Source organism: Cannabis sativa, chromosome 6, assembly GCF_029168945.1.
Source record: "Cannabis sativa cultivar Pink pepper isolate KNU-18-1 chromosome 6, ASM2916894v1, whole genome shotgun sequence".
NCBI classification, from domain to species: domain Eukaryota; kingdom Viridiplantae; phylum Streptophyta; class Magnoliopsida; order Rosales; family Cannabaceae; genus Cannabis; species Cannabis sativa.
The window spans coordinates 75,223,153-75,276,705 of record NC_083606.1 but is presented as its reverse complement, the minus strand read 5'-3'; the positions used below and the strand labels follow the sequence as shown (position 1 = coordinate 75,276,705).

Here is a 53,553-nt window from a genome sequence, read left to right as displayed (position 1 = left end):
TCTGTACGTGAGTATCTAGCATAAAATTTACTATACGTGCCTCGCACGTAGCTTTTTACTAGTATATATATATATACATGCATATATGTTGATAATAATATATTTTTTGCTTCTGATTTTCAGATTGAGTTTGTGGTATACATCATACTTGGTTCATCCATCCACAATTCACTCCCTATATTGTGAAAGCTTTTTCAGCATCTTCGATAACTATAGCTTCTTAATTTAGCATATTATATAAATATAAGATTATGGTAGGAACTAGCAAAAGTTCTTTACCGGTAGGGAATTTTTTTTTACCATTGATTTTAGATCATGTAGTTATTATAATGTAAGGTGTATACTCTTACGATAGGACTGCTTGTATACAATTAAAATTTTATACATATTATAATGATATTTATTTTTTTAAAAAAAAATAATATTAATAATTAAAAATTTTATTAACTTTTATTTTAAATTATTATTATTATTTTAAAAGTTACTTTGAATTATTTTTATATTGGTATTTATTTTCAAAAAAGAATTGTTTTTCCTAAACTCATTTTTTTTTTCTTCTTATTTTTTGTCTTTTCATAATTTACTTTGAGTTTTTTTATGTTTACACCTAGTTTTTTCTTTGTTTTGCTTTTAGGTTGTGCGTAGTTATTGACTGTTTTTTCAGTAGTTTTTATCTTGTTGTTGTTTGGCTGCTCTTTTGAGACGCCACTTATAAAAAAAAAATAATTTGGTTTGATATTATTTTTTCTGCCAAAAAAATTGAGTTTAAGAGAAACAAGTTGGTACTGTTTCAATTAAAGAGCATCTAAAATCATTCAAGCGATCCTACATCAGAGGAACTTTTGAAAATAAATATCTATATAAAAATAATTTAAATTAATTTTAGAAAATAATAATAATAATTAAAAAAAATATTAATAAATTTTTTAATTATTAATATTATTTTATTTTTTAAAATAAATATATTATTAAATATTATTATAATATGTATAAAGTTTTAATTGTATACAAACAGTCCTATAGTAAGAGTATATACCTTACATCATAATAACCACAAGATTTAAAATCAACGGTAAATAAAAAAAAGTTTCCTACCGGTAGGAAACTTTTGCTAGGTCCTACCATAGTATTACTCTAAATATAAATATATATATATAGGGTAAGATTATGGTAAGACCTAACAAAAGTTCCCCTACTAGGTAAGGAACTTTTTTACCATTGATTTTAGATCATGTGGTTATTAAGATAGAATTTCTCAAACCACACTCGCACTGCGAAATTAAAAAACCGTAGAAACCATGCCGCAAAAAAATAGTGCGGTGCGGTTTTTGCAATTTGGCCTATCACCAATAATTAAACTATTACAAATACAACAAATCTTGAGCAACACTTCTTATTATTTTTTTTAAGTTAACTCTCATGTAAATCTTGACAGTTTCCGCACCAATATTGTTGTTGTTCTAATTTTTTTCTCACTCGATATATTAAACTAGTGTGTTCACCTTTTTTTTCCTTTTATTTTTTTCCTTTTTTTTTGTTGGGAAATTTCTTTTTCTTTTATTCATCAATAAATTTGAGGGGTTTTTTTTTATCAAGTCATTTTTTTATCAACTATTAGATTACGTTGTATTATTATTATTATTATTATTATTATTATTATTATTATTATTATGACAAAATGATTTGGATCACTTAAGAATTTACAATAAAAACATCGATCAACAATTGGAGTGGGAACCTCTATTTTTCTTTTATTTTATTGGTTAATAAATTTTATGGGTTTCTAGATTATCATCTTTTTTTCATCGTCGGAATAGTTGCCGGTGTCGGAAAAGTCGTCGGAGTTGCTGCCGGTAGGGGTGTTCATCAAACCGCTTAAACCGCCTGCACCGCACCATACCGCAAAAAAACGCGGTTTGAAATTCTTTGTGGTGCGGTTTGCGGTTTTGAATTGTTAATATGCGGTTTAAACCACACCGCATCGCATATTATAAAAATACTAATTTTTATATTTATTTAGGTTCAATATGTGAAGGCCCAACCTAAGCCCACTAATTTTTTTTTCGCTGAAAAAATAATTATTGCATCGTTGAAACTTGAAACTTTTTTTTCATATTTATTTTCAAGTCTTATGGTATTTTTGACAAGTGTTGCTCAAACTTTGTTGTATTTGTGATAATTTAATTATCTAGTGATAGTCCAAACCGTAAAAACCGCATAAACCGCACCGCACCACACTATTTTTTACGGTGCGATTTTTGCGGTTTTTTAGTTTTGCGGTGTGGGTGCGGTTTGGGAAATTAAAAAAATACATGTGCGGGTTGGTTTGAAAAAATAGTCAAAAACCGCACCACCCGCATCGCGAACACCCCTAGCTGCCGACACTGGAAAAGTTATCAAAATTGGCATTGTCGCTAAAAAAATCACTGAAAAAATTACCAAGAAATCATTTTCTTGATGAAGAAATCGGTTTCTTGATGAAGGAACCAGTTTCTTGGTGATTTTTCCGGCGACAATACCAATTCCGATGACTTTTTCGGAGTTTGTTGTTGGTGTCGAAATAGTCGACAAAGTAGCTGCCGGTGTCTTAAAATCGCCGGAGTTGCTGACGACATCGAAAAAGTCATCTGAGTTGGTATTGTCGCTGAAAAAATCATCAAGAAACTGAATTGGCATCTGAATTGGTAATTTTCTAGTAATTTTTTGAAGAAACTAGTTTTTTAGTGATTTTTCCAGTGACAATGCCAACTCCGATGACTTTTCTGGCGCCATCAGCAACTCCGGTGACTTTTCTGACACCGGAAGCTACTCCGACGATTTTTCCGGTGCCGGTAACAAACTTCGGTAATTTTTTCGGTACCAATGACAAATAAAACTGCCTAAATAAATAAAAATATTAAATATGGGCTTTAAAAACCTAATTTACATATATATGGCACATCAAATACCATAAAATATCTAAAAATAAAAAAAAATGTCATATAAATTAGTTAAACTTAAAAATACCATATTTGAGTAAATAACTTTTAAAATCTTATAGTGAATATAATTTTCTTTTTTGTTATATGATAGTGTATATTATTATTGAAATATTATATGAATTTTTGAAAATTTATAAATAATTTATAGTATTAAAAATTTAAATGGATTGTTTTTATTGAAATATTAAAAAAAAAAATTAAAATACCTGTAAAAAATAGAGTCACCCACCGTACTGTTATTGATAAAGAAATTATTTTTTTTTTAAGAAAAAAAATTGGCTGTAAAGGAATATACTAATATCATGTGTATAATTTTTTTTCTTAATTCTTATTGGCCCATTTAACATTCCTATGCTATGAGGTATATTCAAGGGGGCGTATAGTAGATATCCCCTATATATATATATATATATATATATATATATATATAAAAAGTATCATAGGTAGGGGTGTGCAGAAAGTCATCCGTTCCAATCCCAACCGACCGATCCAATCCCAACCGATCTAATAGAATCGGATATCCAATCATAATTGGATCGGATCGGATGCAAATTTTAAAAATCCAATTGGATCGGATCGGATGTTGGATGAGACATCCGATCCAATGGATAACCGAACCGATCCAATCCAATATCATCCAATGTCCATCCAATCATATTTAATATTTATAATTTTATATATTTAATTATTTTGTTTTAAAAAAATATATTAATTATTAATAGGTTTCATTGTGCACCTGCACTCATTGATTTAATATTTTATATAATATTTGCATTTGATGTATTAGACTTGTTTATCAAGACTTTTGCTTATTAAGTTAGATTTGTGCTATATTTTTATTATGGGAACATAAAAATTAGGTTGGATTTGAGTTAAACTATTGTTTATTATTGGATTATTAGGTTTTAAATTATATTTTTTCATAAATTTTTTCTTTTTAATGAAATTAGCCTAAATAGTGGCTAAAATGGATTGGATTCATCCATTGGATCTATTGGATGGATCCAATCCAATCTAATAAAAAACCAGTTAAAGCATCCAATGGATGGAACCGATCCAATCCAATACATCCATTGGATCGAATCGGATTGGATGACTCAATTCAATTGGATTGGATCGGATGGCAAAATCCAATAAATAATTGGATTGGATCGGATGGGTCCAAATCCATTGGATGTGATCCAATGAACACCCCTATTCATAGGTCTCTAAAAGCCAACATTATTAATTCTATTTCTTTCGTACACTTAAAAAACTTATCTTTAGGACAATCTTTTAGTCACAATATAATTTTTTTTTACTAAATGTGAATATTTTTGGTTACAACAAAAAATTACTTATGGCTAAAATATAATATTTAGATACAAATTATCACTAATTTAGTTTTTGCCATAATAAGTATTATGACTAATAATACATTTAGTCGCAATAAATTATAATTTTTGTGACTAATACATTTAGTCACGAATTTTTTAATCACAATATAAAAATAATAATTTTCATTGCTTTTATTTCTGTAGCAATTGTTGTCAATGTTAAGTATATTTTTTCATTTTGTTTATTTTATCTTAGTTTACAACATCCAATCAATAACTTCCTTTAAATTCTAAATTGTTAAATAATTACTTTAATACTAAATTTTACTTGTAATCTTTGTAAAAACGATTTCTATTTATTACTTTTTTACTTTTGTGAATGTGTACACTTGCACATATAATTTTAACAACACTAATAGCACTAGTTGTTGTAACATGGTAAGAGTGAGTGTGTGTTAAGAGATAATTAGGGTGTTTTAAGTAGATGCACTAGTCCTTTCATTAATGGTAAGAGTTAATATATAGGGTCAAAAATAACAACGTGGGAAAAGTGTGCAATAAATAAGAAGTAGTAGATGGGTCAAATTGAGAGTGTTTTTATTGTGACCCTTTGATTTAATTTCATTTGATGGGGACACTTCATGGTGTGTAATAAATAAAATAGTACACGTTTGGTTGCAATTTCATCACAAATTAATAATTGGACAACTGTCTCTTAATTTGATTTGAACATGGAAATTGGAAATTTGATATGGGAGTATGTTCACATTGTGAAGCTTTGATTTCATTTGATATGAGAGTCAAAAATAGGGCAAAAAAATAAAAGATGTAATAAATAAATATAGTCCGAGTAGTTGCAATTTAATCACAATAATTGTACTCACTTAATTGCATTCAACCATATGGACATTAAATATTCCAAATTAACTTTTTTTTTAATCACTTGAATCATCTAAGACTTCATCATCATCATAATCCTCACCTTCTCTCTCAGTCTCACCCAACTTCATTCACTCTTTCATATTATTTCTACTCTTTTAGTGAAGCTGCGACTACATACCCACTTTGAATTAATCATCTTCGATAAGAAGAAGAAAAAGGTTTTCAAGTACATTATTATAATTATATATATGTGCTCTTTTCTTCCTTTGTTTGTAATCTCCTCTTAATTTGTAAAGTTAAATACTTTTAATATTAATTTTATTAATTTTAATTGATTTTTACCTTTTGCAGATCATCAAACTCTAACCAAGTTTGGGCACAACTTCTCAACTTATATTTTATTCTTAATTTCACATTTAAAAAAAAAAAAAAACATTAGTCCTTTTCTTCTGCCTTTAGTTTTTCATTAGTTAAAAAAAAAAAAAAAAAAAAAAAAACTCTACTTTGGTTAGAAGATTGATTTGGTTAATAGTTTTGTAATTAACTTATTTTCTTGTGAAGAAAATTAAGAAAGGTGTGGTGTGGTGTGGTGTTGGAGAAGAAAGCTATATACAATACTGATCAGGTGCGTGCCTTTCGACTTATTGAAAATAGTATCAGTTTTCCTATGTTTCTGTGATTATTGCAATAAACAAACAACAAGTAACTTTGTAGCAGAACACTAACTGAAAGTTAACTCTAACAATGTATAATAATTTTTAAATTTTATATATTTATTTAATAATATATATATATTATATAGGGACACGATTTTGTCCCGTGATGTACAGCAGCCGTTAGATAGGAAGTTATTTGATTAGAGGGCTGGGGTTGATCTAGGGGCAATTAGGATTAAAAAATAGTAACGTACCCTAAGACCCATTTAATGTACCCTGAGACCCATCTAATGTACCACGGAATACATTCCGTAAAAATGACAAAATCGTATGCCAATATATATAATCTAACACAATATATATATATATATATATATATATATAATTGTATTATATTAAGTAGAACACTCATGCTTCTTGCTTTGCACTTGATCATCACTTGATGTGTCTATGGAGTCTATCTTTTAATATAAAAAATTGAGAGAACATTTGATAACATTTTTGTTTTTTAATTTTTTAATCGTAAAAAATAAAAGTAAAATTTGTGTTTTAAAATTTTGATTTTAAAAATAAAAATATATTTTACAACTATTTTTGTTTTTCAATTTTAAAAACAGAAAACAAAAGCGTATTTTATAATTTTTATTTTCATTTTCATTATTTATTTTTATCTAGGTTGAGTCCAGGTCCGGGTTTGGGGTTGGGGTCGTGGTCCGAGTTCGAGAATAGGGCTGACGTCGAAGTCGAGATCCCAAGGTCTAGGTTGGGGTCGAAGTCAAAAATATTAATTAAGAAAAAAAAATTGTTTCAAAAATTTTGAAAATGATTTTTTTTGTTTTCAAAATTTTGATGTTAGCACAATGTAAATCTGAATTTAGCCCTAATTAATTCATGAGAATGAAACAATAAATTAGAAATTAGCGGTAGTGTACTGGAGTCCATAGAATCGACCCTTGAATGGTATAATCTTCCAATTTTTCGCATAAAAAATTTTTCTCTCTGGAACCTAAGTTTCTTGATGATGGGGATTTAAGAATGAAAGATACGATATGAAGCGATACAAAAAACTAAAGACCAGTACCAGTTTATTAATGACTAAAAAAACAGTAATTAATCATTTTTGACTATTTTTAATTCGGTCCCTCATCAAATTAAAAATTGTCTTTATGGTATCCACATATTAAAATCATGACACATCATGCCCTTAAGTTATAAACTTTATTCTAAAATAGACCACATAAATTTGACTTATTTATTTGATGACCCAATACATATTTTATATATACAATTGTAACCCCAATAAATTTCTAACAATCTCCCATTAGGCCACATATGTATACATATAAATATGTTAATTTTATTGAGCTCATATATTTATCATCACAACCATAGGCATGTGCAATCTCGTCCATTAACTATATCAACATAGGATCAAAGCAGTTTTTGTTGTATCAATCACAACTAATAAACCCATCAATGGTCACATATATCGGCATAGTTAAATGAAATAGATCAATCATGATAATGTGGTATGAAAATTACATGCATGGTGATCTATTTATGTCAATTTTCAATTGGTCCTACTTTACTTTATAGAGATCAAAACTTTAGCATAATATACAAAGTGAAATAAACTCAATAACATAATTTTCGATCAGAAAATTATTCAAATACATGTGTTTCATGAAATAAATAAAACACACTAAGGATAGTAAAGAAAAACACCCAATGTATCTAGATATCCTGATAATCTAAAATACCTATACGAGCAGTGTGCTTATGAAAGACCTTGGGTGACAAACCTTTAAAAAGGGAGTCTGCAATCATGGAGTTTGTACCTAAGTGATCTATACAAATTTGTCAACTCTATACCATTTCTTTTAAAACAAGAAACTTGATGTCAATATATTTTGACTTCGTCGGGCTCCTGTTATTTTTAGAATACAATACAACTGATTTATTGTCACAATACAACTTAAGTGGTCTTTCAATTCCATCCCCAATGTGCAGCCCGGTAACAAAATTTCTCAGCCATATACCATGCAGGTTGGATGCAGCATAACATGCAATAAATTATGCTGCCATGGTGGATGAAGCTATGAGTTTTTATTTTGCACTCTTCCATGATATAGCTCCACCACTTAACAGATATATGTAGTCCAAAGTGGATCTCCTACTATCTTGGCATCCTGTAAAATCGAATTCAGAATATCCAATAATCTCAAAGTGATCTGACCTCCTATATGTGAGCATGTAATCTCTTGTTCTCTTCAAATATCTCGTAACCTTTTTGGCTGCTTTCCAGTGATCAATTCCTGGATTGCTTAAGTATCTGCCTAACACTCCAACAATCTATACTATATTTGGACGCGTATACAAACTTGAGCATACATTAGACTCCCAACAGCTGAAGCGTAGGGAATCTTTTTCATTTCTTGAATTTCAAGGCTTCTTTTAGGGTATTGCTTAAGACAAAATTTGTCTCCTTAAACGACGGGGCTATCACCTAGTCTACAATCTTGCATGTCAAATGGTTTGAGTACTTTATCGATGTAGCTCTTTTATGATAATCCAAAAATACCCCGAGAACAGTCTCAATGTATTTGAATTCCTAAAATAAAAGAGGCATCACCAAGATCTTTCATCTCAAAATTCATAGACAGAAATCTCTTGGTTTCATCCAATAAGCCTATATCATTAGTGGCAAGCAATATGTCATCGACATATAGAAACAAAAATATGCACTTACTACCAAAACTTATGATACACACAATCATCAAAAACATTCATCTCAAAACCAAACAAGAGAACCATTTGATAAAATTTGTAGTACCATTAACGGGAAGCTTGCTTGAGTCTGTAGATAGATTTTTTTTTTAATTTACAAACTATTTTCTTTGGGTCACCACACACAAGTTTTCTGGTTGCTCCATATTGTCTCATCAATATTACCATTGAGAAATACTGTTTTAACATCCATCTGATGTAACTCAAGATCAAAGTGAGCAACAAGTGCCATTATTATCCTAAAAGAGTCTTTCGATGAAACTAAAGAGAAAGTCTTTTTATAATCAATGCTTTGTTTTTGAGTATAGCCTTTTTCTACAAGACGTGCCTTAAACCTCACCACATTACCATTTTCATCCCTCTTGATTTTAAATATTCATTTACAATCAATTGGATTTACACTTTCTAGTAATGGGACAACTTCCCAAACTTTATTGTCTTGCATAGATTAATTATTCTCTTCATTCATGGCATCATTCCACTTTCGAGAGTTAGAACTTTTCATGGCCTGATGAAAATTGATTGGATCATCTTCCATCATTCTAATGTCATCCTCATATTCTTGAAGATACAGTGTGTATTCATCTGGATTAATAGTATTTCTTTTTTCTCTAGTGGATTTTCTCAAAGGCACTTGTTCTTGAGGTTTTGAGTTTGTACCTCTGGGGTTTGATTGACTATGTTTGGTTGCTCTTGATCTAAAACTTGATCAATATTAGTGAAATTCCGTATTTTAATATTCCCTGTTTGATTATTTAATTAAATGATTAATTAAATGCGAAATAATAAAACTGGTACTGAAAACAGTTTTATGTAGTTACAGAATGCAACTCTGTAACTCCAGAGAAACCCAGAAAAACAAACAGTGCATAAAAGTAAAACCACACAAGATTTTTGTACGTGGTTTCAACAATCCTTTCAGATTGTTACTAGTCCACGGGGCCACGCCCAGAGATAAGATTCATTAGATCGGTATCAAAAATACAAAGTAATTGACTTATGCATAAATAGACTCCCTCTTATTGTATGCCGCAGGCTTGATGTATTCCACCTACTAACTGAATCTTGATAAAACTCCAAGAGCTCGAACTCCCTTCGATCACCTTGAAGAGTGCTTGAATCCTCCCGATTCAAGGCTTAAAGGCTATCTCCCGAAAGCCTATACAACCATCTCCAGAAGGTTGTGTGCTTGTATCATCCCGATGCAAGACTTCAAAAGCAATCTCCCGAAAGCTTGTAAAACCCTTCTCCCGAAGGTGTGCTTGTATCCTCCCGATGCAAGACTTCAAAAGCAATCTCCCGAAAGCTTGTAAATACCCTTCTCCCGAAGGTGCACTGATGTTCTTCTTCGTTGTAGACTTGAATACAGACTCAAGACAATACAAACAACAAATAAACAGAGTAAGAGTAGAACAACTCTTCTCTACAAAACAAAGACACTCTTTTCTTAAGATATGAAAGTGAATAAAAGAGTTAACAAAACAAAGACACTCTTTCCTTAAGATATGAATACAATTCTAAGTGTATGAAAGAGATACAAAACCTAGCAGCTATAAGATGTATTTATAATGAATATACATCTCATAGACAGCTTACATTCGGTCTGAACAAAATCTCAACCCACTAGAAACTTCCCTAAAATAATTCTCCAATCAGTCCAGGAATTTCCGTTTCTGTACCTACAGAATCGTGGGCAGTAAATACAACTTTCCTTTTATAGAAAAGGAAAGTTTAGCTCCGGTTTTCTCTTCAAGAAACCTGATCTTAGAAAATGGGAAACTCAACACAAGATCAGAATAACAACTGGTTAGCAAAGAATCAATGTGTAATCAAAACTTACCATATTTACCTCAATTTCCATAAATAGGAAAGCTAGTCAACTTTCCTTCCAAGTTTAGATTTACACAAATAGGGAAACCATATCAATATATGCCAGCCGAAATATACAAAGAATAATAAAATATTTTTGTCAATTAAATATGCCAAAAATGGAATTAACAATCTCCCCCTTTGGCACTTTGATTGACAAAACATTTTATTATGAGAAAACCTGCATCAAGTGTTAGAAACCAAAGCAAATAGCTTTTTAAAGATACAAGAGTATAGAAAATACTCCCCCTGCATAAAAGCTCTCTAACACATAAAACAAAGAACTTTTTTTGGACGGAAAAGCTTACAAACCGAAAACACAGTAACTTTTTAAACGGAAAAGTGCAAAACCACAAACAAGACAACTCCCCCTAAAAATAAGGATCCAGAGTTGTAACACATAATCCAAAAAAAAAATAAGTACTACTCCCCCTTTTTGTCTATCAAGGAGCCAAAGATAGCAAAAACCATGAACAAGGTCATAATAGTTTAAGCATTCACAAATAAAAAGCAAGAGATAGAGAATTGAACCACTTATTCATCATCATTGGGTCGGAAGTATTTCATGATGTTGTCCATCTTCCTGAGAAGCAAGGCTTGACTTGTCGCTATTCTCCCCAAACACAAGTTGAATTCACCCATTTCTGTAGAAGCAGAAGCAGCAGCAGGTTCAACAGTAACACCAAGGGAAGCAAGGTTGTAAGTCGACTTTCAAGCTTTGGTCTTCGACTTTCTGGCAGATTTCATCGGAGCAGATGACGAACTAGGAACTCCGGTTGCTGGTGCAGGCGGCGCAAGAGGGGAGATCAGAGATGCAGAGGCAGAGCCACGAGAGGGCTTCTTGGACGGTTGGGTATTCTTAGTTTTGGCCATCTCTTTGAAACCCTAGAACACAAACACTCTCACACTTTGAAAATAAAAATTAGACCTTTGAAAAAAGAATAGAAATACAAGAGAGAGTGGTGATCGTGGGTGAGTGGGTAGTTGGGAATATATACACAAGATTTTACTTACCCAAAATCAGAAAAAAAAAAAAAAAAAAAAACTGAAAAGGAAAGTAACTTCCTTACCTTTGAATCACGTGTGGAGAGAAAAAAAAAAGGAAACCAAAAAAGTTTTTTTTTTTAAAAAAAAAAAAAAATGGTCAATGTTTCCTTAGATGGAAAAGGAAACCAAATATCCGCACAAAATTTAAGTGATAAAGACCCCACCAAATCCGAAATTGCCACCAAAGAGGAAACCAAAAATAATTAATTATTTAAGGACAAGTTTCCTAAAAATACCAAAATAAGACCAAATCTCCAAAAATAAAGGAAACACAATATAGAGAATATGAAAAACCGTGTTTTTGCAAATGTCAGTTGTATATACGAAAATATAAAAACTGTAAGCGTTTGCAAAGAAGAAAGTAATTGCATACAAAGAAAACCGAACAGAATATAAAATATTTGCAGAAAAATAAATAACTTGACACAAGAGATTTGTACGTGGTATCAGTGTTCTCCCGAACACTCCTAGTCCACGGGGCCACGCCCAGAGAATGAAATCAATTAATAAAGTATCAAAATTACAAAGACAATTGACTTAAACAAGTTTAGACTCCCTCTAAAGTATTGCCGCAATCCTTTGTAATCCACTTTATGAATCTGACTTCTTGAAACACCTTCAAGCCCGAGGAGCTTGTTTCAGACCATACAAAGCTTTTTCAAGTTTGTATACATGGTCTGGAAATTGAGGATCTTCGAATCCTTTTGGTTGCTCAACATAAACTTCCTCATTCAAAATACCATTTAGGAAGGCAGATTTCACATCCATTTGAAACAGTTTAATATTCAGAATACAAGCAATACACAAAAGTAAACGAATTGATTCTAACCTTGCAACAGGAGCAAAAGTTTCATCAAAATCAATACCTTCTACCTGTGTGTACCCTTGTGCCACCAAACGAGCCTTGTTTCTCACAATTGTACCGAACTCATCACTTTTATTTTTAAATAACCACTTTGTTCCAATAACATTTATACCTTTTGGTCTTCGGACCAAAATCCATACCTTGTTGCGAACAAATTGGTTGAGTTCCTCTTGCATTGCATTGAGCCATTCCTCAAAGGTCATGGCTTCCTTCACATTTTTCGGTTCATATTGAGAAACAAAGCAAAGAAAGCTGATTAAATTAATATACCTTCTGCGAGTTACCATGCTTTCTTCAGGATTTCCAAGGATGAGATCTTTTGGATGATTCAGTTTGACTCTGGTGCTTGGTTCTTTACGAATAGAGTCGGTGATGATGTTTGGATGAGTCAAGATAGACGGTTCGGTTCTCCGAGTTTCGATTGCAGTAGATTCGTCATTTGCGGCATCGCAATGGGTTCTGCTGCATCAGGATCTGTTGTTACAACTTTTGGAGGAGTATCCATGAGACTATCTATCTTGGCTTCTGTGGAAAACTCTGAAAAATCTCTAAAATCATCAACAACCACATTAGCTGATTCCAAAACAGTTTGAGTTCTCATGTTATAAACACGATAAGCTCTACTGTTTAAGGAATATCCAATAAACACACCAACATCACTTTTAGCATCAAATTTACCAATATGCTCACGATCTCTATAGACATAACACACACAACCAAAAACATGAAAATGACTTACATTGGGGCGCTTACCTTTCCAGATTTCATAAGATGTTTTTGAGGTACCTGGACGAATAAACACTCTGTTTATTATGTAGCAAACGATGTTAATAGCTTCAGCCCATAAGCGCTTTGTCAATTTCTTGCTATTTAACATCACTCTTGCCATTTCCTGCAAAGTTCGATTCTTCCTCTCAACAACTCCATTTTGTTGAGGAGTTTTGGGAGCTGAAAATTCATGAGTTATACCTGTAGACTTGCAAAAATCATCATACACAGAATTTTCAAACTCCTTACCATGATCACTTCGAATTCGAACAATTTTCCCAATATTACAACCTTTCTCAACTCTTAATCTCAGACAAAGAGTTTTAAAGGCATCAAAAGTGTCAGATTTTTCTCTTAAGAAATCTACCCAAGTAAAACGAGAGAAATCATCAACACACACAAAGATATATCGTTTACCATTCAAACTTTCAACTTGGATTGGACCCATAAGGTCCATGTGAAGCAATTCCAATACCTTTGAGGTATTGATATCAGACACAGGCTTGTGAGTGATTTTTAATTGCTTCCCAAGTTGACACGGTTCACACTTACCTTCACTTTCCTTACCAAGCTTGGGAAGACCTCGAACAATACCTGCATTTGACAATTTTTTCAGGTTTTTAAAATTAATATGCCCAAGCTTGGCATGCCACAGATCTGTGGTGTTGTTGATAGCTGAATGACAAGTAAACACAGGGGTTAGAGTGTAACAGTTATCATTGGATCGAAATCCTTGCAATATACATTCATTGTCTTCATTCAGAACATAACAATGATCACTATCAAAAGAAACAGTAAACCCTTGATCACAGATTTGACTGATGCTAAGTAAATTAGCTCTCAGTCCTTCAACTAACATCACATTTTTCAGTCTAGGTAACCCTTCAAAATTTAGAGTTCCCATACCAACAACTTTTCCAGATAGGCCATTACCAAAAGTGACTTCTCCACATTGCATAGGCCGAATGTTAGTCAAAAAGTCCTTGTCACCTGTCATATGTCTAGAGCAACCACTGTCAAAATACCACATTTGAGATGCAGCAGTTTTATCAGAAAAACCAGCTAGACAATTCTTTTTCACCCATATTTGTTTCAAACCTTTATGTTTCTTTTGAGATTTTTCCAAATTATGAAAATAATTTGTTTTAAACAGATTTTTCAACGTGAAACATTTAGGTCTGATATGTCCTTTTCTACCACAAAAATGACAAGTGGGAACAAATCTTTTTACCCCGAGATCTTACTCTTTTCGAAAATCCCGGAGATTTTGCAGCATCAGAAGCTGTTCTTGCTACAACAGGCTGTGAAACTGTTACGGCAGAGTTTGTAGCCTCAAGGTGATTCGTTGGAACACTAGATTTTACAAACTTCGTGACTCCAGAACTCTCCATTCCATTAGAACCAAGGCCTGCGAAACCTCTCTGACCTGCATTCTGAGCTTTTTCAAAAATAGAAGATCCAGGGTTAAGCATTTGAACATTTTTCTTAAAATTTTCAAGTTCCTTCTTTAATAGAGAGATTTTTTCATCTTTATCACAAAAACTTGTCTCATATTCTTTTATTTTCAAATCACACATTTCAATCTGATGAGACAATTTTTTATTCAATTTATTCAACTCTCTATTTTCAGAAGCAACCTGAATCCATTTTTCATACATGACTTTGTATGATTCAGCAAGAGATTCTTCACAGATTTCAGACTCATCTGAATCTGATTCCTCTTGTTTGGTGGTATTATTCAGACATACCAATCTAGCTTTCACCTGTGAATCACACAACACATTAGACATAACAGAGGTTAGGGCAAATTATCTTCATCACTTTCGGTTTCATCATCACTCCAAGTGACATTGAAACTTTTCTTATTCTTTTTCAATGTGTTTGCACACTCAGCTTGAATATGCCCAAAACCTTCACATTCCCTGCACTGAATTCCCTTTTTGTTAGAGACAGATGGTTTAATAAAAGTATTACCTTTTGAACCTTTCGAAATATTCTTTTTATTTCCCATCTTTTTCATATATTTATGAAAATTCTTAGTTAATAAAGCAATCTCATCATCACATTCACTATCAGAATTTTCATTATCAGCAACTTTCAAAGCAATACTTTTACCTTTATCAGCAATGGATTTGGGTTTGTCCTTTTGTTTAATCTGTTGATTTAATTCAAAAGTACGTAAGGAACCCATCAATTCTTCTACCTTCATTGTGCTAAAATCTTTAGCTTCCTCCATTGCTAAAAGTTTAGTATCAAACCTTTCTGGAAGTACTCTAACAATTTTTCTCACAAGAACAGAATCATCAAGCTTTTCACCAAGAGCAAAATATTCATTAGCAATGTCAGATAATTTTTCATAAAATTCAGTTAAAGTTTCATTATCAGACATTCTAAGCTCATCAAATTTAGTTTGAAGCATGATAAATCTAGATCTTTTCACATCAGAAGTTCCTTCAAACTGAGTTTGAAGGATCTCCCAAGCTTCCTTAGCAGAAACACAAGATGATATAAGTTTAATGTAACCCTCACCTACACCATTAAAGATAGCATGCAAGGCTTTGCTATTGTAGGCAGAAAGTTTATCATCTTCAATAGACCATTCCAGTTCAGATTTTATAGTAGTATTACTCGAAGAATCGTCTCAACCTGGAAGAGACCAACCTGATAGAACCATTCTCCACGCCTTCTCATCTTGAGATTTGATGAAGGCTCTCATTCTAACTTTCCAGTAAGGATAGTTAGAGTCATTAAGCAATGGTGGTCTAGAAATAGAACTTCCTTCTGCAAAAAATGACATTCTAACAAAAACGTTATAGGATCACACTAAGAGTTTAGTGTCCCGCTCTGATACCAATTGAAAAACCGTGTTTTTGCAAATGTCAGTTGTATATACGAAATCCATACCTTGTTGCGAACAAATTGGTTGAGTTCCTCTTGCATTGCATTGAGCCATTCCTCAAAGGTCATGGCTTCCTTCACATTTTTCGGTTCATATTGAGAAACAAAGCAAAGAAAGCTGATTAAATTAATATACCTTCTGCGAGTTACCATGCTTTCTTCAGGATTTCCAAGGATGAGATCTTTTGGATGATTCAGTTTGACTCTGGTGCTTGGTTCTTCGAATAGAGTCGGTGATGATGTTTGGATGAGTCAAGATAGACGGTTGCCGGTTCTCCGGTTTCGATTCTTGACAGAGATTCGTCATTTGCGCATCGCAATGGGTTCCCGCCGCATCAGGATCTGTTGTTACAACTTTTGGAGGAGTATCCATGAGACTATCTATCTTGGCTTCTGTGGAAAACTCTGAAAAATCTCTAAAATCATCAACAACCACATTAGCTGATTCCAAAACAGTTTGAGTTCTCATGTTATAAACACGATAAGCTCTACTGTTTAAGGAATATCCAATAAACACACCAACATCACTTTTAGCATCAAATTTACCAATATGCTCACGATCTCTATAGACATAACACACACAACCAAAAACATGAAAATGACTTACATTGGGGCGCTTACCTTTCCAGATTTCATAAGATGTTTTTGAGGTACCTGGACGAATAAACACTCTGTTTATTATGTAGCAAGCAGTGTTAATAGCTTCAGCCCATAAGCGCTTTGTCAATTTCTTGCTATTTAACATCACTCTTGCCATTTCCTGCAAAGTTCGATTCTTCCTCTCAACAACTCCATTTTGTTGAGGAGTTTTGGGAGCTGAAAATTCATGAGTTATACCTGTAGACTTGCAAAAATCATCATACACAGAATTTTCAAACTCCTTACCATGATCACTTCGAATTCGAACAATTTTCCCAATATTACAACCTTTCTCAACTCTTAATCTCAGACAAAGAGTTTTAAAGGCATCAAAAGTGTCAGATTTTTCTCTTAAGAAATCTACCCAAGTAAAACGAGAGAAATCATCAACACACACAAAGATATATCGTTTACCATTCAAACTTTCAACTTGGATTGGACCCATAAGGTCCATGTGAAGCAATTCCAATACCTTTGAGGTATTGATATCAGACACGAGCTTGTGAGTGATTTTTAATTGCTTCCCAAGTTGACACGGTTCACACTTACCTTCACTTTCCTTACCAAGCTTGGGAAGACCTCGAACAATACCTGCATTTGACAATTTTTTCAGGTTTTTAAAATTAATATGCCCAAGCTTGGCATGCCACGTATCCGTGGTGTTGTTGATAGCTGAATGACAAGTAAACACAGGGGTTAGAGTGTAACAGTTATCATTGGATCGAAATCCTTGCAATATACATTCATTGTCTTCATTCAGAACATAACAATGATCACTATCAAAAGAAACAGTAAACCCTTGATCACAGATTTGACTGATGCTAAGTAAATTAGCTCTCAGTCCTTCAACTAACATCACATTTTTCAGTCTAGGTAACCCTTCAAAATTTAGAGTTCCCATACCAACAACTTTTCCAGATAGGCCATTACCAAAAGTGACTTCTCCACATTGCATAGGCCGAATGTTAGTCAAAAAGTCCTTGTCACCTGTCATATGTCTAGAGCAACCACTGTCAAAATACCACATTTGAGATGCAGCAGTTTTATCAGAAAAACCAGCTAGACAATTCTTTTTCACCCATATTTGTTTCAAACCTTTATGTTTCTTTTGAGATTTTTCCAAATTATGAAAATAATTTGTTTTAAACAGATTTTTCAACGTGAAACATTTAGGTCTGATATGTCCTTTTCTACCACAAAAATGACAAGTGGGAACAAATCTTTTTACCTGAGATCTTACTCTTTTCGAAAATCCTGGAGATTTTGCAGCATCAGAAGCTGTTCTTGCTGCAACAGGCTGTGAAACTGTTACGACAGAGTTTGTAGCCTCAAGGTGATTCGTTGGAACACTAGATTTTACAAACTTCGTGACTCCTGAACTCTCCATTCCATTAGAACCAAGGCCTGCGAAACCTCTCTGACCTGCATTCTGAGCTTTTTCAAAAATAGAAGATCCAGGGTTAAGCATTTGAACATTTTTCTTAAAATTTTCAAGTTCCTTCTTTAATAGAGAGATTTTTTCATCTTTATCACAAAAACTTGTCTCATATTCTTTTATTTTCAAATCACACATTTCAATCTGATGAGACAATTTTTTATTCAATTTATTCAACTCTCTATTTTCAGAAGCAACTCGAATCCATTTTTCATACATGACTTTGTATGATTCAACAAGAGATTCTTCACGGATTTCGCACTCATCCGAATCGATTCCTCTTGTTTGGTGGTATTATTCAGATATACCAATCTAGCTTTCACCTGTGAATCACACAACACATTAGACATAACAGAGGTTAGGGCAACATTTTCAGAATTATCTTCATCACTTTCGGTTTCATCATCACTCCAAGTGACATTGAAACTTTTCTTATTCTTTTTCAATGTGTTTGCACACTCAGCTTGAATATGCCCAAAACCTTCACATTCCCTGCACTGAATTCCCTTTTTGTTAGAGACAGATGGTTTAATAAAAGTATTACCTTTTGAACCTTTCGAAATATTCTTTTTATTTCCCATCTTTTTCATATATTTCTGAAAATTCTTAGTTAATAAAGCAATCTCATCATCACATTCACTATCAGAATTTTCATTATCAGCAACTTTCAAAGCAATACTTTTACCTTTATCAGCAATGGATTTGGGTTTGTCCTTTTGTTTAATCTGTTGATTTAATTCAAAAGTACGTAAGGAACCCATCAATTCTTCTACCTTCATTGTGCTAAAATCTTTAGCTTCCTCCATTGCTAAAAGTTTAGTATCAAACCTTTCTGGAAGTACTCTAACAATTTTTCTCACAAGAACAGAATCATCAAGCTTTTCACCAAGAGCAAAATATTCATTAGCAATGTCAGATAATTTTTCATAAAATTCAGTTAAAGTTTCATTATCAGACATTCTAAGCTCATCAAATTTAGTTTGAAGCATGATAAATCTAGATCTTTTCACATCAGAAGTTCCTTCAAACCGAGTTTGAAGGATCTCCCAAGCTTCCTTAGCATAAACACAAGATGATATAAGTTTAATGTAACCCTCACCTACACCATTAAAGATAGCATGCAAGGCTTTGCTATTGTAGGCAGAAAGTTTATCATCTTCAATAGACCATTCCAGTTCAGATTTTATAGTAGTATTACCTGAAGAATCTGTCTCAACTGGAAGAGACCAACCTGATAGAACCATTCTCCACGCCTTCTCATCTTGAGATTTGATGAAGGCTCTCATTCTAACTTTCCAGTAAGGATAGTTAGAGTCATTAAGCAATGGTGGTCTAGAAATAGAACTTCCTTCTGCAAAAAATGACATTCTAACAAAAACGTTATAGGATCACACTAAGAGTTTAGTGTCCCGCTCTGATACCAATTGAAAAACCGTGTTTTTGCAAATGTCAGTTGTATATACGAAAATATAAAAACTGTAAGCGTTTGCAAAGAAAATAGAAGTACACTTCGCTACAAAGAACCGAATGTGCAATATAAAATATTTGCGTAAAAATAAATAACTTGACACAAGAGATTTGTACGTGGTATCAGTGTTCTCCCGAACACTCCTAGTCCACGGGGCCACGCCCAGAGAATGAAATCAATTAATAAAGTATCAAAATTACAAAGACAATTGACTTAAACAAGTTTAGACTCCCTCTAAAGTATTGCCGCAATCCTTTGTAATCCACTTTATGAATCTGACTTCTTGAAACACCTTCAAGCCCGAACTCCCTTCGTCTTTGAAGTGTGAGTGCTTACTTCCTCTCGAAGTAAGGCTTCAACAAGTCTTCTCCCGAAGACCAAGTGCTTACTTCCTCCCGAAGTAAGGCTTCAACAAGTCTTCTCCCGAAGACCAAGTGCTTACTTCCTCCCGAAGTAAGGCTTTATCAAGTCTTCTCCCGAAGACCAATCTCTTGTTCAGTCAAGTAGTTCTTCACAACCTCTAGGATAGAGTAAGAACAGAAATAGAACAACTAGAACCTAGATGAACAACTAGGCTCTCACAAAACAAAGAAAGACTCTCTTCTCTCAAAAGATAAATGTAGAAAATGAATAATGGAAGAGGTAATCCGAATGGTTGCTCTCTAGGCTCTATGTATAGATCATAGAAACCAAAGAGGCAACCACAAGTTCGAATTAGCAGCTGTACAAAAACTTTCCAAAAACAAACACGATCTGCTACATCAGATTCGGTTGCTGACGAAGCAGACCGCCTAAACGGAAACTTACTAAAATCGGGTCCGATCTTCTTTCAAAGCTTGATTCCTGCCAAAAACAGATTAGATATTCTGATTGTATCAAGATACAATCGAAATTAATAAGGAAAAGGCAATAATCAAAGTTTCCCTTAAAAGGACAACTTTCCAAAAGAGAATTCCTTCTCTTTTGAGAAGTTTTCAACAAAGGAAAGTTCAGCTGAAAGTGCAACTTTCCAAACAAGGAAAATGACAACTAAAACCGAATAAAAGAGGTAAGATTTCGAAAATGAATGCAAGGCAATCTTACCATAAAAAGGAAAAATTATTTTGTCACCTAACTTGCCAAAAAAAGACTTTACAGAATACAATTAAAACATGTCTCCATAAAATGAAAAAATAAAAGAAAAAATTTACAAGGATTCGAAAAAAATTCGAAAGGAATCTTTTATTTTTTCAAAAAATGCCCTCCAAAAAAAATTGCAAATAATGAACAAGAGAACACACAAAGACACAAAAAGCACTAATCACCACTTAAGAGCAAAAAATTGTGTCTAAGAACATAATGAAACATAACAAAAAATAACAAGAATTTTTAACAAAGCTCACTTGACAACTCGATCACGAACCCTTTTTTTTTATATATATATATTTTTTTTTGTTTAGTTTTTGATTAAAAGACAGGAAAATAAAATAACCTTGATATTTTTGCAACTAGAATTCACAATGTCCATTTGTCTTTGTCCCTGATGAAAAAATCAAACTCATAAGAATAATCAGAAATTATTTTATCAAGCTAATGAAGTAATAGAATGAGGTCATACCGGTTCACAGGAAAAATTGACTCAGTCACCAAGAATATTAAAGCAAATCAAACAGTATGTAACAGCTTTATAACACCATTTTTGAGAATAAACAATTTTTACCACAAACTGTGTCAAGCATTAGTGTGTGAAAGTGTAAGCAGGGAACATTGCCCAATTTGTCAAAAAGACTTTTTCTGATAAATTGTACCCATAGGAGACGCTGTCACACTACCTCAATGGTAGCCCTTTTCAATGGTAGCGTATCTTCTACATAACTCCTAATTACATAGTTCCAACTTACTCAGAGATGGCTTTCACACATTGAGATAGGTAGCTCTATTCATCCAATGGAGCTTGAACACACAGTTTTTGAACAACATTATTCGAAAATGGTAGCTTACATAACACTGTTTGATGAACCTGAATATTCTTGTGAGGAGTGAACAATTTTCCTGGAAAACATGTATGACATCATAACATTACAACATTAGCAATAAAATAATGACTGAAATTCTTATAAGGTTGAAATTTTCTTCTAGGATAAAGACAAGACATTATGAACTCTAAGACAACTCAAATATCAAGGATTATGAAAAACAAAAGCATTAAACAGTACAAACCCCTAAGGATTTCCTTAGAGAAATAAATCGAATCGAGTCAAGAGCTTTAGTAAAAATATCTGGAATTTGTTTGCTAGTTTCAACATATTCTAAGACAATAATTTTATTTTCCACAAGCTCTCTAATAAAGTGATGACGAATGTCTATGTGCTTTGTACGAGAGTGTTGAACAAGATTCTTAGAAATGTTTATAGCACTACTGTTATCACAAAAGATGGTTAAAGTTTTCAAATCAAACCCATAATCAGCCATCATTTGTTTCATCCATAACAATTTGGTACAACAACTACCCGCCGTAATGTACTCAGCCTCAGCTGTGGACAGAGAGATTGAGTTTTGCTTCTTGCTATGCCATGAAACTAGATTATTTCCAAGATAGAAACATCCACCACTAGTAATTTTTCTATCATCTGCATTACCTGCCCAATCAGCATCACTAAAGCAAACAAGGTTAGAATTAGTGTCTTTTGAAAACCAAATCCCAAAATCAATAGTGCTATTTACATAGCGAATGATTCTTTTCACAGCAGAAAGATGGGATTCCATGGGATTTGCCTGATATCGTGCACAAACACCAACACTATAACAAATGTCAGGACGACTAGCAGTAAGATAAAGCAAACTACCTATCATACTTCGATACAAAGTTTGATCTACCTTTACTCCTTGTTCATCTTTGCTTAAGTTCAAAGTTGTGCTCATGGGAGTGTTGGTATGTTTGGCTTTCTCAAGACCAAACTTTTTCACCAAATTCTTTGCGTACTTGCTTTGAGTGACAAAAGTTCCCTCATCTGATTGCTTCACTTGAAGACCGAGAAAATAAGTGAGTTCACCTACCATACTCATTTCGAACTCCTTTTGCATTTGGGAAACAAAAACCTGCACTTCAGAGTTAGAAGTAGTTCCAAAAACAAGATCATCAACATATGAAAAAATAATATGAAATTGAATGTGTGTGATGAACTGTGTTTTAATAACATTTCCTTTTCTATAACCATGAGAGTGTAAAAACTCAGATAGACGCTCATACCAAGCACGGGGTGCTTGTTTCAAGCCATACAAAGCCTTGTCTAAAACATGATCAAGAAGGTGGGAATCCTTAATCGCTCCATTTTGTTGTGGGATTTTAGGAGCAGAAAGATTATGAAAAATACCATAAGATTTACAGAATTTACCATACACAGTATTTTCAAAATCTTTTCCATGATTACTCTTACCACGAACTATCTTACCAATGTTGCAATCTTTTTGAACTTTTAATTTCAAGCAAAGATACTTAAAAACATCAAAAGTATCAATGTTTTCTCTAAAAAATTCTACCCATGAAAACCAAGAGAAATTATCAACACACATAAAAATATACCTCTTACCATTCAAGCTTTCAACCTGGATTGGACCCATTAAGTCCATATGTAGGAGTTCGAGAACTCTGGAAGTATTCACATCAGAAACACTCCTATGAGAAATTTTCAGTTGCTTACCAAGCTGACATGGTCCACATTTTCCCAAAGACTCCTTACCTAATTTAGGTAATCCTCGAACAATTCCTGCATTAGACAATCTCCTCAGATTTTTAAAATGAATATGACCAAGTTTGTCATGCCATAAATCGGTGGTGTTATCAATAACAGAATGACAAGTAGCATAGGTAGTGATGGTGTAACAGTTATCATTAGATCTGAACCCTTGCAAGACAATTTCATCAAGAATATTATACACATAACAATGATTACTATCAAAGCTCACAGTATAATCCTGATCACAAATTTGACTAATGCTAAGAAGATTAGCTTTTAGTCCATCAACCAACATGACATTCTTCAGTCTAGGAAGCCCTTCGAAATTGAGGGTTCCTATCCCTATGACTTTTCCAACAAGACCGTTACCAAAAGTAACTTCTTCACACTGCATTGGTCTAATGTTCTCAAGAAATTCTTTTTCACCTGTCATGTGTCTAGAACAACCACTATCAAAATACCACATGTTAGAAGCAGCAGTTTTAAAGCAAGTAGAACCTACCAAGCATTTGTTTTTGACAACCCATTTTTGTTTTTGTAAAACATGTTTATTTCCAAGATAATTAGATTTAAACATGTTTTGCATGGTTCTGCACTTAGGTCGAATGTGACCTTTTATTCCACAAAAATGGCAAATAGGAATGAAACGTCTTCCAATCCCTTTGAAATTGTCAAACTTACCGTGCTGCTTCTTTTCTGTAACAGCAGAGTGCTTTGCTGTAGAAACAGAAACCTGCGAAGTAGAAACAGTTCTTCCAGAAACAAAACTATTAGTTTTAACAAAAGTGGTATTAGAATCAGGTTGATTTGGAACATAACCCAGCCCCGCATGATTAGATTGGCCAGATTTTTGAATTTTTTCAAAGATGGTGGAACCTGGATTTAGCATTTTAACATTCTTTTTAATGTTATCAATTTCCTTGGTTAAAGAAATAATCTTTGACTCTTTTGAAGACAGTTCAGATTCACAACATTTAAGTTTATCTTCCAGCTCATTAATGTTGTTACACAAGACATTATTATCTTTAACCAGGGAGCGATTTTCAGCACATGTTTCCAACCACTTACCAAACATTACCTTGTAGGATTCAGCCATAGAATTCTCATCAATTTCTGACTCATCTGATTCGGATCTAGATTCTTCCTTGTTGTCATCGATCAAAGTATTATTCATGCACATGAATTTTCCTTTTTCCTGCAAATTTCTTGACAAAACACTTGTTAGACCAAATTTTTCTTTTTCATCTTCACTACTTTCAGAATCATCACTCCAGGTAACATTCAATCCCTTTTTATTTTTCTTTAAGGTATTGGCACATTCAGATTGAATATGACCATACCCTTCACACTCTCTGCAACGAATACTTTTGTTAGATGAAAAAGGTTTAGAGGGATTGTTACTTGAAATGTTACCATTTGAGTTCTTTGAAAAGTTCATTTTATTTCCAACAGATTTCATGTATCTTTGGAAATTTTTTGCTAACAAGGCCATTTCATCATCAGAAACAATAATTTCAGAATCATTGAAAGCATTACCTTTGATTTTCTCATTCGAGAGACTTCGCTTACTCTTTTTCTTAATCTGTTGATTCAACTCAAAAGTTCTTAAAGATCCCATGAGTTCCTCAACCTTCATTTTGCCAAAGTCTTTTGCCTCTTCCATTGCAAGCAATTTTGTATCAAACCTGTCAGGAAGAACTCGAACAATTTTTCGAACCAAGACAGATTCATCTAATTTTTCTCCCAATGCAAAGAACTCATTAGAAAATATCAGATAATCTTTCATAAAAATCATTTAAAGTTTCAGTATCTGACATTCTCAATTCATCAAATCTAGTTTGCAACATGGTAAATCGTGATCTCTTTACATCAGGAGTACCTTCAAATTGAATTTGAAGGATTTCCCATGCTTCCTTTGCAGATTCACAAGATGAGATTAATTTAATAAAGCCTTCACCAACACCGTTAAAAATAGCATGTAAAGCCTTATTATTATAACCAGACAATTTTTCATCTTCAGTGGTCCAACTGAGTTCAGATTTTACCTGAGTATTACCTTTTTCATCATTTTCAGTAGGTTGAGACCAACCTGTAAGAATAGCTCTCCATGCCTTCTCATCTTGCAATTTGATGAATGCTCTCATTCTGACCTTCCAATAAGGATAATTCGACTCATTCAATAGAGGAGGTCTAGAGATAGAACTTCCTTCTGCAAACAAAGACATCTCACACAAAACAAGTTAAACGGAATAACCTCAAGATCTCACTAAGAATTTAGTGACTTGCTCTGATACCAATTGAAATTCTGTATTTTAATATTCCCAGTTTGATTATTTAATTAAATGCGAAATAATAAAATTGGTACTGAAAACAGTTTTTCTGTAGTTACAGAATGCAACTCTGTAACTCCAGAGAAACCCAGAAAAACAAACAGTGCATAAAAGTAAAAACACACAAGATTTTTGTACGTGGTTTCAACAATCCTTTCAGATTGTTACTAGTCCACGGGGCCACGCCCAGAGATAAGATTCATTAGATCGGTATCAAAAATACAAAGTAATTGACTTATGCATAAATAGACTCCCTCTTATTGTATGCCACAGGCTTGATGTATTCCACCTACTAACCGAATCTTGATAAAACTCCAAGAGCTTGAACTCCCTTCGATCACCTTGAAGAGTGCTTGAATCCTCCTGATTCAAGGCTTAAAGGCTATCTCCCGAAAGCCTATACAACCATCTCCCGAAGGTTGTGTGCTTGTATCATCCCGATGCAAGACTTCAAAAGCAATCTCCCGAAAGCTTGTAAAACCCTTCTCCCGAAGGTGTGCTTGTATCCTCCCGATGCAAGACTTCAAAAGCAATCTCCCGAAAGCTTGTAAATACCCTTCTCCCGAAGGTGCACTGATGTTCTTCTTCGTTGTAGACTTGAATACAGACTCAAGACAATACAAACAACAAATAAACAGAGTAAGAGTAGAACAACTCTTCTCTACAAAACAAAGACACTCTTTTCTTAAGATATGAAAGTGAATAAAAGAGTTAACAAAACAAAGACACTCTTTCCTTAAGATATGAATACAATTCTAAGTGTATGAAAGAGATACAAAACCTAGCAGCTATAAGATGTATTTATAATGAATATACATCTCATAGAAAGCTTACATTCGGTCTGAACAAGACCTCAACCCACTAGAAACTTCCCTAAAATAATTCTCCAATCAGTCCAGGAATTTCCGTTTCTATACCTACAGAATCGTGGGCAGTAAATACAACTTTCCTTTTATAGAAAAGGAAAGTTTAGCTCCGATTTTCTCTTCAAGAAACCTGATCTTAGAAAATGGGAAACTCAACACAAGATCAGAATAACAGCTGGTTAGCAAAGAATCAATGTGTAATCAAAACTTACCATATTTACCTCAATTTCCATAAATAGGAAAGCTAGTCAACTTTCCTTCCAAGTTTAGATTTACACAAATAGGGAAACCATATCAATATATGCCAGCCGAAATATACAAAGAATAATAAAATATTTTTGTCAATTAAATATGCCAAAAATAGAATTAACAATTAGTATTGAAATCCTAAACATTGTCAAAAACAACTAATGGAATAGTAATCAACTCATCTTCAAGAAGAGTGGTTGATTCTAAATCTCCTTAAAAACAAAGTCCTTAACCATATTTTCCCCCAAACTTAATATCTTCAAAAAACTTTGCATATCCCATTTTAAATATATTCCTTACTTTGGGATCATAAAACTTGAAGCCCCTATATTGCTTAGAATATCCAATAAAGTATTTGCTCACGGTTTTGGGTTCCAGCTTCTTTTTATTTGGCCTATAAGGCCTAGCTTCAGCTGGGCATTCCCAAATATGAAAATGCTTAAGACTGGGTTTTCTCCCTATCTAAAGCTCGTAAGGTATTTTTGCAGCTACTTTAGTTGGTATCCTATTCAAAATGTAGGCTATTGTCTTAAGTGCCTCTCCCCAGAGTGATTCTAGTAAGGTTGAATGACTGATCATACTCCTTACCATATCTTTAAGAGTATAGTTTTGTCTTTCAGCAACACCATTCATGCTAGGAGATCCTGGCATAGTGTATTGTGGGATAATTCCACACTCCTCTAGGTATTTGGAAAAAGATCCTAGATGTTGTTCACTCGATCTGTCATATCTACCATAGTACTCACCACCATGGTCAGACCGGACTTGCTTTATTCTTTTGCTAAGTTGATTCTCAACTTCAGCCTTAAAAGATTTGAACACGACCAAGACTTGAGACTTTTCATGAAGTAGAAATGGGTACGCATATCTTGAGTAATCATCTATGAATGATATAAAATATTATTGAGTACCATTCTAAGAAGGTGTAGGAAATGGCCCTCAAATGTTCGTATGTATCAACTCTAAGATGTCCATAGCTCTTTTTGCATAATTTCTTTGTTTTGGTCTATTTGCCTTTGATGCATTCAATTCAAACATCAAAGTCTGAAAATTCAGTTGAATCCAAAATTCCATCAGACACAAGTCGCTTAACTCTATTTCTAGAGATGTGACCTAACCATTTGTGTCATAAGAAACTTGATTTTTTATTATCCATTTTACGTTTAGGACCACATGATTTCACATTCAATATTTCATTATAAGAAAAAACAGTGTCAAGCAAATATAAGTTGTCGTAAACCATAAGAGATTAGTGTTGGAATATATTTTACTAGGATCTTAGATCTACTCACAAGTATGTTATTTAAACACCCTAAATATGAACTTCCTAAAACGATAAATTAAACACATATAAAGTTAAGAAAACCTTACATTGATGCAGCGGAATTAATGTCTCCTTCCACTCAGATCTCTAACCCTTGAATCCTTTCTGTAGCAGAGTATAATCAAGATCTGAGCCCGAATGTCCTTCTTCTTCAAGTTTGATCCTTCACAGTCTTCCAATCTATGATTGAGTTACTGCTTGCTGTGTGTGGGCACTCACTCTTTCACTAGGGTCACGAAATTGATGAAGGGAAAAGAGAGGGATGATTTCGGCCAAGTATAGAAAGTGGGGAAGGCTCAGTTTTTCTGAAGAGAGAAATTTCTGTCAGAAAGGCTATATTCAAAGATGTGTATTTGACTGAGCCATCACTTTCTATTTATAGGCAACTACTAGGTTTAGGTTAGGAATTATTTGGCATTAAAATAATGAAAATATTAATTTGAAAAACCTATTTAAGTGGCCGGCCATGGTGTGTTAGTGGGCCTCACTTGATTTTGCAGTTTTATCAAATTTTATCTCTATTTTCTCAAAAACGCCAATTTTCCAATTCTAACCTTTTAAATGCCAAACCTAATTATTTAATACCTAAAATACATTATTAAATAATATTGTCATTGAATTTAATTATTAATTAGACATATAAAGTCCATTAATAAATAAATAAATAAACCTAGAAACTCTTTTCTTTACAATTTCACCCCTGCTTAGTGAAAATTCATAAAATTAGACATAGTCTAACTTTAGAATTATAATTGATCAATCACGAATCAATTAATGAGTCTTACAAGCAGAATGTTCTCAACTAGAATGGGGACCATGGATCTATATGCTGAGCTTCCAATAAGTGAACCAAATTTACCAAGTAAATTCCTACTTATTAATTCTTCGATGAATCCACTCTTAGAACTTAAAATTGCACTCTCAGACTTATATAGAGCATATTGTATGTTCCACGATATCAATATACTATCTCATTTAACCATTGTTATAATCTTATTGTGATTTAAAGATCCTCTATATAGATGATCTACATCGAGATGGGATTTCTTTACCGTTCTCACCCCTCAATGTATTTTGCCCCTTAAAACACTTAGCTACCTGTAAATGGTGTTTAGTGATCTAATAATTAGTCAGTTAAACAAGAGCTCATCCATTTACTTCTATTTGCTAAGCTCGAAGGGAATCATCACTTGACTTCTATACGTCGGTAGAAGATATAGATTCCATATTTATGTTCAGCACTCACACTCAATCATACTATCATGTTCCCAAAATATACGTATCACCCTGACCCAAAAGTAGGCTTAACTAATAAATCAAAGAACATGAATAGCACTCCTGAGTTGAGCCCAAGCATATCACGATTTAGATTCTTTTAATCTTAAGATCAACTACTGATATTGACTTGGAAAGATATGTATAACGGTAAGTTTGTAATATCTTAACTTAGTTGCAATATCGGTCCAGTCCAATGTATACTCCATACATTCGAAACTAGTATACTTTACTAATGTCCCGGAAAGAACATAACACTTACTCCAAGTGTAAGTACACATCATCGCTGATTATCACATTAGTGTAAATCCAATAACACTTATGAAACAGGGACCAAAACTTTTGATTCATATGATCACAATCACATTCCACTGTGTTGACGATACTGTAATTGTGAATAAACATATGGTCTGGATTTAACTGATTTTGTGTGTATGAATGTAATAAACATATCAAACATATTATACCATTAGCATGTAAAATTTATGCAAACATCAATCACTTCAAATTTCTTATATTGATAACTAATCAGATTGTAAAGAGTTTTATTTAGGGCATAAAACCCAACAAACTCCCACTTGCACTAATATAAAACAAACTGTGCAAATAGGTCAATCTGATGTCTTGATCTTCAGATCAAGTGTAGTATATTTGAATCCACCCAAACTTCTGGAAACTAGTTCATAAATACACTTATGAAACATCCTTTACTATATGCTTTACTCATCAAGGGATACTGAAATCTTTACTGTTTTAAAAGTACATCTGAATTAACAGAAGACATATCTCTCATATTTTAAAATATGTAATTGAGATAATACAGTGTAGACTTTTTTCCAGTGATATAACTTTCTAGTATTTTCGAATAGACCAAGTTACAATTCTTCTCTGGTAGAGCTTGAATTATTATTCAATAATTCCTCCACCCCCAAAGTAAGCACCATCTCAAGAATTTCAAAATTAGATGGTGAGATACAAAGACAACTGATACACAGTTTCTTAATATCTAACATATAGATCACTTTCATAAATCCTTCTTGAATATCTTCTAATGTTCCCTTATTGATTACATCTCAGATAGCTCCCACTCAATAGTAGATGTCTGGTTAAATAATACTTTTAACCTCTAATTGTTGGGAGAGTTACCTAGTTGTGACTTTTGTATTAGTCTGAATCATTAAGCCAAGACTAAGTCATCAACATAGCAGACTAGTATTTGAAGTAAAAAATAGATGCCAGAGATAAAGTAATCAAAATTAAGATACCATCAAATTTTATGAGGATTAAGAATTCTTGGTTCAAGTCATTCGAATGGACTGAACTAGAGTTCTTTATCTTATTCTCATAATTCTGATAAGCTATTCCTATCCATGTGAATGGTTAGATTTGCTTTTCAGTAGTGTTCTTAAGTACCTATCACAATTATCAACCTAATGAAGATGGGTATAGAACTTTAAAATTCTCCCACTCATTTAAGGTAGTGTGAAACTTTAACAAAGAACTTTCAAAGGTATCAAACTTTTACTTACAACAGTAAAAACGAAATGGAACATACAATCAAGATCAAGAATTTATATTGACAATAGCTGACTCATTATATTACTTCCATGTTTAAACAAGATATGTGTTTCATAGGGAATTGTGGGATTGACTCCACCCCTAAGAATATACATATAGGGTACTATGGATAACCTCCACCCCTAAGTATATAGAGATTATGATCCACCCCTAAAGGTTGTAAAGATCATGATTCTCTGAGTGTGATAGAGTTTATGTGGAGTTGAATACTATCCAGAGTTCATTAGATATAAAAGATCGTTGAACTCCATAGTTTTCTTAACTTTTCTCCACCCCTATCAGATCAAATGATCCTTTTACTAAACAAATTCTTAATAATTGTATGAGAATGAACAATTATTGATAAACATAGAAATAATTTCTAGTGTTTATATAATATAACTCTATGAAGAGTTGAAAATATTATAGAATTTGCATCAATAATAAAAACACTTACACATACAAACATACAAATATAATGTGGTAATAATTGATGAAGATAAATTAAATGAAGCTCAATCTCATAAATTGCAATAGTAAATTTCGAAAATTAGAAACTTTATTAAAAAATGTATTGCAACAATATGAGAGAAACAGGGATAAATATCCCTGACTAAAATTTGAAATCCAATTTGTCTTTAAACTAAAACAATTAATTCAAAAAAATTGAAGAGCTTCATCTTCATCTGGACGATTTCACCCTTGGTCCAGCTTTTTGATCCAACTCAATTGAGTTCAAGTAGCTTGGCCTATAAGAAGAAGAAAATAAACAAAGTTTAGTCCAGAATCATAAATTCAATTGGATAATAATTCACGAAAACTCTTAAAGTTTATAAATAGAAATACCTTGTTTCTTTGCAAGAAGTTTAGGACACTGGGGTTTCCAATGACCTTTCTCATTGCAGTAGAAACACTTTCCTTTAAGTGTAGCATCACCGGAAGGAGCAGCCTTTTTATTCTTCATGGCTTTTGTTCGCTTCTTGGTGTTGTGCCACTTCCTCTTCGATTTGGGCTTTGAAGCAGAGGCAACATTTGCTTCAGGTTTTATCGTCCCATTACCATTCCCAGGATTGTGAGGTTTACTCCCTTTCTTCTTGGGTCCTCCAATCAAATTTTCATAAGTTTGAAGGTCATTGACTAATTCATGAAAGTCAATTTCCTTCTTATTCATGACATAATTTGATGTGTATGGTAGAAATGCTGGAGTCAGGCTATTCAAGATAAGACTAACTTTAGTAGCACTGTCCATTTCAGCACCATGATCCTGGGCTTCTTGGAAATAACTAGACATGAGGAGAACATGGTCACGCACGTTTTGATGAGGTTCCATCCGTGCATTAATGTACTTCTTAGTCGCGTCAAAGCGTGACTGAAGTGATGCCTTACCGAATAGCTCATTTAACTTCGTCATAACTTCAGCAGCCTTCTCGGTTTTAGAAAACCGAGTTTTGAGGGTGTCAACCATGCTAGAAAGCATAAAGTATAGAGCTTTGTCATTTGCTTTCTGCCAACGCTCATACTTTTCTTTCACAGCTTTGGAAGCATTATCCCCAAGCACTTCAGGTGACGGCTCAGTTAAAACAAACAAGGCACTTTCTCCTATGAGAGCAATATTAATGTTCTCATTCCATTTTTTAAAGTTAGATCCATTCAGCTTGTTTTCAGTCAACAGTGATAACATAGGATTCATTTTGATAATACAGGATACTACAAAATAATAGAAATCAACAAATAGAAATTAAATAATGGTTTAACACACAAAATCAATTCAGAAATTATAAGCACATAGCAAGTAGGAATGATATGAGAAAATACTTAAAAAATTCAATCCTAAATAATTTCCAAGGTTTTCAACAAACTGATATCAGTGTCCCGTTTAGGCGAGAGTCAAAGCTACCATCCATTGAATAGAGTTGTCAGCTCATCTAAAATGTTAAACATGCTAGCAACCTTTTATTCGATCAAGATTGGAATCCAGCGTTGTCCCGTTTAGGCGAGAGTCAAGGCTATTCTATCTCATGAGCTTCTACCATTGTTTCGCAATTTGCAAGTCAAATATGGTCGCCACCATTAGGGTGATCTATACCATATAAAACACTTACAAACCACTTATCATGCGAGATTAAACGGTGCAAAATTGCTAATGAACATTCCTCCATTAGGGAGGATTACTCACTAAAACAAACGCGGTGTAAAATCCACAATGGAGATCAAATATCTTAATGATAATAAAGCTCATTCTTTAAAATGTATTTTCTTATCATTCTAATAAATAAATTCTCATTAAATTCAAAATTAAGAATTGAAATTCAAAAATAAGAATTTAATATAATATTTATAAAATTATACTTAGATGGTAATTGAAATAAAATTAATTATTTCCATCTTAGTAATAATCTTAAATATAAATATTAAGGAAATTAATTTAAGTTGAATTAAATTAAATAATTAGCAACTTAAAAATTTCCTTTGAGAATATATTTATTGAATTTCGAAAAATTAAGTATATATTAAAAATATACAATTTTCGAAAATTATAAAAAAAAATAGAAAAGAAATACTTCAAGCAAAAATATCACCTATCTAGATTTTCTTTTGACTAGTTAATTCAATTTCTAATAATATATATATATTTTAAATTCATTTATTTTAAATTAATCAATTAAATGAAAAAATCATTGATTGTAGTTGGTCCAAGAATTAATTAAAATAAACAATTAATTTACAACTCAATCTATTTTTCAAAATAAAAAATTCGAAAATATTGCATAATTAAAATGCAAATTTCGAAATTGATTAATAAAATTAAGAAAAATATATATATTGAAAATTATTTAAATTTAAGTTGAAAAATTAAATTTCAACCTAAAAATAATTTTCTATCAATAAATATTTAAGTATCATGATGAAAATCAACTTAGATATTTAGATTCTTCAAGTTAATTAAATGTATTAAATTCAAGAAATAATAATTAAGTGTAGAGAAGGCTTAATTATTTATTTCTAGTTTAATACTAGGAAAAATATACTTAATAAAATTGTACCAAAATTAATTATTTAAATAATTAATTTCACAAAGTATAAGATTTTCCTATTTAAATATTAGAAATAATAAGTAGTCTAGAAATTACTATCTCGAAAATATCTTATTTGACTAAGTATCTTTTCAAAAAAATTGAAAAATATCTAATTTAAGTTAGATAGAAAAAATCTAAAACTTAAATAATTTCAAATTTAGATTTAATTAAATATCAAAAATTAAGTTATAACCACTTAATTTGAAGATATCTTTTTAAGTTAATATTTGAAAAGATATTAACCTAAAAAAAATATCTAAAATATTCCATTTTAAGTTAATATTCGAAAAGATATTAACTTAAAAAATATCTTAAGAATCTTTAATAACTAATACCTAGGATTCCTCAACTTGATTTAAAATTTAAATCAAATATTCGAATTTAAGTTAGATAAGAAAAATCAGTTGATACAACTAATTTATATCTTAAATTGGAATATTTAATTAAATAAGCTCCAGAAAGAATCTAGTTAGTTAAAATTCTATATTTAATTAAATACAAGAAAAATACAAATAGTTTGTCTAGAATTAATATCTAAACTAAAAGTGTTTTTCTTAAAATTAACTTTAAAATATTAAAATGAAAATAAATTTTCATATATTTTAAAAAGTTAATTATGTTGCTAATTCAATTTTATTAGGTCAAACTAATATAATTAACCTAGTACAGTTATTCAAATCAGGCAAATGGGCCTTCACAATTGGGGTAGTTCATGTGAGGGGGTGCTGGGTTCAGTATGTCGTACCCACTTCTATGGCTTCCAACTCTCACACAAGGCCCAAAAGAGAGGAATTTATCCTTAAAATAAATAACTGTTATTAATTGAATAGGTTCAATAACTAGATGGACCTAAATAAAATCTATCATGATGTGACATTTTATTTAGCAACAACCTATATGCATCTATATAATAAAATAAACACATAGGCTCACACATGTACACTTTGGATGGATCCTATCATGTTGCTAGGTCATACACAGATGAAAGAAGATTGTAAAATTTACCTGTTACAAATTATTATCTTGACCAAGGGAGCCATCAGATCATTAGATCTGGCAAAAAGTAACCATGTCTATTTGCAATCAAGTAATAATAGGTTTTGAAAAACTTACACACAAGTTAAAACCACATACTCCTGCAACAAGGTTAGCTGGATAGTTGGAAGTAGGATTTATTTAATTTTAAATAAATAATTTCGAAAAATAAATAATTAAATAATTAAAAAAAATTAATTTAATTTTCGAAAAATAAATAAAAATAAATATTTATTTCGAAAATAAAAAATTGAAATTTCGAGATTATTTAAAAAAATATTTAAAATTAAACCTACTATTTTGAAAAATTAGGTTTCAACCAACCTAAATATCATTTCAAAAATTTGCTAACTACTTTTAAAAATTAAATGTTATTTTAAAAATAAAAATTAAATAAAAAATTAGAAAAGATAAATGAAATATGATCTGGATTTAACGATACTGTAATTGTGAATAAACATATGATCTGGATTTAACTGATTTTGTGTGTATGAATGTAATAAACATATCAAACATATTAAACCATTAGCATGTAAAATTCATGCAAACATCAATCACTTCAAATTTCTTATATTGATAACTAATCAGATTGTAAAGAGTTTTATTTAGGGCATAAAACCCAACATATTGTATGTTCCACGATATCAATATACTATCTCATTTAACCATTGTTATAATCTTATTGTGATTTAAAGATCCTCTATATAGATGATCTACATCGAGATGGGATTTCTTTACCGTTCTCACCCCTCAATGTATTTTGCCCCTTAAAACACTTAGCTACCTGTAAATAGTGTTTAGTGATCTAATAATTAGTCAGTTAAACAAGAGCTCATCCATTTACTTCTATTTGCTAAGCTCGAAGGGAATCATCACTTGACTTCTATACACCAGTAGAAGCTATAGATTTCATATTTATGTTCAGCACTCCCACTGAATCATACTATCATGTTCCCAAAATATATCACCCTGACCCAAAAGTAGGCTTAACTAATAAATCAAAGAACATGAATAACACTCCTGAGTTGAACCTAAGCATATCAGGATTTAGATTCTTTTAATCTTAAGATCAACTACTGATATTGACTTGGAAAGATATGTATAACGGTAAGTTTGTAATATCTTAACTTAGTTGCAATATCGGTCCAGTCCAATGTATACTCCATACATTCGAAACTAGTATACTTTACTAATGTCCTGGAAAGAACATAACACTTACTCCAAGTGTAAGTATACATCATCGCTGATTATCACATTAGTGTAAATCCAATAACATTGATGAAACAGGGACCAAAACTTTTGACTCATATGATCACAATGACATTTTACTGTGTTGACGATACTGTAATTGTGAATAAACATATGATCTGGATTTAACTGATTTTGTGTGTATGAATGTAATAAACATATTAAACATATTAAACCATTAGCATGTAAAATTCATGCAAACATCAATCACTTTAAATTTCTTTTATCGATAACTAATCAGATTGTAAAGAGTTTTATTTAGGGCATAAAACCCAACAATTAGTTCCAACAATATTTGAATTAATAGATAAACTAAAGTAGTTGTTTCTAAATGAACAACAATAACCCAATTTGTCCAAATAAGAAATAGAAATTAAATTTTATCTAAATGACGGTACAACAAAACTATCTATTAAGTCCAAATAGTAACTAGTGCATAACAACAACCTAATATGCCTTAGGGCCCGTTTGGTATAGCTTTATTTGGAAAAGCTAAAAGCTGCTTTTTGAAAAAACTGTGATAAAAATGTGTTTGGTAAGCAGTCAAAAAACAGTTTTTTGAAGAATTTTCGGAGAAGCTACAGCTAAAGGCTAAAGCTAGGGGTGTTCGCAGTGCGGGTGGTGCGGTTTTTAACTAATTTTTCAAACCAACCCGCACATGCAGTTTTTCCAATTTTCCAAACCGCACCCGCACCGCGATACTAAAAAACCGCAAAAACCGCACCACAAAAATGATGCGGTGCGGTGCGGTTTTTGCGTTTTATGCGGTTTGAACTATCACAATTTTTTTTTTTGAAATCATCATAAAATAATTAAACTATCATTAATATAATTATTCCAAAACACTTGAGAAAATACAACAAACTTGAGACTAATAAAAGTTATAACAACAACAATAAGTCAATAATCTTTTTAAAGTTTCAACAACACACCTAAATCAAAATAACAAACTTGAAACTAATTAAGTTCCAACAACAATATAAATGTACAACTAACATACTTACATCAATAGATTAAAAATAAAACAAACACAAACTTCCAACTCCAAATTTTAATACACATGTATGGACTTGAGTTTGTTGTTAAGAAGAGAGGGTTTGTGAAGAGTTATGGATTTTGCCCTAAGATTTATATGCTTGGGTTGGGCTCATATGTATGGGCTTAATAAAATAAATATAAAAATTGAAATTTTAAAAGATGCGGTGCGGTTTGAATCGCTGTTTAATAATTCAAAACCGCAAACCAAACCGCACCGCGAAGAATTTCAAACCGCATTTTTTTTTTGCGGTGCGGGCGGTTTGAGCGGTTTGATGTACACCCCTAGCTAAAGCTGCTATAACCCAACTTTTGAAAAAAAAATGTTTTGATTAAAAGACTATAATAAAAAAAAATTACTAAAACCATATTTACTTATTAATTATATATTTAAAAATATATGAATATTTAAAATAAATAATTATTAAATTTCTTATTTTTTTCAAAAAAAAATTATATTTTATTTTAAAATTAACAAACAACATCAATCTAAAATTTTATTATATACTTAAGTTTCTAATTTTTTTTACATTTGATAAAACATAATATAAAAATGTTATAAATTATTTTCATCGAATGCATATAAATTTATATTTTGAAAAAAAAAATTAAAAATATATAGAAAAATAAAATATTATATAAAAATAAATTTTTACATATTTGTGATTATAATAAATTAGATTATAACATTATCATTATAATATATATTAACAACTCACAGTACTTTGAAATTTATAATTTACCAGATACTTAGTTCAGTTTTTTCTACCGTTTTGCTACAGCTGCTTTTTCTCACAGTACAGCTGCAGCTGCTTTTTCCCACAGCAAAGCTGTGCCAAACTGGCGCTTATTGCTTCCATATTTTTGGACTTGTCATCTCCCATATAAATGTTTCTTTCAGCATCACTTGGCTTTCGATAACTTATGCAACTCTAGATTGAAACATTGATGTATCCAACATTAAAATCATGACAATCAAATTAGAAATTTGGTCTCTCATCAAATTAGAAATTGTCTTTATGGTATCCAACATTAAAATCGTGACAATTATGCCCTTAAGTCATAAACTTTATTACAAAATAGACCACATAAATTTGACTTATTTATTTGATGACCCAACACACATTTTATATATATATATATAATTATGACCCCCAATAAATTTCTAACATTTGATTCTTAATTAAAAAATTAAAAAAGTAAAAATAGTATTATATAATATGTTTTTAGAAAATATTTTTATTTTTTTAATTAAAAAAATAAAAAACTAATTAAAAAATTATTAGCAAACGTACCCTGAATGTTTCTTACATTACATGTTCCAAAAAAATTGCATCTTACAATCAAAAAACTAACTATTGTTATGTATTGTTAATTAAATATTTAATAAATAGTTAATAAATTCGTACTTGTTGATTTGCAATATTTCAGTCATTAATATATTCTGTGTCTGTCCTTAATTAAATGCTCTTATTTGCATCTTCCATGTTTGTATTTGAATTTGGTTGATTAATTAACTAATCTTATGTTATCATTTTTATAATATAGGACAATGGCTTGCATTGGTGAAATTGCTGTTGGAGTTGCATCTGCAATTCTGGGAAAAATAGGTGAGTATACAGTTGCACCAGTGGGACGGCAGTTGGGTTATCTGTTTCGCTACACAACCAACGTAAGTGAACTCCGGACTCAATTGGAAGATTTGAACAATGCCACACAAAGAATGGAACGCCGTGTCAATGAAGCCCTGAATAACTGTCATGAAATCGAGGCTGATGTCCAAACATGGCAGAAGAACGCTGAACAAATCTCTGGAGAGGCCACCACTTTTCTTAACGCCGAAACTCATGCAAAGGCCTTGTGCTCTTGTGGATCCCCTCATCATTTGGTGACCCGACACCAACTCAGTAGGAAAGCAAACAAGATGTCAATCAACGTACGTGAACTGCTCTCCAAGAATAAAGAATTTGATTCCAAATCGATTTCGTTTCCTCGTCGACCAGAAGATTCCTCTGCAACACCAACGAAAGGGTACGAGAGTTTTTATTCAAGGGGGGAAATTATGAAGAGCATATTGGCAGCTGTGAGAGATGGTAATAAGAGGATAGGGTTGCATGGAATGGGTGGAATTGGCAAGACTATGCTTGCCAAAGAAATTGCTAGACTAGCTCAGGAAGAGAAGTTGTTTAGTAAGGTGGTCATGACAACTGTTTCTCAAACACCAAATATAAAAGAGATTCAACAACATATTGCCGAAAAGCTTGGTTTGAAGTTGGAAGAGAAAGACAGTACGGGCAAGAGAGCAGAACTTCTTCGAATGCGATTGAAGCAAGACGAAAGCAAGATTCTATTAATCCTTGACGATATTTGGAATGAACTTGATCTAGAAGCTATTGGAATCCAGGAAGAGTGCAGGATGCTAATAACCTCTAGAGATCAACAAGTTTTACGCAACTTCATGGGTGTGGCTGAGAGTAATGTGTTCTTAATTGGAGCTTTACAGTCGAGTGAAGCCATCGATTTGTTTAAGAGCATCATCGGAGACATTGAAGCAGATTACATTAAAGATTTGGCACTTAAGATTGTTCATGAATGTGGAGGCCTGCCAATTGCCATTGCAACAGTGGCACATGCTTTGAAAAACAAAAAAGAGGAGGCCATATGGAAGGATGCATTCCGACGACTAGAGAGTTCAAATTATGTGGAAAAAAAAGTCTACTCCAGCATTAAGTTGAGTTACGATTTTCTAGGAAGTCAGGAGGAAGAGGCCAAACTATTGTTATTGCTTTGTGCTTTACACAAGGAAGATGAAGAAATACAAGTGGAAGACTTGACAAGATACAGCATGGGTTGGCGCTTGCTTCAAGACATCGAGACAGTGGAAGATGCAAGAAACAGGGTGAATTTGTTGGTTGTTAAATTGAAATCTCATTGTCTTTTGTTGGATGCAACTAAGACTGATAAAGTGAAGATGCACGATGTCATTCGAGACGTTTGCATACACATTGCGAAGGAAGACCATGGGCATAGGATGATGAAAAACATTGCTATGTGTGAAGATGAAAGTACTAAAGCTTTTAAAGCAATTTCCTTTGTTGATTATGATGATTTTGATAATCTTCCTCCAGAATTGGAATGTCCTAGTTTAGAATTGCTTCTTCTATCCAGTGCGCCTACTTTGGAATCTATTCCAGATGAATTTTTTAAGCAAACTGGCCTGCTTAAAGTTTTGATTATGAATGGTACACGCCTGAGATCATTACCTTCGTCTTTTGCTTCTCTTCAAAATCTCCGAACATTATGTCTGCGTGGTTCTTCTCTAGAAGACATAGCAGTGATTGGTCAGTTAACGAATTTAAAAGCTCTTGATCTGTCCAGGTCTTCTTACATTGAGCGGTTGCCAAAAGAAATAGGAGCATTGAAGCGTTTGCAAGTGCTAGATCTACGAAAATGTACGGATTTAAGAGTGATCGAGGCAAAAGTCATTTCAAATTTGAAAGAAATGGAAGAGCTCTATCTTCCTCGTGAATTTGAAGGATGGGATGAGATTATTAATGAAGAAGGCGGAATAAGAAATGCCAGTCTTATGGAGATAAAGAGTTTGCAACAACTGACAGCTTTAAGTTTATGTGTACCAAGTGAACATGTTTTGCCACAGGGTTTGTTTTCTGAAAAATTGGAGAGATACCATATATCTATTGGAGTTGAATATTTCTCCTTCTTTTCCTTTGATGTAGTTTCAAACAAGTGGTTGAGCCTATGCCTCTCTGAATTGGATCAAGTGTGTGCACGTGAACTGATATCGTTGATGAGAAGGTCCGAATGTTTGTCATTAACAGGATCAATGTCTGTGAACAATGTTTCTCCATCTTTGGTTAATCAAGGTTTTCCTAGATTGAAGTATATGAGATTTCATAATAATGATGGGGTTCAATGTATCATTAATTCGACCGACGTAGCCTTTCTTCCACGTTTGGAGTCACTCATACTCCAACAATTAAGAAGCTTGGAAAGCATATGTCGTGGCAATAAACTCCCAAGAGGCTCATTCAATGAATTGAGAACGGTGGTAGTGAGTAATTGTGGTAGATTAAAGAATTTGTTCCCTTTGAGTGTGGCCAAACTACTTCATCAGATTACAGTAGAAGAATGTGAGATGATAGAAGAGATCATAGTGAGAGAAGATGGTGATGAAGTTGGCCATAACATTGATGGTGATGATGATCACTCTTCTTCTTTGCAATTACGTTCCTTGCATTTAGAGTATTTACCAAAGTTGGTCCAATTCTATTGCTCCAACCACAGGGCAGTTTGGGAGTCAGATCATTCGAAGCCTTTATTCAGTGAAACGGTACAACATTAATTCATCTCTTTATATATATTTGGTAGTACACTTGTTTTTATAGTACTGATAACCCAATTGTTTATATATCACTTACCCTACTATTAATGCCATTTTGAACATTTTTTTCCTTTCCATGAAAATATATACAAACAATATATATATATAGCAGTTTAATGGAATCAATAGAAAAGATATTATTAAATAATATTATAAACATTAATTAAATATCTATTTATGGTAATTAGTTTAATCATTAATGATTTATATTATTTAATGATTAAAATGTATGATTTCATGTAATATGTTTTCAAAATGTATAAGTTTTTAAAATAATTTTTTTTTTTGCATATTTTTTGTAATTATGTTGTTTTTGTTGTACATTTATGAAAAAAGCCCTTAAATAATTGTGACTTTATTGTCTTTAGTTAATTTAATTTGTATTTTAAATTTATTCTCTGTCTTAGTTTCATATATTTTATTTTAATTGTCTTACTTTTCTATAAATAATATATATTTATATATATATATAGATACATGTATTTTTATTTATTTTTAATAATATCTATAAAAAGAATTTTTTAAATGTAAAAAAAAAGTAATTAAACATATTTCAAAATTATCAAAATAAAATATTTGAGATTAAAAAAATTAAAGAATTTAAAATAAAAAAAAAAAAATAGTTAAATTTTTCTTTATCTAAGGGTCGTTGACTAACTTATTAAAAAATAATATAAGAAAACTACTAAGAAGCAAATAATTAAAGGAAATTAACAGTTAATAAAAATTAGGGCTTCGATTTTAATTATTTCTATTAATTATGGCCTAATATGATTATCTTCCTATTATCAATTTTTATGCAATAGCAGGTTTACTAAGGTAATTTATAGTCTTCTCATATATATAAATCTCAATTACATGTAAATTATCTACTCTCGTGATAAATTAAACATGTAACAGGCATTAAACACATAAACTCTATAAGCTATCTAAACCATATGAGTACTCTTGTCCTATATCGAAATTAAACATGTTCATGGCCATCAATTAACTGTTTTATGATTTTGATGCGAGATCTGAGAAGTGAGTGTCGATTATGCTATAGTGAAATAGAACTGAGTTTTGATATAAGACGAGAGTTTTTGTATGGTTTAGATAGCTTATAGTGTTTCTGTGTTTAATGCTTGTTGCATGTTAAATTTATCACGTGAGTAGAAAGTTAATTTGCATGTGATTAAGATTTATATATCTGAGAAGACTATAAATTACCTTACTAAACCTGCTATTGCATAGAAATTGATAATAGGAAGATAATCATATTAAGCCATATTCAATAGATACAATTGAAATCGAAACTCTAGTTTTTATTAACTGTTAGTTTCCTTAAATTGTTTCTCCTTTCACTGTTTTTTTATTATTTTCTAGTTTTAACCTATTCTTGATTTTTATTTAACCAAATAGAAGTAAAATTTAATTTTAACATACTTAACTATGATCCTCGTGGGATCAACCTCACTCTTGGTGAGTCTATTACTTGTAAACGATACGTGCACTTGCGTGTATAAAATATCACAACATCAACCCTGAAACCAAAAACTCCATGAAAGAGCAAAGCTTGAGTTCTTAAACTCAAACCTTGGTCAATCATCACAACAGTCCACAAACCTAGCTCAAATCAACATAAATAACCTTAATTTAACTTCAGAAAGCATCATCAAACACTAATCAACAACACAGAACCCTAATTGCAAAAATATGCATAAGAACTTAACTAGAACTTAAGAGAAACAAAGAGGAAGGTGCTAGGAATTTTACCTTGAGTTGGATACACCCTAAATTTGTTAAATTACTCAACATTAAGCTGAAGAAATGCAAACCCTTGCTGGTTTCTTGAAGGCTCGAGAGAAGAGAGAGAAGTTTAATGTATTTTCTTGATTTCTTGTAAAAATGAGATAAATCTCTAATTATCTAACATAAACCTAATAAAATTAGCCTATAAACTAATTCTAATGTAATCACTAAAGGACAAAATAACTAAATGGAAAAAATTTTGCCCATGCACACACCAAAAGATATAATTTCCACCTAGAGGTATTTCGATCATTTCTAACCCTTGAATAATCCCGACATTCCCAACGTCTAACTAAGTCGCCCCACTATTACTAAAATACTAAAATGTGATACTATTGGTCAAACGTTGCGTTCCATTATTGTCGAGCACAAAACATGAAAAATATGAAATTTCATGTATAGCATAAGTAATACACTCTGAATTCAAATAAATCCCCATAAATTCATAAATCATAATTAATAATCTAATTTCATAATTAAGCCATAATTATCTGCTAATTCTCATATTAAAATTAAGCAGCCTTTACATAAAACTCAAACTGCTAATTAAGTTGTGTACGGGTAGATTTATTATTGTCATCTTCTATATACTCTTTTTATTCAATTATTACAAATTAATTAATATATTTGCAGGTTGCTATTCCTAAATTGGAGTATTTGACTATGATGGGAACCAACATAGAAAATTTATGGCCAGACCAACTTATGGTATCATCATCATCATCAAGTTCTTACATGCAAAACTTAACAACCTTAGAATTGGAAAGGTGCGATAATTTGAAGTATCTATTCTCTTTCTCTGTTGCTCAAAAGTTTGTAAACTTACAGAGTATACGAGTCGCAAGTTGTAAGGGAATGGAAGACATAATAAGAGTAGTGGATCAACCTGGAGAAGAAGAAACTACTCATCATAATCAGATGGAAAGGATTGATTTGTTCCCTAAATTAGAATTTCTTCAGCTTGATGGCCTTTCATCCCTCCAAAGATTTTGTAGTGCAACAGATTCATCATCGTGTATGGTATTTCCACTCTTGTCAAAGCTAATAATAGAAAAATGTCCAGGAATGAAGGCATTCGTTAGCTGTCCCACACAACCCTTTTATTCTGAAAAGGTAATATTTCTAATTTATACCTATAAGTTGTGTATATTATTATTTCTTTTATAATACTTTTTACTGAATTTTTATATACAAAAATTACAATGGTAAAGATATTTTAGAGCTGGTTAATGACAATGGAAACCTTTACATAGTGAACTGGAATAATACACAATACACAATATACACCAGTGATGTTATTATATTGTGTTTAAATCCAAGAGCCCAATCATCATATAGAATAACCAATGAAATCGTGAAATCAACCAATGTCTTACTTTTCTTTCATCATATGATGTTATTAATTATTTATAGAATTAATTATATATTTACGAATTTCACAATTATTATTAATTTTACACACACAGCGTCTTCAAGTGAGCTATTGTGTAGGAGCAAGACTCCATTTTGGATGAAGAAAACTCTGTAATTTTTAATATATTAATTTGTATAATATAGCTTTTGTTGATAGGTAATTGATGAGTAGATTTATTTATTCAATTATTACAATTCATATATTTGCAGGTTTGTTTTCCTAAATTGGAGGATTTGACTATGATGGGAACCAACATAGAAAAGTTATGGCCAGACCAACTTATGCTATCATCATCATCATCAAGTTCTTACATGCAAAACTTAACAACCTTAAAAGTGGAAATGTGCCATAATTTAAAGTATGTATTCTCTTTCTCTCTTGCTCAAAAGTTTGTAAACTTAAAGAGTATAGAAGTCAAATATTGTGAGGGAATGGAAGACATAATAAGAGTAGTGGATCAACCTGGAGAAGAAGAAACTACTCATCATAATCAGATGAAAAGGATTGATTTGTTCCCTAAATTAGAATCTGTAGAGCTTGATCGCCTTTCATCCCTCCAAACATTTTGTAGTGCTGAAAAGGTAATAACTCTAATTTATATATATATATAATTAGTTGAGTGTATATTATTTCTTTTATAATAGTTTTAACTGAAACTTTATATTCAAAAATGACAATGCATATATAGTGAACCGAAATAATACACATACACGTGATGTTTTAACTATTCTGTATATATGTTCAAAAAAAATAACTACTATTGTGTATATATATGGCAGTACTGTTGTTCTTTTTTCATGTTTAAATCTAGAAGCCCAATCATCATATATAGAATATCATTTATATATAATCCACTAGTGTGTATAAATTGAAATAGTTGTAATAGTGGGAAGAGTAGTGAATAATGAATGATTCATCTCAAAAGTAATTAAGACATATTTGGTTGATTTCATTGGTTATTCTAAATGTGAAATAAGTGAGTAATAATAATTAGCATTCTCTTATGTTTCAGACTTCATTTCCCAACTTAAAAGTGTTGTATGTTTCGAATTGTGACAATTTGAAGTCTCTGTTATCATCTGCCATGCCTCGAAGTCTTGTACAACTTGAGAAATTAAGTATATCTGAATGTGAGAAGATGGAAGAGGTAATAGTTATGAGTGATCATGATAAGGAATATTCATCATCATCATCAGGTGGCACCAATACTAAAGCAATAATACCATTTCAAAATCTTAGATGTCTTGAGCTTTGTAGTCTTCCAAACTTTATAAGGTTTTGTGAATTAGGAGATTATTGCATTGAATGTCCATTGTTGCTTGAATTGGAAATCATGGATTGTCCTAAACTGAAGGAATTATTTATGGGTGTTAAAAGGACATCATCATCATGTACTATTAATACTACTGATAATAATGTTATTGGTGAAGAAATGGATAGGATGGTGTCTGCTCCTAATAAACAAATTCTCTTCAAACACAATAATAAGGTACTATCATTTATATATATGATGCTTAATTGGTATTGTACTTTCAGTTTCATAAAAAAGATAAATTCATTTTTGCACATTTAAATCATTAATTAATACTAGATGTTTAATATGCTACTTCTAATCTTCTTTTGTAGGTAATTGTCCCCATGCTAAAGACATTAAAGACTGATTGGAGTGAAGTAATTAAGGAGATATTTGAGATGAGTAGTAATTCAATAGTATTGTTTCCCAACCTTGATACACTTCACTTGACCTGCACATCTCCTGATGAACCAATTGGTGTACCAAATTTGAAGTTATTCTTATACAAATATCATACAATTCGTACACTTATATTGTGGGGCTCCTTTGTGAATATGAGTAGTGATGATGAATTGACCACCAACAACACTACCAATGCTACTACTACTCATCTTACATCTACACCTTCTACTTCTTCTTTGGAGAAACTATGGATTACAGATGCTGATATGCTTGATCATGTGTTTGGGGTGGAACCATCATCACATAGTAATACTACTATTCTTCTCTTATTTCCAAATTTAAAAGAAATTGAAGTTATGGGATGTAGGAGATTACAGAGCTTTGCACCCTCCTTTATGTGTTTCCCCAACTTGGAAACTCTAGAAGTATCAACATGCCATGGGCTGAGGTATTTATTGTCTTCCTCAACAGCAACCACTCTTGTACAATTGCAACGAATGGAAATAAGAGATTGTGATGAAATGAAGGAGATTATTATTAATCATAATGGTAATGAAGAAGAGGAAGAAGAAGAAAACCCCCGAATTGTTTTCCGGAATTTGAAGGAACTATGGCTAACGAATTTGCCCAGTCTCCAAAGCTTTTTCTACTCAGGAAATAAAGTTACCATGAGTATCCCAAATTTAGAACAATTATCGATCTGGAGGTGTCCTGAGATGAGGAGGTTTTCAGATGGGATCGTAGACCCCTCTGCATCATTATTGAAGACAATTCGGGTTGAAGGAGAAACAATTGATGTGGAAAGAGATGATGTTAATGCAACCTTGGCAAAACTTTTCAGGGAAGATAACAATAAAAATAATAATTCCGATTGGGATTACGACAACAATAATTTGGCTCATTAAAAGGTAACTTCATTCATTTATTTATTTTTTAACCTTTTTCTGTTCTTAATCTTCTAAGGAATATTATTAATATATGTTATTAATTTGTTTAATATTATATATATATATGCTCATCAAACGGTAACCTGAATCATTTGTTTAATAATTGAATACATATTTATAGGATAATAATGATGAACACTGCCAAGGCCAAGGCTAAGTTGGATGCAATGGGTAACTTCATGCATTTATTTATTTTTTACCTTTTACTGTTCTTCATCTTTTAATTAATATTGTTAACATATATATGTCATTAATTTGTTTAATAATTGAGTATATATATAGGATGATGATGGTAACGGTGAACACTGCCAAGGCTTGATGATGAAGAGTATTATAGTATTGATTCTGAAATGGTAATAAATTTTCATTTAACATTTATTGGTTTCTTTGTTTGTTTAGAATTAGAGTTGAAAATTAAATGGTTTTGGTTTGCTTGTTTTTGGGCAGAAGAAGATTTGTGGATCAAAAAGGGAGAAGTAAATTGATCAAATAAATGGATGGAGATGAGATTTAATAGTAAACATTTGTGTTCTCTTGTTAAGTGTCCTATATAAATAACACATTTCAGTTTGTTTAAAGCCTTTTTGTTTGATCTTTTCCTAATTAAATACAATTCTACTTAATTTAATAGGAAGGAATCTTCTAAATCATCATCTTAATTAATATTACTCCTTATAGTATAATATAATATTTGTTTGAGGCTTGATTCCTTCTCTACCAACCAAGCCTTTCTACTTTTTCTTAGTTTTGAAATGAATAAATAAATAGATGAGCTTTATTATATATATAAAAAAAGAAAAGCATTATAGGTCTCTAATGGCCCGTTTGTCACAGTTTTTGGAAAAGTTACAAGCTGTTTTTTTGAAAAAGTTGTGATAAAAATGTGTTTGGTAAGCAGTGAAAAAAAATAGTTTTTTTAAAGAATTTTTGAATAAGCTACAGCTAAAAGCTAAAGATGTTCTAACCCAACTTTTAGAAAAACAGTTTTGATTAAAAGGCTATAATAATTTTTGTTTGTACTAAAACCATATTTACTTATTTATTATATATTAAAAAATAAAAAATTTAAAATAAACTAATAATAATAAAATAAATAATTATTAAATCTCTTATTTTTTTAAAAAAAAAAAATAATTTATATTTTATTTTAATATTAACAAACAACAACCTATAATTTTTCTTATATACTTGAGTTTTTATTTTTTTAAGATAAAATATAATATAAATTATTTTTATCAAATGTATATAAATTTATATTTGAAAAAACATTAAAAATATATATAAAAAATAAAATATTACATAAAATAGATTTTAACATATTTGTGATTATAATAAACTAGAGTATAACATTATCATTATCATTATATTAGATCTTAACAACTCACAGTACTTTAAAATTTATAATTTACCAAACACTCAGCTTAGCTTTTTTCCACAGTTCTGCTACAACTATTTTTTCTCACAGCACAGTTACAGTTGCTTTTTCCCACGGCACAGCTATGCCAAACTGGCCCTAAAAGCCAGCATTATTAATTCTATTTCTTTCATACACTAAAAAAAATCCCCTTATCTTTAGGACAATCTTTCACACACAATATAATTTTTTTTGACTAAATGTGAGTACTTTTAGCTACAACAAAAAATTACTTCTGACTAAAATATAGTATTTAGATACAAATTATAACTAATTAAATTTTAGTCATAATATATTTAGTCACAACTGTAATTTTTGTGACTAATACATTTAGTCACGAATCTTTCACAACATAAAAATGATAATTTATAATCAGTCACAATTTTTTTACTAAAATTTGTGACTAAAAGTAAATTATTTTTTTTTTTGTATATATTAGACTCTCCAAAGGTCTATATTTTTGTGGTGTGTTTTTGCTTTATCTCTCTTTTTGCAATGGATTTTTTCTTTTCTCTAATTCATATATATTTGTTCGATTTCCATTCTAGAAAATGTTGCAAGAGTACTCATTACTATAAACTTTTCAATCCGATCTTCCTAAGTTTTCAGTTATTTCAAATATAACCTGTTGGAACTTTGTATGAAATTATGTAAAAAATAGAAAAGTGAAGTGTGTGAGTAGGAGTCCCACATGGGATAGAAACACTACATTTGAAGTGTATATCTAGTGCAAGTTTGAGATATGGGTTTGGGCCCCAAGGGGTATCCAGCTTTGCGCGCATGGGTGAGGACTCACACACTGGACCACCACAACCCGCGCGCGCGCCGCCGCCGTCCGACCGAGCCAGGTTGGCGAGCGGTTATTTTTTAAAGAAAAATTATTTAATTAAATAAAGAATTATTTTTTATTTATTTATTTATTAATTAATTTTAACACGTGATCAGAAGAGGTAAAACGCGATCAGTCAATGATCCGCCTTTTCTTCCCACGATCCACTCCTCCCACGAACGATAACATTACCGTTTTCTTACCGTTTTTTCTTGGATCGACTTCTATATAAGTCGTATCATAACAACGTAAGAAGATATCTTTTCAACATTAAAAAAAAAATCTTTTCTTTCTTTACGATTTTTCTGAGAGCAAACAATAGGGTGTTATAGAGCGATACAGTTCGGTGCAGAACGTATCGTACTTATACAGAGGCTGTTTTATCCTGGGGACGCCGTGGTTGCTAGACTGTCGTGCACACTTCGAGCAGAGCCGCGAAACGTCTTCAAGAGAGCGACATTGTCCGCGACTCAGCCAGATTATTCTATCGGTAATTCGTTCCAATTTCATTACTTTTAATTTTGGAATAACAATTTTGAGACGTTCAGTTCTGCTATGGCTGCTACCGATGAATTTTCTGGTTCTGCTTCTAATGATATTAACAAGCCTTTCCGTTTTGAGGGATTACATTTTAAGCGATGGAAACAGAAGATGTTGTTCTACCTGACGATGAAGAAAGTTGCTTTCGTTCTCACTACTCTGAAGCCATTCGTCTCTGAAGCTTCTACCGACAAGGACAAAGAGGCTGAACGCGAGAAGCAACAGAAGGATTTGGACTCCTGGATCGAAAACGACTTCCTCTGTAAGAATTTTATTTTTAACGGTTTATCTGACAATCTGTATGACTATTATAATTCAGATAAATCGGCTAACGAAATATGGGATGATCTGCAAAAGAAATACGATACTGAAGAAGCTGGAACTAAAAAGTACGCTGTGAATCGCTACCTCAAGTATCAAATGGGGGACGACAAACCTGTGGAAGCCCAATCTCACGAGCTTCAGAAAATTGCACATGAGATCATCTCAGAAGGTATGACTTTAGATGAACAGTTTCAAGTTGCTGTATTAATTGATAAGTTACCCCCTTCCTGGAAAGATTTCAAAAGTACTCTCAGGCATAAGACTAAGGAATTTTCCTTAGAAAGTTTGATCACCCGCCTTCGTATAGAGGAGGAAGCAAGAAAACAAGACCAGAAAGATGAAGTGCTTGTTGTTTCAAACAACAACACTAAGAAATCCACACCAGCGGTTCTGAAGCCTAATGGCAAAAATTTTAAGAATCAGAACTGCAACTCGAATTCTAATTCTAACCGCAACAACCCTCCTCGTAACAATAATCAGAGTTGGAACCATAATAGGAACCAACACGGAAGGCAGCAACCTCCACATAAACAGAATGACCCCGCACAGTTTTTGTGTTACAACTGTAACAAGCAAGCCTAGCTCTACTCCGCAGGCTAACTTGACTGAAGAAGCTTTTACAGCTATGATCTCTGAGATCAATATGATTGGTGGATTAGAAGGATGGTGGGTAGACACTGGCGCCTCTCTCCATGTCTGCTATGATCGTGCTATGTTTAAGACATACACTGCTGCTGATGACAAGAAAGTGTTGTTGGGAGATTCCCACACCACTATTGTTGCTGGAACTGGAAACGTGGAGCTAAAGTTTACCTCGGGAAGGACCTTATTGCTGAAAGATGTAATGCACACTCCCGAGATGAGAAAGAATCTAGTTTCTGGTTTTTAGCTTAATAAGGTTGGGTTTACTCAAACAATTGGGGCTGATTTGTACACCATCACTAAGAATGGTACTTTTGTGGGGAAGGGTTATGCTACTGATGGAATGTTTAAATTAAATGTTGAATTTAATAAAGTATCTTCTTCTGCTTACATGCTGTGTGATTTTAATGTTTGGCATTCTAGACTTTGTCATGTTAATAAACGTATCATTAAGAATATGAGTAATATTGGCTTAATCCCGAAAATGTCAGAAAAGGGTTTTGAAAAATGTATCTTTTGTAGTCAAGCAAAAATAACTAAGACACCACATAAATCAGTTACTAAAGAAATTGAACCTTTAGATTTGATACATTCTGATATTTGTGAACTTGATGGAACGCTAACCAGAAATGGTAAACGTTATTTTATTACTTTCATAGATGATTGTTCTGACTTTACTTATGTGTACTTGATGAAAAATAAAAATGATGCACTTGACATGTTCAAATTATTCGTAGCTGAAATTGAGAATCAATTTAATAAGAAAATAAAAATGCTTCGTAGTGATAGAGGAACTGAATATGAATCAAACTCGTTTATTGAATTTTATAATTCACATGGTATGATACACGAAAGGACTGCACCATATTCACCTAAAATGAACGGTAAAACTGAAAGAAAAAAATAGAACATTTACTGAATTAGTTGTGGCTATTTTGTTGAATTCTGGTGCTGCATCTCACTGGTGGGGTGAAATTTTATTAACTGTTTGTTATGTTCTGAATAGAGTTCCTAAAACTAAGAGTAAAATTTCACCTTATGAGATCTTGAAAAATAGGCAACCAAATGTGTCTTATTTTAGAACCTGGGGATGTTTAGCTTATGTTATGATTCCTGATCTTAAGAGAATAAAACTAGCTAGTAGAGCCTATGAATGTGTATTTATTAGATATGCGGTGAATAGCAAAGCATATAGATTCTATGATCTGAATGCACATGTTATAGTGGAATCTAATGATGCTGAATTTTATGAACATAGATTTCCCTTTAAATTAAGAAATAGTGGGGGTACATCTACTAGCAATATTCCTACCATTAGGGATAATGAGCACACTGAGAGTAATGAAATAAAACCTAGAAGAAGCAAGAGAGCTAGAGTAGAAAAAACTTTTGGTTCAGATTTTTGTGCTTACACCTTAGAGGAGGATCCTTCCAACCTCCAAGAAGCTTTGTCTTCCATAGATGCTGACCTGTGGCAAGAAGCCGTTGATGATGAAATGGACTCACTTATTAAGAACAAAACCTGGCATTATACAAACTTACCACCTGGGTGCAAAACTATAGGTTGTAAGTGGATTCTGAAAAAGAAATTGAAACCTGATGGAACTGTTGACAAATACAAAGCTCGCTTAGTAGCAAAGGGTTTTAGACAAAGAGAGAATGTAGATTTCTTTGATACTTTTTCACCTGTCACTAGAATAACATCCATTAGAGTTTTACTTTCTCTGGCTGCTATACACAATTTAGTTGTGCACCAAATGGATGTTAGGACAGCGTTCCTTAATGGTGAATTAGAAGAAGAAATATACATGGATCAACCTGAAGGGTTCGTGATTCCAGGCCAGGAATATAAGGTTTGCAAGTTAGATAAATCTTTGTATGGTCTTAAGCAGGCACCTAAGCAATGGCATGAGAAATTTGACAATTTAGTTATCTCAGATGGCTTCAAAGTGAATGAAAGTGACAAATGTATTATAAATCTGATAATGACATTTGCACTATTATATGCCTATATGTGGATGATTTGCTTATATTTGGTTCTAATATCCATGTTGTTAATGCTGTGAAATCATTATTATGTGCTAACTTTGATATGAAGGACCTCGGAGAAGCTGATGTAATCCTTGGTATTAAGATTACTAGGTCTGAAAAGGGAATTTTTTTGGATCAATCTCATTACATTGAGAAGATTCTTAAGAAATATAATTACTTTGACTGTAAACCTGCTTGCA

At 32.0% G+C, this 53,553-nt stretch overlaps 2 protein-coding genes across 4 annotated transcripts; both read left to right on the top strand.

The window, feature by feature from the left end:
- Positions 1 to 5,076: 5,076 nt before the first annotated feature.
- LOC115694757 (disease resistance protein At4g27190-like) lies at positions 5,077 to 48,298 on the top strand. Of its 3 annotated transcripts, none has more exons than XM_061117844.1 (10): positions 5,077 to 5,405; positions 5,531 to 5,804; positions 38,872 to 41,674; positions 44,150 to 44,629; positions 45,140 to 45,511; positions 45,943 to 46,419; positions 46,557 to 47,534; positions 47,695 to 47,744; positions 47,856 to 47,926; positions 48,021 to 48,298. In XM_061117844.1, exons 3-7 carry the CDS (start codon positions 38,876 to 38,878, stop codon positions 47,529 to 47,531), a joined length of 5,103 nt encoding a protein of 1,700 aa, XP_060973827.1. In that variant the 5' UTR covers positions 5,077 to 5,405; positions 5,531 to 5,804; positions 38,872 to 38,875; the 3' UTR covers positions 47,532 to 47,534; positions 47,695 to 47,744; positions 47,856 to 47,926; positions 48,021 to 48,298. The 3 variants fall into 3 exon arrangements, with proteins under 3 accessions (XP_060973827.1, XP_030477708.2, XP_030477707.2); XM_030621848.2 differs by having other exon boundaries at positions 5,082 to 5,397; positions 48,024 to 48,298; XM_030621847.2 differs by having other exon boundaries at positions 5,082 to 5,397.
- A 2,073-nt stretch (positions 48,299 to 50,371) lies between these two features.
- On the top strand, positions 50,372 to 51,262 carry LOC115713602 (uncharacterized). Its single transcript, XM_061118365.1, has one exon. The coding sequence runs from the start codon at positions 50,372 to 50,374 to the stop codon at positions 51,260 to 51,262; it is 891 nt and encodes a 296-aa protein (XP_060974348.1).
- Positions 51,263 to 53,553: the final 2,291 nt, after the last annotated feature.

Excerpts from the sequence above, each read along its gene's own strand:
- LOC115694757 (XM_061117844.1), top strand. The coding sequence starts at position 38,876 with ATGGCTTGCATTGGTGAAATTGCTGTTGGAGTTGCATCTGCAATTCTG. Across the intron at positions 44,630-45,139 it reads AACCCTTTTATTCTGAAAAG|GTTTGTTTTCCTAAATTGGA; the intron begins GTAATATTTCTA and ends ATATATTTGCAG. Across the intron at positions 45,512-45,942 it reads CATTTTGTAGTGCTGAAAAG|ACTTCATTTCCCAACTTAAA; the intron begins GTAATAACTCTA and ends CTTATGTTTCAG.
- LOC115713602 (XM_061118365.1), top strand. The coding sequence starts at position 50,372 with ATGGCTGCTACCGATGAATTTTCTGGTTCTGCTTCTAATGATATTAAC.